Below are 72,089 nucleotides of genomic sequence, written 5' to 3' on the forward strand. Positions count from 1 at the left end.
CTGCAAGCCCTTGTCGCGTGATGCGGTATGCAGACACAGTACAAGCAGCACACTAGAACACAGAATAAAAATCTACGTTGATGCAGTCGGCCAGTAAGAAGAGCTACATTTCAAGTTTTAGTTATCGATTAATGAATTATTGGGCGGTTTGGTGCCTTGGACCAGACCGAGGACCTTAAGATTTTGCATGAACCGAGGACTGGCAGCCAGGTAACACGAGAAATTGTGTAAAGTGTTAATATGTAGTAAAAACCTAAGAAAATCTCCCGTTTCCGTCATTTACTATCGAATCGACATAACGCCAGATCGTCACAGTGGTCGCTTTTCTCTCTGAAACGGTTACATTCATCGTCTGCAAGCCCTTGTCGCGTGATGCGGTATGCAGAGTCACTACAAGCGGCATAGTAGAACACTGAAGAAGCATCTAAGTTTATGCAATCGCCCAGTAAGAAGAGCTACATTTCAAGTTTTAGTTATCGATTAATGAATTATTGGGCGGTTTGGTGCCTTGGACCAGACCGAGGACCTTAAGATTTTGCATGAACCGAGGACTGGCAGCCAGGTAACACGAGAAATTGTGTAAAGTGTTAATATGTAGTAAAAACCTAAGAAAATCTCCCGTTTCCGTCATTTACTATCGTATCGACATAACGCCAGATCGTCACAGTGGTCGCTTTTCTCTCTGAAACGGTTACATTTATCGTCTGCAAGCCCTTGTCGCGTGATGCGGTATGCAGAGTCACTACAAGCGGCATAGTAGAACACTGAAGAAGCATCTAAGTTTATGCAATCGCCCAGTAAGAAGAGCTACATTTCAAGTTTTAGTTATCGATTAATGAATTATTGGCGGTTTGGTGCCTTGGACCAGACCGAGGACCTTAAGATATTGCATGAACCGAGGACTGGCAGCCAGGTAACACGAGAAATTGTGTAAAGTGTTAATATGTAGTAAAAACCTAAGAAAATCTCCCGTTTCCGTCATTTACTATCGAATCGACATAACGCCAGATCGTCACATTGGTCGCTTTTCTCTCTGAAACGGTTACGTTTATCGTCTGCAAGCCCTTGTCGCGTGATGCGATATGCAGACACAGTACAAGCAGCACACTAGAACACAGAATAAGAATCTACGTTGATGCAATCGGCCAGTAAGAAGAGCTACATTTCAAGTTTTAGTTATCGATTAATGAATTACTGGGCGGTTTGGTGCCTTGGACCAGACCGAGGACCTTAAGATTTTGCATGAACCGAGGACTGGCAGCCAGGTAACACGAGAAATTGTGTAAAGTGTTAATATGTAGTAAAAACCTAAGAAAATCTCCCGTTTCCGTCATTTACTATCGAATCGACATAACGCCAGATCGTCACATTGGTCGCTTTACTCTCTGAAACGGTTACATTTATCGTCTGCAAGCCCTTGTCGCGTGATGCGGTATGCAGACACAGTACAAGCAGCACACTAGAACACAGAATAAGAATCTACGTTGATGCAATCGGCCAGGAAGGAGAGCTACATTTCAAGTTTAAGTATCGATTAATGAATTATTGGGCGGTTTGGTGCCTTGGACCAGACCGAGGACCTTAAGATTTTGCATGAACCGAGGACTGGCAGCCAGGTAACACGAGAAATTGTGTAAAGTGTTAAAATGTAGTAAAAACATATGAAAATCTCTCGTTTCCGTCATTTACTATCGAATCGACATAACGCCAGATAGTCACATTGGTCGCTTTTCTCTCTGAAACGGTTACATTTATCGTCTGCAAGCCCTTGTCGCGTGATGCGGTATGCAGACACAGTACAAGCAGCACACTAGAACACAGAATAAGAATCTACGTTGATGCAATCGGCCAGGAAGAAGAGCTACATTTCAAGTTTTAGTTATCGATTAATGAATTATTGGGCGGTTTGGTGCCTTGGACCAGACCGAGGACCTTAAGATTTTGCATGAACCGAGGACTGGCAGCCAGGTAACACGAGAAATTGTGTAAAGTGTTAATATGTAGTAAAAACCTAAGAAAATCTCCCGTTTCCGTCATTTACTATCGAATCGACATAACGCCAGATCGTCACATTGGTCGCTTTTCTCTCTGAAACGGTTACATTTATCGTCTGCAAGCCCTTGTCGCGTGATGCGGTATGCAGACACAGTACAAGCAGCACACTAGAACACAGAATAAGAATCTACGTTGATGCAATCGGCCAGAAAGAAGAGCTACATTTCAAGTTTTAGTTATCGATTAATGAATTATTGGGCGGTTTGGTGCCTTGGACCAGACCGAGGACCTTAAGATTTTGCATGAACCGAGGACTGGCAGCCAGGTAACACGAGAAATTGTGTAAAGTGTTAATATGTAGTAAAAACCTAAGAAAATCTCCCGTTTCCGTCATTTACTATCGAATCGACATAACGCCAGATCGTCACAGTGGTCGCTTTTCTCTCTGAAACGGTTACATTTATCGTCTGCAAGCCCTTGTCGCGTGATGCGGTATGCAGAGTCACTACAAGCGGCATAGTAGAACACTGAAGAAGCATCTAAGTTTATGCAATCGCCCAGTAAGAGGAGCTACATTTCAAGTTTTAGTTATCGATTAATGAATTATTGGGCGGTTTGGTGCCTTGGACCAGACCGAGGACCTAAAGATTTTGCATGAACCGAGGACTGGCAGCCAGGTAACACGAGAAATTGTGTAAAGTGTTAATATGTAGTAAAAACCTAAGAAAATCTCCCGTTTCCGTCATTTACTATCGAATCGACATAACGCCAGATCGTCACAGTGGTCGCTTTTCTCTCTGAAACGGTTACATTTATCGTCTGCAAGCCCTTGTCGCGTGATGCGGTATGCAGAGTCACTACAAGCGGCACAGTAGAACACTGAAGAAGCATCTAAGTTTATGCAATCGGCCAGTAAGAAGAGCTACATTTCAAGTTTTAGTTATCGATTAATGAATTATTGGGCGGTTTGGTGCCTTGGTCCAGACCGAGGACCTTAAGATTTTGCATGAACCGAGGACTGGCAGCCAGGTAACACGAGAAATCGTGTAAAGTGTTAAAATGTAGTAAAAACCTAAGAAAATCTCCCGTTTCCGTCATTTACTATCGAATCGACATAACGCCAGATAGTCACATTGGTCGCTTTTCTCTCTGAAACGGTTACATTTATCGTCAGCAAGCCCTTGTCGCGTGATGCGGTATGCAGACACAGTACAAGCAGCACACTAGAACACAGAATAAGAATCTACGTTGATGCACTGGCCAGGTAGAAGAGCTACATTTCAAGTTTTAGTTATCGATTAATGAATTATTGGGCGGTTTGGTGCCTTGGACCAGACCGAGGACCTTAAGATTTTGCATGAACCGAGGACTGGCAGCCAGGTAACACGAGAAATTGTGTAAAGTGTTAATATGTAGTAAAAACCTAAGAAAATCTCCCGTTTCCGTCATTTACTATCGTATCGACATAACGCCAGATCGTCACAGTGGTCGCTTTTCTCTCTGAAACGGTTACATTTATCGTCTGCAAGCCCTTGTCGCGTGATGCGGTATGCAGAGTCACTACAAGCGGCATAGTAGAACACAGAAGAAGCATCTAAGTTTATGCAATCGCCCAGTAAGAAGAGCTACATTTCAAGTTTTAGTTATCGATTAATGAATTATTGGGCGGTTTGCTGCCTTGGACCAGACCGAGGACCTTAAGATTTTGCATGAACCGAGGACTGGCAGCCAGGTAACACGAGAAATTGTGTAAAGTGTTAATATGTAGTAAAAACCTAAGAAAATCTCCCGTTTCCGTCATTTACTATCGAATCGACATAACGCCAGATCGTCACAGTGGTCGCTTTTCTCTCTGAAACGGTTACATTTATCGTCTGCAAGCCCTTGTCACGTGATGCGGTATGCAGAGTCACTACAAGCGGCATAGTGGAACACTGAAGAAGCATCTAAGTTTATGCAATCGCCCAGTAAGAAGAGCTACATTTCAAGTTTTAGTTATCGATTAATGAATTATTGGGCGGTTTGGTGCCTTGGACCAGACCGAGGACCTTAAGATTTTGCATGAACCGAGGACTGGCAGCCAGGTAACACGAGAAATTGTGTAAAGTGTTAATATGTAGTAAAAACCTAAGAAAATCTCCCGTTTCCGTCATTTACTATCGAATCGACATAACGCCAGATCGTCACATTGGTCGCTTTTCTCTCTGAAACGGTTACATTTATCGTCTGCAAGCCCTTGTCGCGTGATGCGGTATGCAGACACAGTACAAGCAGCACACTAGAACACAGAATAAGAATCTACGTTGATGCAATCGGCCAGGAAGAAGAGCTACATTTAAGGTTTTAGTTATCAATTAATGAATTATTGGGCGGTTTGGTGCCTTGGACCAGACCGAGGACCTTAAGATTTTGCATGAACCGAGGAATGGCAGCCAGGTAACACGAGAAATTGTGTAAAGTGTTAATATGTAGTAAAAACCTAAGAAAATCTCCCGTTTCCGTCAATTACTATCGAATCGACATAACGCCAGATCGTCACAGTGGTCGCTTTTCTCTCTGAAACGGTTACATTTATCGTCTGCAAGCCCTTGTCGCGTGATGCGGTATGCAGAGTCACTACAAGCGGCATAGTAGAACACTGAAGAAGCATCTAAGTTTATGCAATCGCCCAGTAAGAAGCGCTACATTTCAAGTATTAGTTATCGATTAATGAATTATTGGGCGGTTTGGTGCCTTGGACCAGACCGAGGACCTTAAGATTTTGCATGAAACGAGGACTGGCAGCCAGGTAACACGAGAAATTGTGTAAAGTGTTAATATGTAGTAAAAACCTAAGAAAATCTCCCGTTTCCGTCAATTACTATCGAATCGACATAACGCCAGATCGTCACAGTGGTCGCTTTTCTCTCAGAAACGGTTACATTTATCGTCTGCAAGCCCTTGTCGCGTGATGCGGTATGCAGACACAGTACAAGCAGCACACTAGAACACAGAATAAGAATCTACGTTGATGCAATCGGCCAGTAAGAAGAGCTACATTTCAAGTTTTAGTTATCGATTAATGAATTATTGGGCGGTTTGGTGCCTTGGACCAGAACGAGGACCTTAAGATTTTGCATGAACCGAGGACTGGCAGCCAGGTAACACGAGAAATTGTGTAAAGTGTTAATATGTATTAAAAACCTAAGAAAATCTCCCGTTTCCGTCAATTACTATCGAATCGACATAACGCCAGATCGTCACAGTGGTCGCTTTTCTCTCTGAAACGGTTACATTTATCGTCTGCAAGCCCTTGTCGCGTGATGCGGTATGCAGAGTCACTACAAGCGGCATAGTAGAACACTGAAGAAGCATCTAAGTTTATGCAATCGCCCAGTAAGAAGCGCTACATTTCAAGTATTAGTTATCGATTAATTAATTATTGGGCGGTTTGGTGCCTTGGACCAGACCGAGGACCTTAAGATTTTGCATGAAACGAGGACTGGCAGCCAGGTAACACGAGAAATTGTGTAAAGTGTTAATATGTAGTAAAAAACTAAGAAAATCTCCCGTTTCCGTCATTTACTATCGAATCGACATAATGCCAGATCGTCACAGTGGTCGCTTTTCTCTCTGAAACGGTTACATTTATCGTCTGCAAGCCCTTGTCGCGTGATGCGGTATGCAGACACAGTACAAGCAGCACACTAGAACACAGAATAAGAATCTACGTTGATGCAATCGGCCAGTAAGAAGAGCTACATTTCAAGCTTTAGTTATCGATTAATGAATTATTGGGCGGTTTGGTGCCTTGGACCAGACCGAGGACCTTAAGATTTTGCATGAACCGAGGACTGGCAGCCAGGTAACACGAGAAATTGTGTAAAGTGTTAATATGTAGTAAAAACCTAAGAAAATCTCCCGTTTCCGTCATTTACTATCGAATCGACATAACGCCAGATCGTCACATTGGTCGCTTTTCTCTCTGAAACGGTTACATTTATCGTCTGCAAGCCCTTGTCGCGTGATGCGGTATGCAGACACAGTACAAGCAGCACACTAGAACACAGAATAAGAATCTACGTTGATGCAATCGGCCAGTAAGAAGAGCTACATTTCAAGTTTTAGTTATCGATTAATGATTTATTGGGCGGTTTGGTGCCTTGGACCAGACCGAGGACCTTAAGATTTTGCATGAACCGAGGACTGGCAGCCAGGTAACACGAGAAATTGTGTAAAGTGTTAATATGTAGTAAAAACCTAAGAAAATCTCCCGTTTCCGTCATTTACTATCGAATCGACATAACGCCAGATCGTCACAGTGGTCGCTTTTCTCTCTGAAACGGTTACATTTATCGTGTGCAAGCCCTTGTCGCGTGATGCGGTATGCAGAGTCACTACAAGCGGCATAGTAGAACACAGAATAAGAATCTACGTTGATGCAATCGACCAGTAAGAAGAGCTACATTTCAAGATTTAGTTATCGATTAATGAATTATTGGGCGGTTTGGTGCCTTGGACCAGACCGAGGACCTTAAGATTGTGCATGAACCGAGGACTGGCAGCCAGGTAACACGAGAAATTGCGTAAAGTGTTAATATGTAGTAAAAACCTAAGAAAATCTCCCGTTTCCGTCATTTACTATCGAATCGACATAACGCCAGATCGTCACAGTGGTCGCTTTTCTCTCTGAAACGGTTACATTTATCGTCTGCAAGCCCTTGTCGCGTGATGCGGTATGCAGACACAGTACAAGCGGCATAGTAGAACACAGAATAAGAATCTACGTTGATGCAATCGGCCAGGAAGAAGAGCTACATTTCAAGTTTTAGTTATCGATTAATGAATTATTGGGCGGTTTGGTGCTTTGGACCAGACCGAGGACCTTAAGATTTTGCATGAACCGAGGACTGGCAGCCAGGTAACACGAGAATTCTGTAAAGTGTTAATATGTAGTAAAAACCTAAGAAAATCTCCCGTTTCCGTCATTTACTATCGAATCGACATAACGCCAGATCGTCACATTGGTCGCTTTTTTCTCTGAAACGGTTACATTTATCGTCTGCGAGCCCTTGTCGCGTGATGCGGTATGCAGAGTCACTACAAGCGGCATAGTAGAACACAGAATAAGAATCTACGTTGATGCAATCTGCCAGTAAGAAGAGCTACATTTCAAGTTTTAGTTATCGATTAATCAATTATTGGGCGGTTTGGTGCCTTGAACCAGACCGAGGACCTTAAGATTTTGCATGAACCGAGGACTGGCAGCCAGGTAACACGAGAAATTGTGTAAAGTGTTAATATGTAGTAAAAACCTAAGAAAATCTCCCGTTTCCGTCATTTACTATCGAATCGACATAACGCCAGATCGTCACAGTGGTCGCTTTTCTCTCTGAAACGGTTACATTTATCGTCTGCAAGCCCTTGTCGCGTGATGCGGTATGCAGAGTCACTACAAGCGGCATAGTAGAACACAGAATAAGAATCTACGTTGATGCAATCGGCCAGTAAGAAGAGCTACATTTCAAGTTTTAGTTATCGATTAATGAATTATTGGGCGGTTTGGTGCCTTGGACCAGACCGAGGACCTTGAGATTTTGCATGAACCGAGGACTGGCAGCCAGGTAACACGAGAAATTGTGTAAAGTGTTAATATGTAGTAAAAACCTAAGAAAATCTACCGTTTCCGTCATTTACTATCGAATCGACATAACGCCAGATCGTCACAGTGGTCGCTTTTCTCTCTGAAACGGTTACATTTATCGTCTGCAAGCCCTTGTCGCGTGATGCGGTATGCAGACACAGTACAAGCGGCATAGTAGAACACAGAATAAGAATCTACGTTGATGCAATCGGCCAGGAAGAAGAGCTACATTTCAAGTTTTAGTTATCGATTAATGAATTATTGTGCGGTTTGGTGCCTTGGACCAGACCGAGGACCTTAAGATTTTGCATGAACCGAGGACTGGCAGCCAGGTAACACGAGAAATTGTGTAAAGTGTTAATATGTAGTAAAAACCTAAGAAAATCTCCCGTTTCCGTCATTTACTATCGAATCGACATAACGCCAGATCGTCACAGTGGTCGCTTTTCTCTCTGAAACGGTTACATTTATCGTCTGCAAGCCCTTGTCGCGTGATGCGGTATGCAGAATCACTACAAGCGGCATAGTAGAACACAGAATAAGAATCTACGTTGATGCAATCGGCCAGTATGAAGAGCTACATTTCAAGTTTTAGTTATCGATTAATGAATTATTGGGCGGTTTGATGCCTTGGACCAGACCGAGGACCTTAAGATTTTGCATGAACCGAGGACCGGCAGCCAGGTAACACGAGAAATTGTGTAAAGTGTTAATATGTAGTAAAAACCTAAGAAAATCTCCCGTTTCCGTCATTTACTATCGAATCGACATAACGCCAGATCGTTACAGTGGTCGCTTTTCTCTCTGAAACGGATACATTTATCGTCTGCAAGCCCTTGTCGCGTGATGCGGTATGCAGAGTCACTACAAGCGGCATAGTAGAACACTGAGGACGCATCTAAGTTTATGCAATCGCCCAGTAAGAAGAACTACATTTCAAGTTTTAGTTATCGATTAATGAATTATTGGGCGGTTTGGTGCCTTGGACCAGACCGAGGACCTTAAGATTTTGCATGAACCGAGGACTGGCAGCCATGTAACACGAGAAATTGTGTAAAGTGTTAATATGTAGTAAAAACCTAAGAAAATCTCCCGTTTCCGTCATTTACTATCGAATCGACATAACGCCAGATCGTCACATTGGTCGCTTTTCTCTCTGAAACGGTTACATTTATCGTCTGCAAGCCCTTGTCGCGTGATGCGGTATGCAGACACAGTACAAGCAGCACACTAGAACACAGAATAAGAATCTACGTTGATGCAATCGGCCAGTAAGAAGAGCTACATTTCAAGTTTTAGTTATCGATTAATGTATTATTGGGCGGTTTGGTGCCTTGGACCAGACCGAGGACCTTAAGATTTTGCATGAACCGAGGACTGGCAGCCAGGTAACACGAGAAATTGTGTAAAGTGTTAATATGTAGTAAAAACCTAAGAAAATCTCCCGTTTCCGTCATTTACTATCGAATCGACATAACGCCAGATCGTTACAGTGGTCGCTTTTCTCTATGAAACGTTTACATTTATCGTCTGCAAGCCCTTGTCGCGTGATGCGGTATGCAGAGTCACTACAAGCGGCATAGTAGAACACTGAAGAAGCATCTAAGTTTATGCAATCGCCCAGTAAGAAGAGCTAAATTTCAAGTTTTAGTTATCGATTAATGAATTATTGGGCGGTTTGGGCCTTGGACCAGCCCGAGGACCTTATGAATTTGCATGAACCGAGGACTGGCAGCCAGGTAACACGAGAAATTGTGTAAAGTGTTAATATGTAGTAAAAACATAAGAAAATCTCCCGATTCCGTCATTTACTATCGAATCGACATAACGCCAGATCGTCACAGTGGTCGCTTTTCTCTCTGAAACGGTTACATTTATCGTCTGCAAGCCCTTGTCGCGTGATGCGGTATGCAGACACAGTACAAGCAGCACACTAGAACACAGAATAAGAATCTACGTAGATGCAATCGGCCAGTAAGAAGTGCTACATTTCAAGTTTTAGTTATCGATTAATGAATTATTGGGCGGTTTGGTGCCTTGGACCAGACCGAGGACCTTAAGATTTTGCATGAACCGAGGACTGGCAGCCAGGTAACACGAGAAATTGTGTAAAGTGTTAATATGTAGTAAAAACCTAAGAAAATCTCCCGTTTCCGTCATTTACTATCGAATCGACATAACGCCAGATCGTCACAGTGGTCGCTTTTCTCTCTGAAACGGTTACATTTATCGTCTGCAAGCCCTTGTCGCGTGATGCGGTATGCAGACACAGTACAAGCAGCACACTAGAACACAGAATAAGAATCTACGTTGATGCAATCGGCCAGTAAGAAGAGCTACATTTCAAGTTTTAGTTATCGATTAATGAATTATTGGGCGGTTTGGTGCCTTGGACCAGACCGAGGACCTTAAGATTTTGCATGAACCGAGGACTGGCAGCCAGGTAACACGAGAAATTGTGTAAAGTGTTAATATGTAGTAAAAACCTAAGAAAATCTCCCGTTTCCGTCATTTACTATCGAATCGACATAACGCCAGATCGTCACAGTGGTCGCTTTTCTCTCTGAAACGGTTACATTTATCGTCTGCAAGCCCTTGTCGCGTGATGCGGTATGCAGACACAGTACAAGCAGCACACTAGAACACAGAATAAGAATCTACGTTGATGCAATCGGCCAGTAAGAAGAGCTACATTTCAAGTTTTAGTTATCGATTAATGAATTATTGGGCGGTTTGGTGCCTTGGACCAGACCGAGGACCTTAAAATTTTGCATGAACCGAGGACTGGCAGCCAGGTAACACGAGAAATTGTGTAAAGTGTTAATATGTAGTAAAAATAAAAGATAATCTCCTGTTTCCGTTATTTACTATCGAATCGACATAACTCCAGATAGTCAAAATGGTTGCTTTTCTCTCTGAAATGGTTACATTTATCGTCTGCAAGCCCTTGTCGCGTGATGCGGTATGCAGTTACAGTACAAGCACCACACTAGAACACAGAATAAGAATCTACGTTGATGCAATCGGCCAAAAAGATGAGCTACACTTCAAATTTTAGTTATCGAAAGTTGAATTATTGGCCGGTTTAATGCCTTTGACATGACCGAGGACCTTAAGATTTTACATGAACCGAGGACTGGCAGCCACGTAACACGAGAAAATGTGGAAAGTGTTAATATGTAGTAAAAATATAAGATAATCTCCTGTTTCCGTTATTTACTATCGAATCGAAATAACTCCAGATAGTCAAAATGGTTGCTTTTCTCTCTGAAACGGTTACATTTATCGTCTGCAAGCCCTTGTCGCGTGATGCGGTATGCAGAGTCACTACAAGCGGCATAGTAGAACACTGAAGAAGCATCTAAGTTTATGCAATCGGCCAGGAAGAAGAGCTACATTTCAAGTTTTAGTTATCGATTAATGAATTATTGGGCGGTTTGGTGCCTTGGACCAGACCGAGGACCTTAAGATTTTGCATGAACCGAGGACTGGATGCCAGGTAACACAAGAAATTGTGTAAAGTGTTAATATGTAGTAAAAACCTAAGAAAATCTCCCGTTTCCGTCATTTACTATCGAATCGACATACCGCCAGATCGTCACAGTGGTCGCTTTTCTCTCTGAAACGGTTACATTTATCGTCTGCAAGCCCTAGTCGCGTGATGCGGTATGCAGAGTCACTACAAGCGGCATAGTAGAACACTGAAGAAGCATCTAAGTTTATGCAATCGGCCAGTAAGAAGAGCTACATTTCAAGTTTTAGTTATCGATTAATGAATTATTGGGCGGTTTGGTGCCTTGGACCAGACCGAGGACCTTAAGATTTTGCATGAACCGAGGACTGGCAGCCAGGTAACACGAGAAATTGTGTAAAGTGTTAATATGTAGTAAAAACCCAAGAAAATCTCCCGTTTCCGTCATTTACTATCTAATCGACATAACGCCAGATCGTCACAGTGGTCGCTTTTCTCTCTGAAACGGTTACATTTATCGTCTGCAAGCCCTTGTCGCGTGATGCGGTATGCAGAGTCACTACAAGCGGCATAGTAGAACACTGAAGAAGCATCTAAGTTTATGCAATCGGCCAGGAAGAAGAGCTACATTTCAAGTTTTAGTTATCGATTAATGAATTATTGGGCGGTTTGGTGCCTTGGACCAGACCGAGGACCTTAAGATTTTGCATGAACCGAGGACTGGCAGCCAGGTAACACGAGAAATTGTGTAAAGTGTTAATATGTAGTAAAAACCTAAGAAAATCCCCCGTTTCCGTCATTTACTATCGAATCGACATAACGCCAGATCGTCACAGTGGTCGCTTTTCTCTCTGAAACGGTTACATTTATCGTCTGCAGGTCCTTGTCGCGTGATGCGGTATGCAGAGTCACTACAAGCGGCATAGTAGAATACTGAAGAAGCATCTAAGTTTATGCAATCGCCCAGTAAGAAGAGCTGAAGTTCAAGTTTTAGTCATCGATTAATGAATTATTGGGCGGTTTGGTGCCTTGGACCAGACCGAGTACCTTAAGATTTTGCATGAACCGAGGACTGGCAGCCAGGTAACACGAGAAATTGTGTAAAGTGTTAATATGTAGTAAAAACCTAAGAAAATCTCCCGTTTCCGTCATTTACTATCGAATCGACATAACGCCAGATCAGCACAGTGGTCGCTTTTCTCTCTGAAACGGTTACATTTATCGTCTGCAAGCCCTTGTCGCGTGATGCGGTATGCAGACACAGTACAAGCAGCACACTAGAACACAGAATAAGAATCTACGTTGATGCAATCGGCCAGGAAGATGAGCTACATTTCAAGTTTTAGTTATCGATTAGTGAATTATTGGGCGGTTTGGTGCCTTGGACCAGACCGAGGACCTTAAGATTTTGCATGAACCGAGTACTGGCAGCCAGGTAACACGAGAAATTGTGTAAAGTGTTAATATGTAGTAAAAACCTAAGAAAATCTCCCGTTTCCGTCATTTACTATCGAATCGACATAACGCCAGATCGTCACAGTGGCCGCTTTTCTCTCTGAAACGGTTACATTTATCGTCTGCAAGCCCTTGTCGCGTGATGCGGTATGCAGAGTCACTACAAGCGGCATAGTAGAACACTGAAGAAGCATCTAAGCTTATGCAATCGCCCAGTAAGAAGAGCTACATTTCAAGTTTTAGTTATCGATTAATGAATTATTGGGCGGTTTGGTGCCTTGGACCAGACCGAGGACCTTAAGATTTTGCATGAACCGAGGACTGGCAGCCAGGTAACACGAGAAATTGTGTAAAGTGTTAATATGTAGTAAAAACCTAAGAAAATCTCCCGTTTCCGTCATTTACTATCGAATCGACATAACGCCAGATCGTCACAGTGGTCGCTTTTCTCTCTGAAACGGTTACATTTATCGTCTGCAAGCCCTTGTCGCGTGATGCGGTATGCAGACACAGTACAAGCAGCACACTAGAACACAGAATAAGAATCTACGTTGATGCAATCGGCCAGTAAGAAGAGCTACATTTCTAGTTTTAGTTATCGATTAATGAATTATTGGGCGGTTTGGTGCCTTGGACCAGACCGAGGACCTTAAGATTTTGCATGAACCGAGGACTGGCAGCCAGGTAACACGAGAAATTGTGTAAAGTGTTAATATGTAGTAAAAACCTAGGAAAATCTCCCGTTTCCGTCATTTACTATCGAATCGACATAACGCCAGATCGTCACAGTGGTCGCTTTTCTCTCTGAAACGGTTACATTTATCGTCTGCAAGCCCTTGTCGCGTGATGCGGTATGCAGACACAGTACAAGCAGCACACTAGAACACAGAATAAGAATCTACGTTGATGCAATCGGCCAGGAAGAAGAGCTACATTTCAAGTTTTAGTTATCGATTAATGAATTATTGGGCGGTTTGGTGCCTTGGACCAGACCGAGGACCTTAAGATTTTGCATGAACCGAGGACTGGCAGCCAGGTAACACGAGAAATTGTGTAAAGTGTTAATATGTAGTAAAAACCTAAGAAAATCTCCCGTTTCCGTCATTTACTATCGAATCGACATAACGCCAGATCGTCACAGTGGTCGCTTTTCTCTCTGAAACGGTTACATTTATCGTCTGCAAGCCCTTGTCGCGTGATGCGGTATGCAGACACAGTACAAGCAGCACACTAGAACACAGAATAAGAATCTACGTTGATGCAATCGGCCAGTAAGAAGAGCTACATTTCTAGTTTTAGTTATCGATTAATGAATTATTGGGCGGTTTGGTGCCTTGGACCAGACCGAGGACCTTAAGATTTTGCATGAACCGAGGACTGGCAGCCAGGTAACACGAGAAATTGTGTAAAGTGTTAATATGTAGTAAAAACCTAAGAAAATCTCCCGTTTCCGTCATTTACTATCGAATCGACATAACGCCAGATCGTCACAGTGGTCGCTTTTCTCTCTGAAACGGTTACATTTATCGTCTGCAAGCCCTTGTCGCGTGATGCGGTATGCAGACACAGTACAAGCAGCACACTAGAACACAGAATAAGAATCTACGTTGATGCAATCGGCCAGTAAGAAGAGCTACATTTCAAGTTTTAGTTATCGATTAATGAATTATTGGGCGGTTTGGTGCCTTGGACCAGACCGAGTACCTTAAGATTTTGCATGAACCGAGGACTGGCAGCCAGGTAACACGAGAAATTGTGTAAAGTGTTAATATGTAGTAAAAACCTAAGAAAATCTCCCGTTTCCGTCATTTACTATCGAATCGACATAACGCCAGATCGTCACAGTGGTCGCTTTTCTCTCTGAAACGGTTACATTTATCGTCTGCAAGCCCTTGTCGCGTGATGCGGTATGCAGACACAGTACAAGCAGCACACTAGAACACAGAATAAGAATCTACGTTGTTGCAATCGGCCAGGAAGAAGAGCTACATTTCAAGTTTTAGTTATCGATTAATGAATTATTGGGCGGTTTGGTGCCTTGGACCAGACCGAGGACCTTAAGATTTTGCATGAACCGAGGACTGGCAGACAGGTAACACGAGAAATTGTGTAAAGTGTTAATATGTAGTAAAAACCTAAGAAAATCTCCCGTTTCCGTCATTTACTATCGAATCGACATAACGCCAGATCGTCACAGTGGTCGCTTTTCTCTCTGAAACGGTTACATTTATCGTCTGCAAGCCCTTTTCGCGTGATGCGGTATGCAGACACAGTACAAGCAGCACACTAGAACACAGAATAAGAATCTACGTTGATGCAATCGGCCAGTAAGAAGAGCTACATTTCAAGTTTTAGTTATCGATTAATGAATTATTGGGCGGTTTGGTGCCTTGGACCAGACCGAGGACCTTAAGATTTTGCATGAACCGAGGACTGGCAGCCAGGTAACACGAGAAATTGTGTAAAGTGTTAATATGTAGTAAAAACCTAAGAAAATCTCCCGTTTCCGTCATTTACTATCGAATCGACATAACGCCAGATCGTCACAGTGGTCGCTTTTCTCTCTGAAACGGTTACATTTATCGTCTGCAAGTCCTTGTCGCGTGATGCGGTATGCAGACACAGTACAAGCAGCACACTAGAACACAGAATAAGAATCTACGTTGATGCAATCGGCCAGGAAGAAGAGCTACATTTCAAGTTTTAGTTATCGATTAACGAATTATTGGGCGGTTTGGTACCTTGGAGCAGACCGAGGACCTTAAGATTTTGCATGAACCGAGGACTGGCAGCCAGGTAACACGAGAAATTGTGTAAAGTGTTAATATGTAGTAAAAACCTAAGAAAATCTCCCGTTTCCGTCATTTACTATCGAATCGACATAACGCCAGATCGTCACAGTGGTCGCTTTTCTCTCTGAAACGGTTACAGTTATCGTCTGCAAGCCCTTGTCGCGTGATGCGGTATGCAGAATCACTACAAGCGGCATAGTAGAACACAGAATAAGAATCTACGTTGATGCAATCGGCCAGTAAGAAGAGCTACATTTCAAGTTTTAGTTATCGATTAATGAATTATTGGGCGGTTTGGTGCCTTGGACCAGACCGAGGACCTTGAGATTTTGCATGAACCGAGGACTGGCAGCCAGGTAACACGAGAAATTGTGTAAAGTGTTAATATGTAGTAAAAACCTAAGAAAATCTCCCGTTTCCGTCATTTACTATCAAATCGACATAACGCCAGATCGTCACAGTGGTCGCTTTTCTCTCTGAAACGGTTACATTTATCGTCTGCAAGTCCTTGTCGCGTGATGCGGTATGCAGACACAGTACAAGCAGCACACTAGAACACAGAATAAGAATCTACGTTGATGCAATCGGCCAGTAAGAAGAGCTACATTTCAAGTTTTAGTTATCGATTAATGAATTATTGGGCGGTTTGGTGCCTTGGACCAGACCGAGGACCTTAAGATTTTGCATGAACCGAGGACTGGCAGCCAGGTATCACGAGAAATTGTTTAAAGTGTTAATATGTAGTAAAAACCTAAGAAAATCTCCCGTTTCCGTCATTTACTATCGAATCGACATAACGCCAGATCGTCACAGTGGTCGCTTTTCTCTCTGAAACGGTTACATTTATCGTCTGCAAGCCCTTGTCGCGTGATGCGGTATGCAGACACAGTACAAGCAGCACACTAGAACACAGAATAAGAATCTACGTTGATGCAATCGGCCAGGAAGAAGAGCTACATTTCAAGTTTTAGTTATCGATTAATGAATTATTGGGCGGTTTGGTGCCTTGGACCAGACCGAGGACCTTAAGATTTTGCATGAACCGAGGACTGGCAGACAGGTAACACGAGAAATTGTGTAAAGTGTTAATATGTACTAAAAACCTAAGAAAATCTCCCGTTTCCGTCATTTACTATCGAATCGACATAACGCCAGATCGTCACAGTGGTCGCTTTTCTCTCTGAAACGGTTACATTTATCGTCTGCAAGCCCTTTTCGCGTGATTCGGTATGCAGACACAGTACAAGCAGCACACTAGAACACAGAATAAGAATCTACGTTGATGCAATCGGCCAGTAAGAAGAGCTACATTTCAAGTTTTAGTTATCGATTAATGAATTACTGGGCGGTTTGGTGCCTTGGACCAGACCGAAGACCTTAAGATTTTGCATGAACCGAGGACTGTCAGCCAGGTAACACGAGAAATCGTGTAAAGTGTTAATATGTAGTAAAAACCTAAGAAAATCTCCCGTTTCCGTCATTTACTATCGAATCGACATAACGCCAGATCGTCACAGTGGTCGCTTTACTCTCTGAAACGGTTACATTCATCGTCTGCAAGCCCTTGTCGCGTGATGCGGTATGCAGAGTCACTACAAGCGGCATAGTAGAACACTGAAGGAGCATCTAAGTTTATGCAATCGCCCAGTAAGAAGAGCTACATTTCAAGTTTTAGTTATCGATTAATGAATTATTGGGCGGTTTGGTGCCTTGGACCAGACCGAGGACCTTAAGATTTTGCATGAACCGAGGACTGGCAGCCAAGTAACACGAGAAATTGTGTAAAGTGTCAATATGTAGTAAAAACCTAAGAAAATCTCCCGTTTCCGTCATTTACTATCGAATCGACATAACGCCAGATCGTCACAGTGGTCGCTTTTCTCTCTGAAACGGTTACATTTATCGTCTGCAAGCCCTTGTCGCGTGATGCGGTATGCAGACACAGTACAAGCAGCACACTAGAACACAGAATAAGAATCTACGTTGATGCAATCGGCCAAAAATAAGAGCTACACTTCAAATTTTAGTTATCGAAAATTGAATTATTGGCCGGTTTAATGCCTTTGACATGACCGAGGACCTTAAGATTTTGCACGAACCGAGGACTGGCAGCCACGTAACACGAGAATATGTGGAAAGTATTAATATGTAGTAAAAATATAAGATAATCTCCTGTTTCCGTTATTTACTATCGAATCGAAATAACTCCAGATAGTCAAATTGGTTGCTTTTCTCTCTGAAACGGTTACATTTATCGTCTGCAAGCCCTTGTCGCGTGATGCGGTATGCAGACACAGTACAAGCAGCACACTAGAACACAGAATAAGAATCTACGTTGATGCAATCGGCCAGGAAGAAGAGCTACATTTCAAGTTTTAGTTATCGATTAATGAATTATTGGGCGGTTTGGTGCCTTGGACCAGACCGAGGACCTTAAGATTTTGCATGAACCGAGGACTGGCAGACAGGTAACACGAGAAATTGTGTAAAGTGTTAATATGTAGTAAAAACCTAAGAAAATCTCCCGTTTCCGTCATTTACTATCGAATCGACATAACGCCAGATCGTCACAGTGGTCGCTTTTCTCTCTGAAACGGTTACATTTATCGTCTGCAAGCCCTTGTCGCGTGATGCGGTATGCAGAGTCACTACAAGCGGCATAGTAGAACACAGAATAAGAATCTACGTTGATGCAATCGGCCAGTAAGAAGAGCTACATTTCAAGTTTTAGTTATCGATTAATGAATTATTGGGCGGTTTGGTGCCTTGGACCAGACCGAGGACCTTAAGATTTTGCATGAACCGAGGACTGGCAGCCAGGTAACACGAGAAATTGTGTAAAGTGTTAATATGTAGTAAAAACCTAAGAAAATCTCCCGTTTCCGTCATTTACTATCGAATCGACATAACGCCAGATCGTCACAGTGGTCGCTTTTCTCTCTGAAACGGTTACATTTATCGTCTGCAAGCCCTTGTCGCGTGATGCGGTATGCAGACACAGTACAAGCAGCACACTAGAACACAGAATAAGAATCTACGTTGATGCAATCGGCCAGGAAGAAGAGCTACATTTCAAGTTTTAGTTATCGATTAATGAATTATTGGGCGGTTTGGTGCCTTGGACCAGACCGAGGACCTTAAGATTTTGCATGAACCGAGGACTGGCAGACAGGTAACACGAGAAATTGTGTAAAGTGTTAATATGTAGTAAAAACCTAAGAAAATCTCCCGTTTCCGTCATTTACTATCGAATCGACATAACGCCAGATCGTCACAGTGGTCGCTTTTCTCTCTGAAACGGTTACATTTATCGTCTGCAAGCCCTTGTCGCGTGATGCGGTATGCAGACACAGTACAAGCAGCACACTAGAACACAGAATAAGAATCTACGTTGATGCAATCGGCCAGTAAGAAGAGCTACATTTCAAGTTTTAGTTATCGATTAATGAATTATTGGGCGGTTTGGTGCCTTGGACCAGACCGAGGACCTTAACATTTTGCATGAACCGAGGACTGGCAGCCAGGTAACACGAGAAATTGTGTAAAGTGTTAATATGTAGTAAAAACCTAAGAAAATCTCCCGTTTCCCTCATTTACTATCGAATCGACATAACGCCAGATCGTCACAGTGGTCGCTTTTCTCTCTGAAACGGTTACATTTATCGTCTGCAAGCCCTTGTCGCGTGATGCGGTATGCAGACACAGTACAAGCAGCACACTAGAACACAGAATAAGAATCTACGTTGATGCAATCGGCCAGTAAGGAGAGCTACATTTCAAGTTTTAGTTATCGATTAATGAATTATTGGGCGGTTTGGTGCCTTGGACCAGACCGAGGACCTTAAGATTTTGCATGAACCGAGGACTGGCAGCCAGGTAACACGAGAAATTGTGTAAAGTGTTAATATGTAGTAAAAACCTAAGAAAATCTCCCGTTTCCGTCATTTACTATCGAATCGACATAACGCCAGATCGTCACAGTGGTCGCTTTTCTCTCTGAAACGGTTACATTTATCGTCTGCAAGCCCTTGTCGCGTGATGCGGTATGCAGACACAGTACAAGCAGCACACTAGAACACAGAATAAGAATCTACGTTGATGCAATCGGCCAGGAAGAAGAGCTACATTTCAAGTTTTAGTTATCGATTAATGAATTATTGGGCGGTTTGGTGCCTTGGACCAGACCGAGGACCTTAAGATTTTGCATGAACCGAGGACTGGCAGACAGGTAACACGAGAAATTGTGTAAAGTGTTAATATGTACTAAAAACCTAAGAAAATCTCCCGTTTCCGTCATTTACTATCGAATCGACATAACGCCAGATCGTCACAGTGGTCGCTTTTCTCTCTGAAACGGTTACATTTATCGTCTGCAAGCCCTTTTCGCGTGATTCGGTATGCAGACACAGTACAAGCAGCACACTAGAACACAGAATAAGAATCTACGTTGATGCAATCGGCCAGTAAGAAGAGCTACATTTCAAGTTTTAGTTATCGATTAATGAATTACTGGGCGGTTTGGTGCCTTGGACCAGACCGAAGACCTTAAGATTTTGCATGAACCGAGGACTGTCAGCCAGGTAACACGAGAAATCGTGTAAAGTGTTAATATGTAGTAAAAACCTAAGAAAATCTCCCGTTTCCGTCATTTACTATCGAATCGACATAACGCCAGATCGTCACAGTGGTCGCTTTACTCTCTGAAACGGTTACATTCATCGTCTGCAAGCCCTTGTCGCGTGATGCGGTATGCAGAGTCACTACAAGCGGCATAGTAGAACACTGAAGGAGCATCTAAGTTTATGCAATCGCCCAGTAAGAAGAGCTACATTTCAAGTTTTAGTTATCGATTAATGAATTATTGGGCGGTTTGGTGCCTTGGACCAGACCGAGGACCTTAAGATTTTGCATGAACCGAGGACTGGCAGCCAAGTAACACGAGAAATTGTGTAAAGTGTCAATATGTAGTAAAAACCTAAGAAAATCTCCCGTTTCCGTCATTTACTATCGAATCGACATAACGCCAGATCGTCACAGTGGTCGCTTTTCTCTCTGAAACGGTTACATTTATCGTCTGCAAGCCCTTGTCGCGTGATGCGGTATGCAGACACAGTACAAGCAGCACACTAGAACACAGAATAAGAATCTACGTTGATGCAATCGGCCAAAAATAAGAGCTACACTTCAAATTTTAGTTATCGAAAATTGAATTATTGGCCGGTTTAATGCCTTTGACATGACCGAGGACCTTAAGATTTTGCACGAACCGAGGACTGGCAGCCACGTAACACGAGAATATGTGGAAAGTATTAATATGTAGTAAAAATATAAGATAATCTCCTGTTTCCGTTATTTACTATCGAATCGAAATAACTCCAGATAGTCAAATTGGTTGCTTTTCTCTCTGAAACGGTTACATTTATCGTCTGCAAGCCCTTGTCGCGTGATGCGGTATGCAGACACAGTACAAGCAGCACACTAGAACACAGAATAAGAATCTACGTTGATGCAATCGGCCAGGAAGAAGAGCTACATTTCAAGTTTTAGTTATCGATTAATGAATTATTGGGCGGTTTGGTGCCTTGGACCAGACCGAGGACCTTAAGATTTTGCATGAACCGAGGACTGGCAGACAGGTAACACGAGAAATTGTGTAAAGTGTTAATATGTAGTAAAAACCTAAGAAAATCTCCCGTTTCCGTCATTTACTATCGAATCGACATAACGCCAGATCGTCACAGTGGTCGCTTTTCTCTCTGAAACGGTTACATTTATCGTCTGCAAGCCCTTGTCGCGTGATGCGGTATGCAGAGTCACTACAAGCGGCATAGTAGAACACAGAATAAGAATCTACGTTGATGCAATCGGCCAGTAAGAAGAGCTACATTTCAAGTTTTAGTTATCGATTAATGAATTATTGGGCGGTTTGGTGCCTTGGACCAGACCGAGGACCTTAAGATTTTGCATGAACCGAGGACTGGCAGCCAGGTAACACGAGAAATTGTGTAAAGTGTTAATATGTAGTAAAAACCTAAGAAAATCTCCCGTTTCCGTCATTTACTATCGAATCGACATAACGCCAGATCGTCACAGTGGTCGCTTTTCTCTCTGAAACGGTTACATTTATCGTCTGCAAGCCCTTGTCGCGTGATGCGGTATGCAGACACAGTACAAGCAGCACACTAGAACACAGAATAAGAATCTACGTTGATGCAATCGGCCAGGAAGAAGAGCTACATTTCAAGTTTTAGTTATCGATTAATGAATTATTGGGCGGTTTGGTGCCTTGGACCAGACCGAGGACCTTAAGATTTTGCATGAACCGAGGACTGGCAGACAGGTAACACGAGAAATTGTGTAAAGTGTTAATATGTAGTAAAAACCTAAGAAAATCTCCCGTTTCCGTCATTTACTATCGAATCGACATAACGCCAGATCGTCACAGTGGTCGCTTTTCTCTCTGAAACGGTTACATTTATCGTCTGCAAGCCCTTGTCGCGTGATGCGGTATGCAGACACAGTACAAGCAGCACACTAGAACACAGAATAAGAATCTACGTTGATGCAATCGGCCAGTAAGAAGAGCTACATTTCAAGTTTTAGTTATCGATTAATGAATTATTGGGCGGTTTGGTGCCTTGGACCAGACCGAGGACCTTAACATTTTGCATGAACCGAGGACTGGCAGCCAGGTAACACGAGAAATTGTGTAAAGTGTTAATATGTAGTAAAAACCTAAGAAAATCTCCCGTTTCCCTCATTTACTATCGAATCGACATAACGCCAGATCGTCACAGTGGTCGCTTTTCTCTCTGAAACGGTTACATTTATCGTCTGCAAGCCCTTGTCGCGTGATGCGGTATGCAGACACAGTACAAGCAGCACACTAGAACACAGAATAAAAATCTACGTTGATGCAATCGGCCAAAAATAAGAGCTACACTTCAAATTATAGTTATCAAAATTTGAATTATTGGCCGGTTTAATGCCTTTGACATGACCGAGGACCTTAAGATTTTGCATGAACCGAGGACCGGCAGCCACGTAACACGAGAATATGTGGAAAGTGTTAATATGTAGTAAAAATATAAGATAATCTCCTGTTTCCGTTATTTACTATCGAATCGAAATAACTCCAGATAGTCAAAATGGTTGCTTTTCTCTCTGAAACGGTTACATTTATCGTCTGCAAGCCCTTGTCGCGTGATGCGGTATGCAGACACAGTACAAGCAGCACACTAGAACACAGAATAGGAATCTACGTTGATGCAATCGGCCAAAAATAAGAGCTACACTTCAAATTTTAGTTATCGAAAATTGAATTATTGGCCGGTTTAATGCCTTTGACATGACCGAGGACCTTAAGATTTTGCACGAACCGAGGACTGGCAGCCACGTAACACGAGAATATGTGGAAAGTATTAATATGTAGTAAAAATATAAGATAATCTCCTGTTTCCGTTATTTACTATCGAATCGAAATAACTCCAGATAGTCAAAATGGTTGCTTTTCTCTCTGAAACGGTTACATTTATCGTCTGCAAGCCCTTGTCGCGTGATGCGGTATGCAGACACAGTACAAGCAGCACACTAGAACACAGAATAAGAATCTACGTTGATGCAATCGGACAGGAAGAAGAGCTACATTTCAAGTTTTAGTTATCGATTAATGAATTATTGGGCGGTTTGGTGCCTTGGACCAGACCGAGGACCTTAAGATTTTGCATGAACCGAGGACTGGCAGCCAGGTAACACGAGAAATTGTGTAAAGTGTTAATATGTAGTAAAAACCTAAGAAAATCTCCCGTTTCCGTCATTTACTATCGAATCGACATAACGCCAGATCGTCACATTGGTCGCTTTTCTCTCTGAAACGGTTACATTTATCGTCTGCAAGCCCTTGTCGCGTGATGCGGTATGCAGACACAGTACAAGCAGCACACTAGAACACAGAATAAGAATCTACGTTGATGCAATCGGCCAGTAAGAAGAGCTACATTTCAAGTTTTAGTTATCGATTAATGAATTATTGGGCGGTTTGGTGCCTTGGAACAGACCGAGGACCTTAAGATTTTGCATGAACCGAGGACTGGCAGCCAGGTAACACGATAAATTGTGTAAAGTGTTAATATGTAGTAAAAACCTAAGAAAATCAACCGTTTCCGTCATTTACTATCGAATCGACATAACGCCAGATCGTCACAGTGGTCGTTTTTCTCTCTGAAACGGTTACATTTATCGTCTGCAAGCCCTTGTCGCGTGATGCGGTATGCAGACACAGTACAAGCAGCACACTAGAACACAGAATAAGAATCTACTTTGATGCAATCGGCCAGTAAGAAGAGCTACATTTCAAGTTTTAGTTATCGATTAATGAATTATTGGGCGGTTTGGTGCCTTGGACCAGACCGAGGACCTTAAGATTTTGCATGAACCGAGGACTGGCAGCCAGGTAACACGAGAAATTGTGTAAAGTGTTAATATGTAGTAAAAACCTAAGAAAATCTCCCGTTTCCGTCATTTACTATCGAATCGACATAACGCCAGATCGTCACAGTGGTCGCTTTTCTCTCTGAAACGGTTACATTTATCGTCTGCAAGCCCTTGTCGCGTGATGCGGTATGCAGACACAGTACAAGCAGCACACTAGAACACAGAATAAGAATCTACGTTGATGCAATCGGCCAGGAAGAAGAGCTACATTTCAAGTTTTAGTTATCGATTAATGAATTATTGGGCGGTTTGGTGCCTTGGACCAGACCGAGGACCTTAAGATTTTGCATGAACCGAGGACTGGCAGACAGGTAACACGAGAAATTGTGTAAAGTGTTAATATGTAGTAAAAACTAAGAAAATCTCCCGTTTCCGTCATTTACTATCGAATCGACATAACGCCAGAACGTCACAGTGGTCGCTTTTCTCTCTGAAACGGTTACATTTATCGTCTGCAAGCCCTTTTCGCGTGATGCGGTATGCAGACACAGTACAAGCAGCACACTAGAACACAGAATAAGAATCTACGTTGATGCAATCGGCCAGTAAGAAGAGCTACATTTCAAGTTTTAGTTATCGATTAATGAATTATTGGGCGGTTTGGTGCCTTGGACCAGACCGAGGACCTTAAGATTTTGCATGAACCGAGGACTGGCAGCCAGGTAACACGAGAAATTGTGTAAAGTGTTAATATGTAGTAAAGACCTAAGAAAATCTCCCGTTTCCGTCATTTACTATCGAATCGACATAACGCCAGATCGTCACAGTGGTCGCTTTTCTCTCTGAAACGGTTACATTTATCGTCTGCAAGCCCTTGTCGCGTGATGCGGTATGCAGACACAGTACAAGCAGCACACTAGAACACAGAATAAGAATCTACGTTGATGCAATCGGCCAGTAAGAAGAGCTACATTTCAAGTTTTAGTTATCGATTAATGAATTATTGGGCGGTTTGGTGCCTTGGACCAGACCGAGGACCTTAAGATTTTGCATGAACCGAGGACTGGCAGCCAGGTAACACGAGAAATTGTGTAAAGTGTTAATATGTAGTAAAAACCTAAGAAAATCTCCCGTTTCCGTCATTTACTATCGAATCGACATAACGCCAGATCGTCACAGTGGTCGCTTTTCTCTCTGAAACGGTTACATTTATCGTCTGCAAGCCCTTGTCGCGTGATGCGGTATGCAGACACAGTACAAGCAGCACACTAGAACACAGAATAAGAACCTACGTTGATGCAATCGGCCAGTAAGAAGAGCTACATTTCAAGTTTTAGTTATCGATTAATGAATTATTGGGCGGTTTGGTGCCTTGGACCAGACCGAGGACCTTAAGATTTTGCATGAACCGAGGACTGGCAGCCAGGTAACACGAGAAATTGCGTAAAGTGTTAATATGTAGTAAAAACCTAAGAAAATCTCCCGTTTCCGTCATTTACTATCGAATCGACATAACGCCAGATCGTCACAGTGGTCGCTTTTCTCTCTGAAACGGTTACATTTATCGTCTGCAAGCCCTTGTCGCGTGATGCGGTATGCAGACACAGTACAAGCAGCACACTAGAACACAGAATAAGAATCTACGTTGATGCAATCGGCCAGTAAGAAGAGCTACATTTCAAGTTTTAGTTATCGATTAATGAATTATTGGGCGGTTTGGTGCCTTGGACCAGACCGAGGACCTTAAGATTTTGCATGAACCGAGGACTGGCAGCCAGGTAACACGAGAAATTGTGTAAAGTGTTAATATGTAGTAAAAACCTAAGAAAATCTCCCGTTTCCCTCATTTACTATCGAATCGACATAACGCCAGATCGTCACAGTGGTCGCTTTTCTCTCTGAAACGGTTACATTTATCGTCTGCAAGCCCTTGTCGCGTGATGCGGTATGCAGACACAGTACAAGCAGCACACTAGAACACAGAATAAGAATCTACGTTGATGCAATCGGCCGAAAATAAGAGCTACACTTCAAATTATAGTTATCGATTAATGAATTATTGGGCGGTTTGGTGCCTTGGACCAGACCGAGGACCTTAAGATTTTGCATGAACCGAGGACTGGCAGCCACGTAATACGAGAATATGTGGAAAGTGTTAATATGTAGTAAAAACCTAAGAAAATCTCCCGTTTCCGTCATTTACTATCGAATCGACATAACGCCAGATCGTCACAGTGGTCGCTTTTCTCTCTGAAACGGTTACAATTATCGTCTGCAAGCCCTTGTCGCGTGATGCGGTATGCAGACACAGTACAAGCAGCACACTAGAACACAGAATAAGAATCTACGTTGATGCAATCGGCCAGGAAGAAGAGCTACATTTCAAGTTTTAGTTATCGATTAATGAATTATTGGGCGGTTTGGTGCCTTGGACCAGACCGAGGACCTTAAGATTTTGCATGAACCGAGGACTGGCAGCCAGGTAACACGAGAAATTGTGTAAAGTGTTAATATGTAGTAAAAACCTAAGAAAATCTCCCGTTTCCGTCATCTACTATCGAATCGACATAACGCCAGATCGTCACAGTGGTCGCTTTTCTCTCTGAAACGGTTACATTTATCGTCTGCAAGCCCTTGTACGTGATGCGGTATGCAGAGTCACTACAAGCGGCATAGTAGAACACTGAAGAAGCATCTAAGTTTATGCAATCGCCCAGTAAGAAGAGCTACATTTCAAGTTTTAGTTATCGATTAATGAATTATTGGGCGGTTTGGTGCCTTGGACCAGACCGAGGACCTTAAGATTTTGCATGAACCGAGGACTGGCAGCCAGGTAACACGAGAAATTGTGTAAAGTGTTAATATGTAGTAAAAACCTAAGAAAATCTCCCGTTTCCGTCATTTACTATCGAATCGACATAACGCCAGATCGTCACAGTGGTCGCTTTTCTCTCTGAAACGGTTACATTTATCGTCTGCAAGCCCTTGTCGCGTGATGCGGTATGCAGACACAGTACAAGCAGCACACTAGAACACAGAATAAGAATCTACGTTGATGCAATCGGCCAGTAAGAAGAGCTACATTTCAAGTTTTAGTTATCGATTAATGAATTATTGGGCGGTTTGATGACTTGGACCAGACCGAGGACCTTAAGATTTTGCATGAACCGAGGACTGGCAGCCAGGTAACACGAGAATATGTGGAAAGTATTAATATGTAGTAAAAATGAAGATAATCTCCTGTTTCCGTTATTTACTATCGAATCGAAATAACTCCAGATAGTCAAAATGGTTGTTTTTCTCTCTGAAACGGTTACATTTATCGTCTGCAAGCCCTTGTCGCGTGATGCGGTATGCAGGCACAGTACAAGCAGCACACTAGAACACAGAATAAGAAACTACGTTGATGCAATCGGCCAGTAAGAAGAGCTACATTTCAAGTTTTAGTTATCGATTAATGAATTATTGGGCGGTTTGGTGCCTTGGACCAGACCGAGGACCTTAAGATTTTGCATGAACCGAGGACTGGCAGCCAGGTAACACGAGAAATTGTGTAAAGTGTTAATATGTAGTAAAAACCTAAGAAAATCTCCCGCTTCCGTCATTTACTATCGAATCGACATAACGCCAGATCGTCACGGTGGTCGCTTTTCTCTCTGAAACGGTTACATTTATCGTCTGCAAGCCCTTCTCGCGTGATGCGGTATGCAGACACAGTACAAGCAGCACACTAGAACACAGAATAAGAATCTACGTTGATGCAATCGGCCAGTAAGAAGAGCTACATTTCAAGTTTTAGTTATCGATTAATGAATTATTGGGCGGTTTGGTGACTTGGACCAGACCGAGGACCTTAAGAATTTGCATGAACCGAGGAGTGGCAGCCAGGTAACACGAGAAATTGTGTAAAGTGTTAATATGTAGTAAAAACCTGAGAAAATCTCCCGTTTCCGTCATTTACTATCGAATCGACATAACGCCAGATCGTCACAGTGGTCGCTTTTCTCTCTGAAACGGTTACATTTATCGTCTGCAAGCCCTTGTCGCGTGATGCGGTATGCAGACACAGTACAAGCAGCACACTAGAACACAGAATAAGAATCTACGTTGATGCAATCGGCCAGGAAGAAGAGCTACATTTCAAGTTTTAGTTATCGATTAATGAATTATTGGGCGGTTTGGTGCCTTGGACCAGACCGAGGACCTTAAGATTTTGCATGAACCGAGGACTGGCAGCCAGGTAACACGAGAAATTGTGTAAAGTGTTAATATGTAGTAAAAACCTAAGAAAATCTCCCGTTTCCGTCATTTACTATCGAATCGACATAACGCCAGATCGTCACAGTGGTCGCTTTTCTCTCTGAAACGGTTACATTTATCGTCTGCAAGCCCTTGTCGCGTGATGCGGTATGCAGACACAGTACAAGCAGCACACTAGAACACAGAATAAGGATCTACGTTGATGCAATCGGCCAGGAAGAAGAGCTACATTTCAAGTTTTAGTTATCGATTAATGAATTATTGGGCGGTTTGGTGCCTTGGACCAGACCGAGGACCTTAAGATTTTGCATGAACCGAGGACTGGCAGCCAGGTAACACGAGAAATTGTGTAAAGTGTTAATATGTAGTAAAAACCTAAGAAAATCTCCCGTTTCCGTCATCTACTATCGAATCGACATAACGCCAGATCGTCACAGTGGTCGCTTTTCTCTCTGAAACGGTTACATTTATCGTCTGCAAGCCCTTGTACGTGATGCGGTATGCAGAGTCACTACAAGCGGCATAGTAGAACACTGAAGAAGCATCTAAGTTTATGCAATCGCCCAGTAAGAAGAGCTACATTTCAAGTTTTAGTTATCGATTAATGAATTATTGGGCGGTTTGGTGCCTTGGACCAGACCGAGGACCTTAAGATTTTGCATGAACCGAGGACTGGCAGCCAGGTAACACGAGAAATTGTGTAAAGTGTTAATATGTAGTAAAAACCTAAGAAAATCTCCCGTTTCCGTCATTTACTATCGAATCGACATAACGCCAGATCGTCACAGTGGTCGCTTTTCTCTCTGAAACGGTTACATTTATCGTCTGCAAGCCCTTGTCGCGTGATGCGGTATGCAGACACAGTACAAGCAGCACACTAGAACACAGAATAAGAATCTACGTTGATGCAATCGGCCAGTAAGAAGAGCTACATTTCAAGTTTTAGTTATCGATTAATGAATTACTGGGCGGTTTGGTGCCTTGGAGCAGACCGAGGACCTTAAGATTTTGCATGAACCGAGGACTGGCAGCCAGGTAACACGAGAAATTGTGTAAAGTGTTAATATGTAGTAAAAACCTAAGAAAATCTCCCGTTTCCGTCATTTACTATCGAATCGACATAACGCCAGATCGTCATAGTGGTCGCTTTTCTCTCTGAAACGGTTACATTTATCGTCTGCAAAACCTTGTCGCGTGATGCGGTATGCAGACACAGTACAAGCAGCACACTAGAACACAGAATAAGAATCTACGTTGATGCAATCGGCCAGTAAGAAGAGCTACATTTCAAGTTTTAGTTATCGATTAATGAATTATTGGGCGGTTTGGTGCCTTGGACCAGACCGAGGACCTTAAGATTTTGCATGAACCGAGGACTGGCAGCCAGGTAACACGAGCAATTTTGTAAAGTGTTAATATGTAGTAAAAACCTAAGAAAATCTCCCGTTTCCGTCATTTACTATCGAATCGACATAACGCCAGATCGTCATAGTGGTCGCTTTTCTCTCTGAAACGGTTACATTTATCGTCTGCAAAACCTTGTCGCGTGATGCGGTATGCAGACACAGTACAAGCAGCACACTAGAACACAGAATAAGAATCTACGTTGATGCAATCGGCCAGTAAGAAGAGCTACATTTCAAGTTTTAGTTATCGATTAATGAATTATTGGGCGGTTTGGTGCCTTGGACCAGACCGAGGACCTTAAGATTTTGCATGAACCGAGGACTGGCAGCCAGGTAACACGAGAAATTGTGTAAAGTGTTAATATGTAGTAAAAACCTAAGAAAATCTCCCGTTTCCGTCATTTACTATCGAATCGACATAACGCCAGATCGTCACTGTTGTGACGTAGCAAGAGCCACGCCACTCGGAGGTAGCCGAAAGGCACGCGATTTAATGCAGACGGGCGTGAGTTCTGGAACAGGATCACTATTGAATGGTAGCAAGAAAAGTACGTAGTTGCTTTATACTTAACTTTTATTCTCTGATGAATACAGCGTTCTTCTTGAGACATTTATACTATAACTCTCAAAGTAGGTAAGGCTAATGGCGCCTTGCTAGGTCGTAGTCATGTGCTTAGCTGAAGGCTATTCTAACTGTCTCTCGGCAAATGAGAGGAAGGCCTCGTACGTCTAGTCGCTAGCAATGTCGTCCGTACAACTGGGGCGAGTGCTAGTCCGTCTTTCTAGACCTGCCATGTGGTGGCGCTAGTTCTGCAAGTACTGATGGCGGCGACACGCGGGTCCGACACGTACTAATGGACCGCGGCCGATTTAAGCTACCACCTAGCAAGTGTGGTGTCTGGCGGTGACACCACATTCCTCCCCCGCAAATCGGCGAACGGTCGTGGTATAAGGCTTCCGCCCGCCGTGGGGAGGGCCCCATGTTGACGTATGCGATGAGGTGGGGAGCCTAACAACAGGCGAGGCTGTGCCACCCGCACCCGGCCATTCGGTCCGAGGGGAGCTAGGAAACGCCTGGAAACCTACTCCAGGGTGCACGTCAACATGTGGCGTATGCGCCCGTAATGAGACAGGGTCGACCTCCATTGCGTCGGGGTAGCCGACGCGCGATGACGCCATGTGGTCCGGAGCGGGCAAGAGTTCCATGGCGGAGAACAGCGGGTCACGGGAAGCGATCGGCGGCGCGTGACCCAGGGAGGCGGTTGGCGGCTGCAGCGAAGCGTCCTCGGCGGGCGGCGCCGGCGGCGGCTGCAGCGGCGGCTGCGGCGGCGCGACGCCATGGGGCAGAATGGAAGGCATCGTCGGTAACACCTGGGGATGAGGCGAGCCAGTAGATGGGTCCCCAGGGCGCTGACCGGACGGTTCCGTCGCTGAAAGCAGACGGGGAGCGGCAGAACCCAGGCGACGACAGAGGCGCAGCTGATTGAGATGCCGACGCACCTCACCAGAGAGGCCCCCATAACCAAATACATCGCGCGGCCGAGGCAGCGAAGAATGCGCCCTGCGAGCCAACGCCGTGAACCGCGATAGTTACGATAGAATACGACGTCGCCAGGAGCAAAAGCAGGAGTCTGCCGCTGCACAGGAACCTGATGCGGCGGATGCAGCAAAGACATCAAGGTTCGATGAGGACGACCGTGAAGCAACTCAGCCGGCGAGCGACCATCGCGGGGCTGAGAGCGATACGAAGACAAAAAGAGCAACAACGCGTCCTCCCGAGAATGCGACTCTTTCAATTTCAACATCTGTGACTTAAAAGTCCGGACCAAACGTTCAGCGGCACCGTTTGACTGAGGCGAAAACGGCGCGGACGTCAGATGTTGAATACCATTGGCCTTGCAGAATGACTGAAATTCTGCGGACATGAATTGCGGGCCATTGTCGGAAACAATAGTCTGTGGGAGACCTTCAATGCAAAAGATAGCAGACAACGCTTGGATGGTGGCAGATGACGTCGTGGAAGACATCCGGACAACAAAAGGAAAATTACTGAAGGAATCGACAACAACCAACCATCGAGCATTCCAGAATGGACCAGCAAAATCTACGTGTAAGCGTTGCCAAGGGGAAGTGGCTTTCGGCCATGCAAAGAATTTCCGCGGCGGTGCGGATTGTTGTTCGGCACACGCCATGCAAGAAGAGCACATATTCGTAATCGCAGCATCGATTCCGAACCAAGTACAGTGCTGACGAGCAAGTTGTTTCGTACGCACTATACCCCAATGTCCTTCGTGGAGAAGCTTTAAGACAGATGACTGTAACGAACGTGGGACCACGACCCTAGACTGATCATTATCAGAACGCAACAACAAAACACCACGTCGTACAAAAAGTCTCTCCTTGTGAACAAAATATCGGCGAACCATCGGATCCTCGATCCGTGACTTTGACAAGGGCCATTGCGTAGTAACAAAACGCAAAACGGTAGCAAGGACAGGGTCTGCAGCTGTGGCTGTAGCTACACGACGAAAATCAATCGGAAACGATTCGACCACGTCATCAGTGTCCGCATCAATGAACATGCAAGCAAGTTCGGAAGAATCGAATGCTTTATCCTCGGCAACAGGCAAACGGGACAACGCATCTGCGTTTCCGTGCTTAGCAGTGGACCGGTACAAGATATCGTAGCGGTACTGCGAGAGGAAAAGAGACCAGCGAATGAATTTCTGCGCTGTACGTGGAGGTACAGGCTTGTTCGGATGAAAAAGCGACGTCAAAGGTTTGTGGTCTGTAATGATGGTAAAGTGACGACCATACAAGAAATCGTGAAACTTCGTAACACCAAACACGAGAGCCAAAGCTTCTTTCTCTATCTGGGAATAATTTCTTTGCGCTGACGAGAGCAATTTGGACGCAAAGGCAATAGGGCGATCATGCGAACCATCTTTGTGCGCAAGCACAGCACCGATCCCGAAATCCGATGCATCTACCATCAACAAAAGGGGTTTCTGGGGATCGAATGGCGTAAGGCAAGTATTTGAAAGTAACGCCGATTTCAAGTGGCGAAAGGCGCGTTCGCATTCCGCCGACCAGACGAACGGAACACCTTTACGGCGTAAGCGATGAAGCGGAGCTGAAATGGAAGAGGCATTGCGCAGAAAGCGATGGTAGTAATTTATTTTACCCAACACACTCTGTAGCTGCTTCAAATTCTGCGGCGAAGGCAAGTCCTGTATGGCACGGAGGTGCTCTGGACTTGGATGTATGCCTTGGGCATTTATGACATGTCCCAGATACGGCAAGTCACGAGCAAAAAACACACATTTGTCCTTCCGCAAGCGAAGACCATTCTGTCGCAAGACCTGAAATAGTGTTCTGAGATTTTGTAAATGTTCTGCTTCTGTCTTTCCTGAGATCACTATATCGTCCAGATAGTTAGCTGCAGTAGGGACCGACGCACAAATAGTTTGTAAATATTGCTGAAACAATGCAGGGGCGGATGCACACCCGAATGGCAGTCTTTTGAATCTGTATAATCCAAGATGCGTGTTAACCACCAATACGCGCTGGGATTCTTCGTCCACCGGTATTTGCAAGTACGCATCTGCTAGGTCCAACTTTGAAAAATATTTTCCCGGGCACAGTTTGTCAAAAAGATCTTCCGGGCGGGGCAAAGGAAAAGTAGCAGTCACTAGTTGTGGATTCACTGTTGCTTTGAAGTCCACGCAAAGTCTCAATTTGCCGGAAGGTTTTTGCAAAATCACTAAGGGTGAGGCCCAGAGAGAAGCCTGCACACGTTCAATGACACCTTGCGATTCTAAATCTTTTAATGTTCTTGCGACCTCATCACGCAATGCGTGGGGAACATTGCGCGCTCTGAAAAATTTCGGTTGCGCGTTGACTTTTAGTTCCAAATGTGCTTCATAGTTCTTAGCGCAACCAAGGCCCGGTGCAAAAATGTCTGCAAATTCCTCACATATACTAGAAACACTGGCTGAAGGCACAGTCTGGTTCACTGATAGGACCTGATTCACAATAGACAAGTTAAACAATTGAAATAAATCTAAACCAAACAAGTTCACTGCAGCAGAAGAACGAAGAACGTAAAACGACACAAGTTTTGTTTGTCCCTTGTATGTTGCAAGAAGGCTGCACTGTCCTAACACAGGGATATGCTGTCCTGAATAACTAGTGAGCTGAACTTTTGCGGCACGCAACGGCGGTGCGCCCAGTTGTTTGTACGTGGCGTGATTGAGCAATGAAACTGCAGCTCCGGTATCGAGCTGGAACGGTATCACTTGTCCGGCAAAGTCCAAATCTACAAAAAGTTTATTGTCCTGCTGACGACAAGAGCGACTGTTTTGTGCAACTTGAACAGACACTGGTACAGAATCACTTGCGACGTGACGGGAGTGCCGTCGACGTCGACGCACACTTTTTGTGGGACGAACACAGTCACTATTAGAGAGAGGAACACTGGGCGGAGGGGCAGTAACTACATGAATGTCCATGGGCGAAGGTTCCTGAGCCTGAGTGTCCGTGGTTCGATTCCGGCGCGAAGCAAAGGGCCTGGAACGGTTGTGATTGTCTGATCTGAGCTTTTTCTGGCAAACACTTTGAACATGTCCTTTCTTGTGACAGTAAAAGCAAATAGCTTGGCGTGACGGGCAATTTTCACGCGAATGTCTAGTAGCACACCGCGGGCATGATTTCACTGCATTTGCGGGCTGGCGAGGCACACCTGGTTTAGAGCGCGGCGTCAGCTGCGTCGAAGTGCGCGAGGGCCGGTTACCGGGCCGCGCAGCGCGTCCAGCGGGCCGGTTAATGTTACACACTGCTGGCGAAGCTTCAAAAGATTCCTGAGCACAGTCAAGTGTGTCTTGCCTATCCAATATGTCTATCACTTGTTGAAGGGAGGGATTAACTAGTTTCAAAATCTGTTCCCTTATGCGAACATCAGAAACGTTCTGTGCTATTGCATCACGCACCATTGTATCCGAATAAGGAAGGCCACAGTCACACTGAAATTCACAATCCCTAGTAAGGCCTTGCAAAGTTGCAACCCACTCCCTATTAGTTTGACCGGCCGTACGTTTCGTACGAAAGAACGTATACCGTTTTGCAACCACATTAACAGTTTCTTTGAAATAGGCATCTAAAGCCGACACAATTTCTTCGTAGGACAGAGTAGCTACGTCGCGTCGGGGAAACAATTTCACTATCACACGGTACGTTTGCACGCCGACACAAGACAATAAGTGAGGCTGCCGCTCGTTACCTTGAATTCTGTAGGCTGCCAGATGAAAATCCAGCTGTCGGGAATATTCCGCCCAAGATTCTTGAGGGGAATCGAACTGGCGAAACGGCGGTGCAACTGCATGTTGTGGCTGCGGTAGCTGTGAGGAAGCGGCGGCGGCCGCATCGTTTTGCAGCGCACGTTGACCCTGGACGAGCTGTCCCAGGGCATCCAATAACGCCTGCGTCTGCTGATTCTGCAAGCGATAAAATTCGGACAGTACATCTGGAGATTGTGGCGAAGCCATGACACAAGCAAATCAAATCAGAGCAAAACAAGTAGGAAGAACACGTTGACTCGTCGCCAAACTGTTGTGACGTAGCAAGAGCCACGCCACTCGGAGGTAGCCGAAAGGCACGCGATTTAATGCAGACGGGCGTGAGTTCTGGAACAGGATCACTATTGAATGGTAGCAAGAAAAGTACGTAGTTGCTTTATACTTAACTTTTATTCTCTGATGAATACAGCGTTCTTCTTGAGACATTTATACTATAACTCTCAAAGTAGGTAAGGCTAATGGCGCCTTGCTAGGTCGTAGTCATGTGCTTAGCTGAAGGCTATTCTAACTGTCTCTCGGCAAATGAGAGGAAGGCCTCGTACGTCTAGTCGCTAGCAATGTCGTCCGTACAACTGGGGCGAGTGCTAGTCCGTCTTTCTAGACCTGCCATGTGGTGGCGCTAGTTCTGCAAGTACTGATGGCGGCGACACGCGGGTCCGACACGTACTAATGGACCGCGGCCGATTTAAGCTACCACCTAGCAAGTGTGGTGTCTGGCGGTGACACCACAGTCACAGTGGTCGCTTTTCTCTCTGAAACGGTTACATTTATCGTCTGCAAGCCCTTGTCGCGTGATGCGGTATGCAGACACAGTACAAGCAGCACACTAGAACACAGAATAAGAATCTACGTTGATGCAATCGGCCAGGAAGAAGAGCTACATTTCAAGTTTTAGTTATCGATTAATGAATTATTGGGCGGTTTGGTGCCTTGGACCAGACCGAGGACCTTAAGATTTTGCATGAACCGAGGACTGGCAGCCAGGTAACACGAGAAATTGTGTAAAGTGTTAATATGTAGTAAAAACCTAAGAAAATCTCCCGTTTCCTTCATTTACTATAGAATCGACATAACTCCAGATAGTCAAAATGGTCGTTTTTCTCTCTGAAACGGTTACATTTATCGTCTGCAAGCCCTTGTCGCGTGATGCGGTATGCAGAGTCACTACAAGCGGCATAGTAGAACACTGAAGAAGCATCTAAGTTTATGCAATCGGCCAGTAAGAAGAGCTACATTTCAAGTTTTAGTTATCGATTAATGAATTATTGGGCGGTTTGGTGCCTTGGACCAGACCGAGGACCTTAAGATTTTGCATGAACGGAGGACTGGCAGCCAGGTAACACGAGAAATTGTGTAAAGTGTTAATATGTAGTAAAAACCTAAGAAAATCTCCCGTTTCCGTCATTTACTATCGAATCGAAATAACGCCAGATCGTCACATTGGTCGCTTTTCTCTCTGAAACGGTTACATTTATCGTCTGCAAGCCCTTGTCGCGTGATGCGGTATGCAGACAGAGGACAAGCAGCACACTAGAACACAGAATAAGAATCTACGTTGATGCAATCGGCCAGTAAGAAGATCTACATTTCAAGTTTTAGTTATCGATTAATGAATTATTGGGCGGTTTGGTGCCTTGGACCAGACCGAGGACCTTAAGATTTGGCATGAACCGAGGACTGGCAGCCAGGTAACACGAGAAATTGTGTAAAGTGTTAATATGTAGTAAAAACCTAAGAAAATCTCCCGTTTCCGTCATTTACTATCGAATCGACATAACGCCAGATCGTCACAGTGGTCGTTTTTCTCTCTGAAACGGTTACATTTATCGTCTGCAAGCCCTTGTCGCGTGATGCGGTATGCAGACACAGTACAAGCAGCACACTAGAACACAGAATAAGAATCTACGTTGATGCAATCGGCCAGGAAGAAGAGCTACATTTCAAGTTTTAGTTATCGATTAATGAATTATTGGGCGGTTTGGTGCCTTGGAGCAGACCGAGGACCTTAAGATTTTGCATGAACCGAGGACTGGCAGCCAGGTAACACGAGAAATTGTGTAAAGTGTTAATATGTAGTAAAAACCTAAGAAAATCTCCCGTTTCCGTCATTTACTATCGAATCGACATAACGCCAGATCGTCACAGTGGTCGCTTTTCTCTCTGAAACGGTTACATTTATCGTCTGCAAGCCCTTGTCGCGTGATGCGGTATGCAGACACAGTACAATCACCACACTAGAACACAGAATAAGAATCTACGTTGATGCAATCGGCCAAAAAGAAGAGCTACACTTCAAATATTAGTTATCGAAAATTGAATTATTGGTCGGTTTAATGCCTTTGACATGACCGAGGACCTTAAGATTTTGAATGAACCGAGGACTGGCAGCCACGTAACACGAGAAAATGTGGAAAGTGTTAATATGTAGTAAAAATATAAGATAATCTCCTGTTTCCGTTATTTACTATCGAATCGACATAACTCCAGATAGCCAAATGGTTGCTTTTCTCTTTGAAACGGTTACATTTATCGTCTGCAAAACCTTGTCGCGTGATGCGGTATGCAGACACAGTACAAGCAGCACACTAGAACACAGAATAAGAATCTACGTTGATGCAATCGGCCAGGAAGAAGAGCTACATTTCAAGTTTTAGTTATCGATTAATGAATTATTGGGCGGTTTGGTGCCTTGGACCAGACAGAGGACCTTAAGATTTTGCATGAACCGAGGACTGGCAGACAGGTAACACGAGAAATTGTGTAAAGTGTTAATATGTAGTAAAAACCTAAGAAAATCTCCCGTTTCCGTCATTTACTATCGAATCGACATAACGCCAGATCGTCACAGTGGTCGCTTTTCTCTCTGAAACGGTTACATTTATCGTCTGCAAGCCCTTGTCGCGTGATGCGGTATACAGACACAGTACAAGCAGCACACTAGAACACAGAATAAGAATCTACGTTGATGCAATCGGCCAGGAAGAAGAGCTACATTTCAACTTTTAGTTATCGATTAATGAATTATTGGGCGGTTTGGTGCCTTGGACCAGACCGAGGACCTTAAGATTTTGCATGAACCGAGGACTGGCAGCCAGGTAACACGAGAAATTGTGTAAAGTGTTAATATGTAGTAAAAACCTAAGAAAATCTCCCGTTTCCGTCATTTACTATCGAATCGACATAACGCCAGATCGTCACAGTGGTCGCTTTTCTCTCTGAAACGGTTACATTTATCGTCTGCAAGCCCTTGTCGCGTGACGCGGTATGCAGACACAGTACAAGCAGCACACTAGAACACAGAATAAGAATCTACGTTGATGCAATCGGCCAGTAAGAAGAGCTACATTTCAAGTTTTAGTTATCGATTAATGAATTATTGGGCGGTTTGGTGCCTTGGACCAGACCGAGGACCTTAAGATTTTGCATGAACCGAGGACTGGCAGCCAGGTAACACGAGAAATTGTGTAAAGTGTTAATATGTAGTAAAAACCTAAGAAAATCTCCCGTTTCCGTCATTTACTATCGAATCGACATAACGCCAGATCGTCATAGTGGTCGCTTTTCTCTCTGAAACGGTTACATTTATCGTCTGCAAGCCCTTGTCGCGTGATGCGGTATGCAGACACAGTACAAGCAGCACACTAGAACACAGAATAAGAATCTACGTTGATGCAATCGGCCAGTAAGAAGAGCTACATTTCAAGTTTTAGTTATCGATTAATGAATTATTGGGCGGTTTGGTGCCTTGGACCAGACCGAGGACCTTAAGATTTTGCATGAACCGAGGACTGGCAGCCAGGTAACACGAGAAATTGTGTAAAGTGTTAATATGTAGTAAAAACCTAAGAAAATCTCCCGTTTCCGTCATTTACTATCGAATCGACATAACGCCAGTTCGTCATAGTGGTCGCTTTTCTCTCTGAAACGGTTACATTTATCGTCTGCAAGCCCTTGTCGCGTGATGCGGTATGCAGACACAGTACAATCAGCACACTAGAACACAGAATAAGAATCTACGTTGATGCAATCGGCCAAAAAGAAGAGCTACACTTCAAATATTAGTTATCGAAAATTGAATTATTGGTCGGTTTAATGCCTTTGACATGACCGAGGACCTTAAGATTTTGAATAAACCGAGGACTGGCAGCCACGTAACACGAGAAAATGTGGAAAGTGTTAATATGTAGTAAAAATATAAGATAATCTCCTGTTTCCGTTATTTACTATCGAATCGACATAACTCCAGATAGCCAAATGGTTGCTTTTCTCTTTGAAACGGTTACATTTATCGTCTGCAAGCCCTTGTCGCGTGATGCGGTATGCAGACACAGTACAAGCAGCACACTAGAACACAGAATAAGAATCTACGTTGATGCAATCGGCCAGGAAGAAGAGCTACATTTCAAGTTTTAGTTATCGATTAATGAATTATTGGGCGGTTTGGTGCCTTGGACCAGACCGAGGACCTTAAGATTTTGCATGAACCGAGGACTGGCAGACAGGTAACACGAGAAATTGTGTAAAGTGTTAATATGTAGTAAAAACCTAAGAAAATCTCCCGTTTCCGTCATTTACTATCGAATCGACATAACGCCAGATCGTCACAGTGGTCGCTTTTCTCTCTGAAACGGTTACATTTATCGTCTGCAAGCCCTTGTACGTGATGCGGTATGCAGAGTCACTACAAGCGGCATAGTAGAACACTGAAGAAGCATCTAAGTTTATGCAATCGCCCAGTAAGAAGACCTACATTTCAAGTTTTAGTTATCGATTAATGAATTATTGGGCGGTTTGGTGCCTTGGACCAGACCGAGGACCTTAAGATTTTGCATGAACCGAGGACTGGCAGCCAGGTAACACGAGAAATTGTGTAAAGTGTTAATATGTAGTAAAAACCTAAGAAAATCTCCCGTTTCCGTCATTTACTATCGAATCGACATAACGCCAGATCGTCACAGTGGTCGCTTTTCTCTCTGAAACGGTTACATTTATCGTCTGCAAGCCCTTGTCGCGTGATAAGGTATGCAGAGTCACTACAAGCGGCATAGTAGAACACTGAAGAAGCATCTAAGTTTATGCAATCGCCCAGTAAGAAGAGCTACATTTCAAGTTTTAGTTATCGATTAATGAATTATTGGGCGGTTTGGTGCCTTGGACCAGACCGAGGACCTTAAGATTTTGCATGAACCGAGGACTGGCAGCCAGGTAACACGAGAAATTGTGTAAAGTGTTAATATGTAGTAAAAACCTAAGAAAATCTCCCGTTTCCGTCATTTACTATCTAATCGACATAACGCCAGATCGTCATAGTGGTCGCTTTTCTCTCTGAAACGGTTACATTTATCGTCTGCAAGCCCTTGTCGCGTGATGCGGTATGCAGACACAGTACAAGCAGCACACTAGAACACAGAATAAGAATCTACGTTGATGCAATCGGCCAGTAAGAAGAGCTACATTTCAAGTTTTAGTTATCGATTAATGAATTATTGGGCGGTTTGGTGCCTTGGACCAGACCGAGGACCTTAAGATTTTGCATGAACCGAGGACTGGCAGCCAGGTAACACGAGAAATTGTGTAAAGTGTTAATATGTAGTAAAAACCTAAGAAAATCTCCCGTTTCCGTCATTTACTATCGAATCGACATAACGCCAGTTCGTCATAGTGGTCGCTTTTCTCTCTGAAACGGTTACATTTATCGTCTGCAAGCCCTTGTCGCGTGATGCGGTATGCAGAGTCACTACAAGCGGCATAGTAGAACACTGAAGAAGCATCTAAGTTTATGCAATCGGCCAGTAAGAAGAGCTACATTTCAAGTTTTAGTTTTCGATTAATGAATTATTGGGCGGTTTGGTGCCTTGGACCAGACCGAGGACCTTAAGATTTTGCATGAACCGAGGACTGGCAGCCAGGTAACACGAGAAATTGTGTAAAGTGTTAATATGTAGTAAAAACCTAAGAAAATCTCCCGTTTCCGTCATTTACTATCGAATCGACATAACGCCAGATCGTCACATTGGTCGCTTTTCTCTCTGAAACGGTTACATTTATCGTCTGCAAGCCCTTGTCGCGTGATGCGGTTTGCAGACACAGTACAAGCAGCACACTAGAACACAGAATAAGAATCTACGTTGATGCAATCGGCCAGTAAGAAGAGCTACATTTCAAGTTTTAGTTATCGATTAATGAATTATTGGGCGGTTTGGTGCCTTGGACCAGACCGAGGACCTTAAGATTTTGTATGAACCGAGGACTGGCAGCCAGGTAACACGAGAAATTGTGTAAAGTGTTAATATGTAGTAAAAACCTAAGAAAATCTCCCGTTTCCGTCATTTACTATCGAATCGACATAACGCCAGATCGTCACAGTGGTCGCTTTTCTCTCTGAAACGGTTACATTTATCGTCTGCAAGCCCTTGTCGCGTGATGCGGTATGCAGACACAGTACAAGCAGCACACTAGAACACAGAATAAGAATCTACGTTGATGCAATCGGCCAGTAAGAAGAGCTACATTTCAAGTTTTAGTTATCGATTAATGAATTATTGGGCGGTTTGGTGCCTTGGACCAGACCGAGGACCTTAAGATTTTGCATGAACCGAGGACTGGCAGCCAGGTAACACGAGAAATTGTGTAAAGTGTTAATATGTAGTAAAAACCTAAGAAAATCTCCCGTTTCCGTCATTTACTATCGAATCGACATAACGCCAGATCGTCATAGTGGTCGCTTTTCTCTCTGAAACGGTTACATTTATCGTCTGCAAGCCCTTGTCGCGTGATGCGGTATGCAGACACAGTACAAGCAGCACACTAGAACACAGAATAAGAATCTACGTTGATGCAATCGGCCAGTAAGAAGAGCTACATTTCAAGTTTTAGTTATCGATTAATGAATTATTGGGCGGTTTGGTGCCTTGGACCAGACCGAGGACCTTAAGATTTTGCATGAACCGAGGACTGGCAGCCAGGTAACACGAGAAATTGTGTAAAGTGTTAATATGTAGTAAAAACCTAAGAAAATCTCCCGTTTCCGTCATTTACTATCGAATCGACATAACGCCAGTTCGTCATAGTGGTCGCTTTTCTCTCTGAAACGGTTACATTTATCGTCTGCAAGCCCTTGTCGCGTGATGCGGTATGCAGAGTCACTACAAGCGGCATAGTAGTACACTGAAGAAGCATCTGAGTTTATGCAATCGGCCAGTAAGAAGAGCTACATTTCAAGTTTTAGTTTTCGATTAATGAATTATTGGGCGGTTTGGTGCCTTGGACCAGACCGAGGACCTTAAGATTTTGCATGAACCGAGGACTGGCAGCCAGGTAACACGAGAAATTGTGTAAAGTGTTAATATGTAGTAAAAACCTAAGAAAATCTCCCGTTTCCGTCATTTACTATCGAATCGACATAACGCCAGATCGTCACATTGGTCGCTTTTCTCTCTGAAACGGTTACTTTTATCGTCTGCAAGCCCTTGTCGCGTGATGCGGTATGCAGACAGAGTACAAGCAGCACACTAGAACACAGAATAAGAATCTACGTTGATGCAATCGGCCAGTAAGAAGAGCTACATTTCAAGTTTTAGTTATCGATTAATGAATTATTGGGCGGTTTGGTGCCTTGGACCAGACCGAGGACCTTAAGATTTTGCATGAACCGAGGACTGGCAGCCAGGTAACACGAGAAATTGTGTAAAGTGTTAATATGTAGTAAAAACCTAAGATAATCTCCCGTTTCCGTCATTTACTATCGAATCGACATAACGCCAGATCGTCACAGTGGTCGCTTTTCTCTCTGAAACGGTTACATTTATCGTCTGCAAGCCCTTGTCGCGTGATGCGGTATGCAGACACAGTACAAGCAGCACACTAGAACACAGAATAAGAATCTACGTTGATGCAATCGGCCAGTAAGAAGAGCTACATTTCAAGTTTTAGTTATCGATTAATGAATTATTGGGCGGTTTGGTGCCTTGGACCAGACCGAGGACCTTAAGATTTTGCATGAACCGAGGACTGGCAGCCAGGTAACACGAGAAATTGTGTAAAGTGTTAATATGTAGTAAAAACCTAAGATAATCTCCCGTTTCCGTCATTTACTATCGAATCGACATAACGCCAGATCGTCACAGTGGTCGCTTTTCTCTCTGAAACGGTTACATTTATCGTCTGCAAGCCCTTGTCGCGTGATGCGGTATGGAGACACAGTACAAGCAGCACACTAGAACACAGAATAAGAATCTACGTTGATGCAATCGGCCAGTAAGAAGAGCTACATTTCAAGTTTTAGTTATCGATTAATGAATTATTGGGCGGTTTGGTGCCTTGGACCAGACCGAGGACCTTAAGATTTTGCATGAACCGAGGACTGGCAGCCAGGTAACACGAGAAATTGTGTAAAGTGTTAATATGTAGTAAAAACCTAAGAAAATCTCCCGTTTCCGTCATTTACTATCGAATCGACATAACGCCAGATCGTCATAGTGGTCGCTTTTCTCTCTGAAACGGTTACATTTATCGTCTGCAAGCCCTTGTCGCGTGATGCGGTATGCAGACACAGTACAAGCAGCACACTAGAACACAGAGTAAGAATCTACGTTGATGCAATCGGCCAGTAAGAAGAGCTACATTTCTAGTTTTAGTTATCGATTAATGAATTATTGGGCTGTTTGGTGCCTTGGACCATACCGAGGACCTTAAGATTTCGCATGAACCGAGGACTGGCAGCCAGGTAACACGAGAAATTGTGTAAAGTGTTAATATGTAGTAAAAACCTAAGAAAATCTCCCGTTTCCGTCATTTACTATCGAATCGACATAACTCCAGATAGTCAAAATGGTTGCTTTTCTCTCTGAAACGGTTACATTTATCGTCTGCAAGCCCTTGTCGCGTGATGCGGTATGCAGAGTCACTACAAGCGGCATAGTAGAACACTGAAGAAGCATCTAAGTTTATGCAATCGGCCAGTAAGAAGAGCTACATTTCAAGTTTTAGTTATCGATTAATGAATTATTGGGCGGTTTGGTGCCTTGGACCAGACCGAGGACCTTAAGATTTTGCATGAACCGAGGACTGGCAGCCAGGTAACACGAGAAATTGTGTAAAGTGTTAATATGTAGTAAAAACCTAAGAAAATCTCCCGTTTCCGTCATTTACTATCGAATCGACATAACGCCAGATCGTCACATTGGTCGCTTTTCTCTCTGAAACGGTTACATTTATCGTCTGCAAGCCCTTGTCGCGTGATGCGCTTTGCAGACAGAGTACAAGCAGCACACTAGAACACAGAATAAGAATCTACGTTGATGCAATCGGCCAGTAAGAAGAGCTACATTTCAAGTTTTAGTTATCGATTAATGAATTATTGGGCGGTTTGGTGCCTTGGACCAGACCGAGGACCTTAAGATTTTGCATGAACCGAGGACTGGCAGCCAGGTAACACGAGAAATTGTGTAAAGTGTTAATATGTAGTAAAAACCTAAGAAAATCTCCCGTTTCCGTCATTTACTATCGAATCGACATAACGCCAGATCGTCACAGTGGTCGCTTTTCTCTCTGAAACGGTTACATTTATCGTCTGCAAGCCCTTGTCGCGTGATGCGGTATGCAGACACAGTACAATCAGCACACTAGAACACAGAATAAGAATCTACGTTGATGCAATCGGCCAAAAAGAAGAGCTACACTTCAAATATTAGTTATCGAAAATTGAATTATTGGTCGGTTTAATGCCTTTGACATGACCGAGGACCTTAAGATTATGCATGAACCGAGGACTGGCAGCCACGTAACACGAGAAAATGTGTAAAGTGTTAATATGTAGTAAAAACCTAAGATAATCTCCTGTTTCCGTTATTTACTATCGAATCGACATAACTCCAGATAGTCAAAATGGTTGCTTTTCTCTTTGAAACGGTTACATTTATCGTCTGCAAGCCCTTGTCGCGTGATGCGGTATGCAGACACAGTACAAGCAGCACACTAGAACACAGAATAAGAATCTACGTTGATGCAATCGGCCAGGAAGAAGAGCTACATTTCAAGTTTTAGTTATCGATTAATGAATTATTGGGCGGTTTGGTGCCTTGGACCAGACGGTGGACCTTAAGATTTTGCATGAACCGAGGACTGGCAGCCAGGTAACACGAGAAATTGTGTAAAGTGTTAATATGTAGTAAAAACCTAAGAAAATCTCCCGTTTCCGTCATTTACAATCGAATCGACATAACGCCAGATCGTCACAGTGGTCGCTTTTCTCTCTGAAACGGTTACATTTATCGTCTGCAAGCCCTTGTCGCGTGATGCGGAATGCAGACACAGTACAAGCAGCACACTAGAACACAGAATAAGAATCTACGTTGATGCAATCGGCCAGTAAGAAGAGCTACATTTCAAGTTTTAGTTATCGATTAATGAATTATTGGGCGGTTTGGTGCCTTGGACCAGACCGAGGACCTTAAGATTTTGCATGAACCAAGGACTGGCAGCCACGTAACACGAGAAAATGTGGAAAGTGTTAATATGTAGTAAAAATATAAGATAATCTCCTGTTTCCGTTATTTACTATCGAAACGACATAACTCCAGATAGTCAAAATGGTTGCTTTTCTCTCTGAAACGGATACATTTATCGTCTGCAAGCCCTTGTCGCGTGATGCGGTATGCAGACAGAGTACAAGCAGCACACTAGAACACAGAATAAGAATCTACGTTGATGCAATCGGCCAGTAAGAAGAGCTACATTTCAAGTTTTAGTTATCGATTAATGAATTATTGGGCGGTTTGGTTCCTTGGACCAGACCGAGGACCTTAAGATTTTGCATGAACCGAAGACTGGCAGCCAGGTAACACGCGAAATTGTGTAAAGTGTTAATATGTAGTAAAAACCTAAGAAAATCTCCCGTTTCCGTCTTTTACTATCGAATCGACATAACGCCAGATCGTCACAGTGGTCGCTTTTCTCTCTGAAACGGTTACATTTATCGTCTGCAAGCCCTTGTCGCGTGATGCGGTATGCAGAGTCACTACAAGCGGCATAGTAGAACACTGAAGAGGCATCTAAGTTTATGCAATCGCCCAGTAAGAAGAGCTACAATTCAAGTTTTAGTTATCGATTGATGAATTATTTTGCGGTTTGGTGCCTTGGACCAGACCGAGGACCTTAAGATTTTGCATGAACCGAGGACTAGCAGCCAGGTAACACGAGAAATTGTGTAAAGTGTTAATATGTAGTAAAAACCTAAGAAAATCTCCCGTTTCCGTCATTTACTATCGAATCGACATAACGCCAGATCGTCACAGTGGTCGCTTTTCTCTCTGAAACGGTTACATTTATCGTCTGCAAGCCCTTGTCGCGTGATGCGGTATGCAGACACAGTACAAGCAGCACACTAGAACACAGAATAAGAATCTACGTTGATGCAATCGGCCAGTAAGAAGAGCTACATTTCAAGTTTTAGTTATCGATTAATGAATTATTGGGCGGTTTGGTGCCTTGGACCAGACCGAGGAAATTAAGATTTTGCATGAACCGAGGACTGGCAGCCAGGTAACACGAGAAATTGTGTAAAGTGTTAATATGTAGTAAAAACCTGAGAAAATCTCCCGTTTCCGTCATTTACTATCGAATCGACATAACCCCAGATCGTCACAGTGGTCGCTTTTCTCTCTGAAACGGTTACATTTATCGTCTGCAAGCCCTTGTCGCGTGATGCGGTATGCAGACACAGTACAAGCAGCACACTAGAACACAGAATAAAAATCTACGTTGATGCAATCGGCCAGTAAGAAGAGCTACATTTCAAGTTTTAGTTATCGATTAATGAATTATTGGGCGGTTTGGTGCCTTGGACCAGACCGAGGACCTTAAGATTTTGCATGAACCGAGGACTGGCAGCCAGGTAACACGAGAAATTGTGTAAAGTGTTAATATGTAGTAAAAACCTGAGAAAATCTCCCGTTTCCGTCATTTACTATCGTATCGACATAACGCCAGATCGTCACAGTGGTCGCTTTTCTCTCTGAAACGGTTACATTTATCGTCTGCAAGCCCTTGTCGCGTGATGCGGTATGCAGAGTCACTACAAGCGGCATAGTAGAACACTGAAGAAGCACCTAAGTTTATGCAATAGCCCAGTAAGAAGAGCTACATTTCAAGTTTTAGTTATCGATTAATGAATTATTGGGCGGTTTGGTGCCTTGGACCAGACCGAGGACCTTAAGATTTTGCATGACCCGAGGACTGGCAGCCAGGTAACACGAGAAATTGTGTAAAGTGTTAATATGTAGTAAAAACCTAAGAAAATATCCCGTTTCCGTCATTTACTATCGAATCGACATAACGCCAGATCATCACAGTGGTCGCTTTTCTCTCTGAAACGGTTACATTTATCGTCTGCAAGCCCTTGTCGCGTGATGCGGTATGCAGAGTCACTACAAGCGGCATAGTAGAACACTGAAGAAGCATCTAAGTTTATGCAATCGCCCAGTAAGAAGAGCTACAATTCAAGTTTTAGTTATCGATTAATGAATTATTGGGCGGTTTGGTGCCTTGGACCAGACCGAGGACCTTAAGATTTTGCATGAACCGAGGACTGGCAGCCACGTAACACGAGAAAATGTGTAAAGTGTTAATATGTAGTAAAAACCTAAGATAATCTCCTGTTTCCGTTATTTACTATCGAATCGACATAACTCCAGATAGTCAAAATGGTTGCTTTTCTCTTTGAAACGGTTACATTTATCGTCTGCAAGCCCTTGTCGCGTGATGCGGTATGCAGACACAGTACAAGCAGCACACTAGAACACAGAATAAGAATCTACGTTGATGCAATCGGCCAGGAAGAAGAGCTACATTTCAAGTTTTAGTTATCGATTAATGAATTATTGGGCGGTTTGGTGCCTTGGACCAGACCGAGGACCTTAAGATTTTGCATGAACCGAGGACTGGCAGCCAGGTAACACGAGAAATTGTGTAAAGTGTTAATATGTAGTAAAAACCTAAGAAAATCTCCCGTTTCCGTCATTTACTATCGAATCGACATAACGCCAGATCGTCACAGTGGTCGTTTTTCTCTCTGAAACGGTTACATTTATCGTCTGCAAGCCCTTGTCGCGTTATGCGGTATGCAGACACAGTACAAGCAGCACACTAGAACACAGAATAAGAATCTACGTTGATGCAATCGGCCAGGAAGAAGAGCTACATTTCAAGTTTTAGTTATCGATTAATGAATTATTGGGCGGTTTGGTGCCTTGGACCAGACCGAGGACCTTAAGATTTTGCATGAACCAAGGACTGGCAGCCACGTAACACGAGAAAATGTGGAAAGTGTTAATATGTAGTAAAAATATAAGATAATCTCCTGTTTCCGTTATTTACTATCGAATCGACATAACTCCAGATAGTCAAAATGGTTGCTTTTCTCTCTGAAACGGTTACATTTATCGTCTGCAAGCCCTTGTCGCGTGATGCGGTATGCAGACACAGTACAAGCAGCACACTAGAACACAGAAAAGAATCTACGTTGATGCAATCGGCCTGTAAGAAGAGCTACATTCCAAGTTTTAGTTATCGATTAATGAAATATTGGGCGGTTTAGTGCCTTGGACCAGACCGAGGACCTTAAGATTTTGCATGAACCGAGGACTGGCAGCCAGGTAACACGAGAAATTGTGTAAAGTGTTAATATGTAGTAAAAACCTAAGAAAATCTCCCGTTTCCGTCATTTACTATCGAATCGACATAACGCCAGATCGTCACATTGGTCGCTTTTCTCTCTGAAACGGTTATATTTATCGTCTGCAAGCCCTTGTCGCGTGATGTGGTATGCAGACACAGTACAAGCAGCACACTAGAACACAGAATAAGAATCTACGTTGATGCAATCGGCCAGTAAGAAGAGCTACATTTCAAGTCTTAGTTATCGATTAATGAATTATTGGGCGGTTTGGTGCCTTGGACCAGACCGAGGACCTTAAGATTTTGCATGAACCGAGGACTGGCAGCCAGGTAACACGAGAAATTGTGTAAAGTGTTAATATGTAGTAAAAACCTGAGAAAATCTCCCGTTTCCGTCATTTACTATCGAATCGACATAACGCCAGATCGTCACAGTGGTCGCTTTTCTCTCTGAAACGGTTACATTTATCGTCTGCAAGCCCTTGTCGCGTGATGCGGTATGCAGACACAGTACAAGCAGCACACTAGAACACAGAATAAGAATCTACGTTGATGCAATCGGCCAGGAAGAAGAGCTACATTTCAAGGTTTAGTTATCGATTAATGAATTATTGGGCGGTTTGGTGCCTTGGACCAGACCGAGGACCTTAAGATTTTGCATGAACCGAGGACTGGCAGCCAGGTAACACGAGAAATTGTGTAAAGTGTTAATATGTAGTAAAAACCTAAGAAAATCTCCCGTTTCCGTCATTTACTATCGAATCGACATAACGCCAGATCGTCACAGTGGTCGCTTTTCTCTCTGAAACGGTTACATTTATCGTCTGCAAGCCCTTGTCGCGTGATGCGGTATGCAGACACAGTACAAGCAGCACACTAGAACACAGAATAAGAATCTACGTTGATGCAATCGGCCAAAAATAAGAGCTACACTTCAAATTTTAGTTATCGAAAATTGAATTATTGGCCGGTTTAATGCCTTTGACATGACCGATGACCTTAAGATTTTGCATGAACCGAGGACTGGCAGCCACGTAACACGAGAATATGTGGAAAGTGTTAATATGTAGTAAAAATATAAGATAATCTCCTGTTTCCGTTATTTACTATCGAATCGAAATAACTCCAGATAGTCAAAATGGTTACTTTTCTCTCTGAAACGGTTACATTTATCGTCTGCAAGCCCTTGTCGCGTGATGCGGTATGCAGACACAGTACAAGCAGCACACTAGACACACAGAATAAGAATCTACGTTGATGCAATCGGCCAGGAAGAAGAGCTACATTTCATGTTTTAGTTATCGATTAATGAATTATTGGGCGGTTTGGTGCCTTGGACCAGACCGAGGACCTTAAGATTTTGCATGAACCGAGGACTGGCAGCCAGGTAACACGAGAAATTGTGTAAAGTGTTAATATGTAGTAAAAACCTAAGAAAATCTCCCGTTTCCGTCATTTACTATCGAATCGACATAACGCCAGATCGTCACAGTGGTCGCTTTTCTCTCTGAAACGGTTACATTTATCGTCTGCAAGCCCTTGTACGTGATGCGGTATGCAGAGTCACTACAAGCGGCATAGTAGAACACTGAAGAAGCATCTAAGTTTATGCAATCGCCCAGTAAGAAGACCTACATTTCAAGTTTTAGTTATCGATTAATGAATTATTGGGCGGTTTGGTGCCTTGGACCAGACCGAGGACCTTAAGATTTTGCATGAACCGAGGACTGGCAGCCAGGTAACACGAGAAATTGTGTAAAGTGTTAATATGTAGTAAAAACCTAAGAAAATCTCCCGTTTCCGTCATTTACTATCGAATCGACATAACGCCAGATCGTCACATTGGTCGCTTTTCTCTCTGAAACGGTTATATTTATCGTCTGCAAGCCCTTGTCGCGTGATGCGGTATGCAGACGCAGTACAAGCAGCACACTAGAACACAGAATAAGAATTTACGTTGATGCAATCGGCCAGTAAGAAGAGCTACATTTCAAGTTTTAGTTATCGATTAATGAATTATTGGGCGGTTTGGTGCCTTGGACCAGACCGAGGACCTTAAGATTTTGCATGAACCGAGGACTGGCAGCCAGGTAACACGAGAAATTGTGTAAAGTGTTAATATGTAGTAAAAACCTGAGAAAATCTCCAGTTTCCGTCATTTACTATCGAATCGACATAACGCCAGATCGTCACATTGGTCGCTTTTCTCTCTGAAACGGTTATATTTATCGTCTGCAAGCCCTTGTCGCGTGATGTGGTATGCAGACACAGTACAAGCAGCACACTAGAACACAGAATAAGAATCTACGTTGATGCAATCGGCCAGTAAGAAGAGCTACATTTCAAGTCTTAGTTATCGATTAATGAATTATTGGGCGGTTTGGTGCCTTGGACCAGACCGAGGACCTTAAGATTTTGCATGAACCGAGGACTGGCAGCCAGGTAACACGAGAAATTGTGTAAAGTGTTAATATGTAGTAAAAACCTGAGAAAATCTCCCGTTTCCGTCATTTACTATCGAATCGACATAACGCCAGATCGTCACAGTGGTCGCTTTTCTCTCTGAAACGGTTACATTTATCGTCTGCAAGCCCTTGTCGCGTGATGCGGTATGCAGACACAGTACAAGCAGCACACTAGAACACAGAATAAGAATCTACGTTGATGCAATCGGCCAGGAAGAAGAGCTACATTTCAAGGTTTAGTTATCGATTAATGAATTATTGGGCGGTTTGGTGCCTTGGACCAGACCGAGGACCTTAAGATTTTGCATGAACCGAGGACTGGCAGCCAGGTAACACGAGAAATTGTGTAAAGTGTTAATATGTAGTAAAAACCTAAGAAAATCTCCCGTTTCCGTCATTTACTATCGAATCGACATAACGCCAGATCGTCACAGTGGTCGCTTTTCTCTCTGAAACGGTTACATTTATCGTCTGCAAGCCCTTGTCGCGTGATGCGGTATGCAGACACAGTACAAGCAGCACACTAGAACACAGAATAAGAATCTACGTTGATGCAATCGGCCAAAAATAAGAGCTACACTTCAAATTTTAGTTATCGAAAATTGAATTATTGGCCGGTTTAATGCCTTTGACATGACCGATGACCTTAAGATTTTGCATGAACCGAGGACTGGCAGCCACGTAACACGAGAATATGTGGAAAGTGTTAATATGTAGTAAAAATATAAGATAATCTCCTGTTTCCGTTATTTACTATCGAATCGAAATAACTCCAGATAGTCAAAATGGTTACTTTTCTCTCTGAAACGGTTACATTTATCGTCTGCAAGCCCTTGTCGCGTGATGCGGTATGCAGACACAGTACAAGCAGCACACTAGACACACAGAATAAGAATCTACGTTGATGCAATCGGCCAGGAAGAAGAGCTACATTTCATGTTTTAGTTATCGATTAATGAATTATTGGGCGGTTTGGTGCCTTGGACCAGACCGAGGACCTTAAGATTTTGCATGAACCGAGGACTGGCAGCCAGGTAACACGAGAAATTGTGTAAAGTGTTAATATGTAGTAAAAACCTAAGAAAATCTCCCGTTTCCGTCATTTACTATCGAATCGACATAACGCCAGATCGTCACAGTGGTCGCTTTTCTCTCTGAAACGGTTACATTTATCGTCTGCAAGCCCTTGTACGTGATGCGGTATGCAGAGTCACTACAAGCGGCATAGTAGAACACTGAAGAAGCATCTAAGTTTATGCAATCGCCCAGTAAGAAGACCTACATTTCAAGTTTTAGTTATCGATTAATGAATTATTGGGCGGTTTGGTGCCTTGGACCAGACCGAGGACCTTAAGATTTTGCATGAACCGAGGACTGGCAGCCAGGTAACACGAGAAATTGTGTAAAGTGTTAATATGTAGTAAAAACCTAAGAAAATCTCCCGTTTCCGTCATTTACTATCGAATCGACATAACGCCAGATCGTCACATTGGTCGCTTTTCTCTCTGAAACGGTTATATTTATCGTCTGCAAGCCCTTGTCGCGTGATGCGGTATGCAGACGCAGTACAAGCAGCACACTAGAACACAGAATAAGAATTTACGTTGATGCAATCGGCCAGTAAGAAGAGCTACATTTCAAGTTTTAGTTATCGATTAATGAATTATTGGGCGGTTTGGTGCCTTGGACCAGACCGAGGACCTTAAGATTTTGCATGAACCGAGGACTGGCAGCCAGGTAACACGAGAAATTGTGTAAAGTGTTAATATGTAGTAAAAACCTGAGAAAATCTCCAGTTTCCGTCATTTACTATCGAATCGACATAACGCCAGATCGTCACAGTGGTCGCTTTTCTCTCTGAAACGGTTACATTTATCGTCTGCAAGCCCTTGTCGCGTGATGCGGTATGCAGACACAGTACAAGCAGCACACTAGAACACAGAATAAGAATCTACGTTGATGCAATCGGCCAGGAAGAAGAGCTACATTTCAAGTTTTAGTTATCGATTAATGAATTATTGGGCGGTTTGGTGCCTTGGACCAGACCGAGGACCTTAAGATTTTGCATGAACCGAGGACTGGCAGCCAGGTAACACGAGAAATTGTGTAAAGTGTTAATATGTAGTAAAAACCTGAGAAAATCTCCCGTCTCCGTCATTTACTATCGAATCGACATAACGCCAGATCGTCACAGTGGTCGCTTTTCTCTCTGAAACGGTTACATTTATCGTCTGCAAGCCCTTGTCGCGTGATGCGGTATGCAGACACAGTACAAGCAGTACACTAGAACACAGAATAAGAATCTACGTTGATGCAATCGGCCAAAAATAAGAGCTACACTTCAAATTTTAGTTATCGAAAATTGAATTATTGGCCGGTTTTTATGCCTTTGACATGACCGAGGACCTTAAGATTTTGCATGAACCGAGGACTGGCAGCCACGTACCACGAGAATATGTGGAAAGTGTTAATATGTAGTAAAAATATAAGAGAATCTCCTGTTTCCGTTATTTACTATCGAATCGAAATAACTCCAGATAGTCAAAATGGTTGCTTTTCTCTCTGAAACGGTTACATTTATCGTCTGCAAGCCCTTGTCGCGTGATGCGGTATGCAGACACAGTACAAGCAGCACACTAGAACACAGAATAAGAATCTACGTTGATGCAATCGGCCAGGAAGAAGAGCTACATTTCAAGTTTTAGTTATCGATTAATGAATTATTGGGCGGTTTGGTGCCTTGGACCAGACCGAGGACCTTAAGATTTTGCATGAACCGAGGACTGGCAGCCAGGTAACACGAGAAATTGTGTAAAGTGTTAATATGTAGTAAAAACCTAAGAAAATCTCCCGTTTCCGTCATTTACTATCGAATCGACATAACGCCAGATCGTCACAGTGGTCGCTTTTCTCTCTGAAACGGTTACATTTATCGTCTGCAAGCCCTTGTACGTGATGCGGTATGCAGAGTCACTACAAGCGGCATAGTAGAACACTGAAGAAGCATCTAAGTTTATGCAATCGCCCAGTAAGTAGACCTACATTTCAAGTTTTAGTTATCGATTAATGAATTATTGGGCGGTTTGGTGCCTTGGACCAGACCGAGGACCTTAAGATTTTGCATGAACCGAGGACTGGCAGCCAGGTAACACGAGAAATTGTGTAAAGTGTTAATATGTAGTAAAAACCTAAGAAAATCTCCCGTTTCCGTCATTTACTATCGAATCGACATAACGCCAGATCGTCACAGTGGTCGCTTTTCTCTCTGAAACGGTTACATTTATCGTCTGCAAGCCCTTGTCGCGTGATGCGGTATGCAGACACAGTACAAGCAGCACACTAGAACACAGAGTACGAATCTACGTTGATGCAATCGGCCAGGAAGAAGAGCTACATTTCAAGTTTTAGTTATCGATTAATGAATTATTGGGCGGTTTGGTGCCTTGGACCAGACCGAGGACCTTAAGATTTTGCATGAACCGAGGACTGGCAGCCAGGTAACACGAGAAATTGTGTAAAGCGTTAATATGTAGTAAAAACCTAAGAAAATCTCCCGTATCCGTCATTTATACGAATCGACATAACGCCAGATCGTCACAGTGGTCGCTTTTCTCTCTGAAACGGTTACATTTATCGTCTGCAAGCCCTTGTCGCGTGATGCGGTATGCAGACACAGTACAAGCAGCACACTAGAACACAGAATAAGAATCTACGTTGATGCAATCGGCCAGTAAGAAGAGCTACATTTCAAGTTTTAGTTATCGATTAATGCATTATTGGGCGGTTTGGTGCCTTGGACCAGACCGAGGACCTTAAGATTTTGCATGAACCGAAGACTGGCAGCCAGGTAACACGAGAAATTGTGTAAAGTGTTAATATGTAGTAAAAACCTAAGAAAATCTCCCGTTTCCGTCATTTACTATCGAATCGACATAACGCCAGATCGTCACAGTTTTTCGCTTTTCTCTCTGAAACGGTTACATTTATCGTCTGCAAGCCCTTGTCGCGTGATGCGGTATGCAGAGTCACTACAAGCGGCATAGTAGAACACTGAAGAAGCATCTAAGTTTATGCAATCGCCCAGTAAGAAGAGCTACATTTCAAGTTTTAGTTATCGATTAAAGAATTATTGGGCGGTTTGGTGCCTTGGACCAGACCGAGGACCTTAAGGTTTTGCATGAACCGAGGACTGGCAGCCAGGTAACACGAGAAATTGTGTAAAGTGTTAATATGTAGTAAAAACCTAAGAAAATCTCCCGTTTCCGTCATTTACTATCGAATCGACATAACGCCAGATCGTCACAGTGGTCGCTTTTCTCTCTGAAACGGTTACATTTATCGTCTGCAAGCCCTTGTCGCGTGATGCGGTATGCAGAGTCACTACAAGCGTCATAATAGAACACTGAAGAAGCATCTAAGTTTATGCAATTGCCCAGTAAGAAGAGCTACATTTCAAGTTTTAGTTATCGATTAATGAATTATTGGGCGGTTTGGTGCCTTGGACTAGACCGAGGACCTTAAGATTTTGCATGAACCGAGGACTGGCAGCCAGGTAACACGAGAAATTGTGTAAAGTGTTAATATGTAGTAAAAACCTAAGAAAATCTCCCGTTTCCGTCATATACTATCGAATCGACATAACGCCAGATCGTCACAGTGGTCGCTTTTCTCTCTGAAACGGTTACATTTATCGTCTGCAAGCCCTTGTCGCGTGATGCGGTATGCAGAGTCACTACAAGCGGCATAGTAGAACCCTGAAGAAGCATCTAAGTTTATGCAATCGCCCAGTTAGAAGAGCTACATTTCAAGTTTTAGTTATCGATTAATGAATTATTGGGCGGTTTGGTGCCTTGGATCAGACGGAGGACCTTAAGATTTTGCATGAACCGAGGACTGGCAGCCAGGTAACACGAGAAATTGTGTAAAGTGTTAATATGTAGTAAAAACCTAAGAAAATCTCCCGTTTCCGTCACTTACTATCGAATCGACATAACGCCAGATCGTCACATTGGTCGCTTTTCTCTCTGAAACGGTTACATTTATCGTCTGCAAGCCCTTGTCGCGTGATGCGGTATGCAGACACAGTACAAGCAGCACACTAGAACACAGAATAAAAATCTACGTTGAAGCAATCGGCCAGTAAAAAGAGCTACATTTCAAGTTTTAGTTATCGATTAATGAATTATTGGGCGGTTTGGTGCCTTGGACCAGACTGAGGACCTTAAGATTTTGCATGAACCGAGGACTGGCAGCCAGGTAACACGTTAAATTGTGTAAAGTGTTAATATGTAGTAAAAACCTAAGAAAATCTCCCGTTTCCGTCATTTACTATCGAATCGACATAACGCCAGATCGTCACAGTGGTCGCTTTTCTCTCTGAAACGGTTACATCTATCGTCTGCAAGCCCTTGTCGCGTGATGCGGTATGCAGACACAGTACAAGCAGCACACTAGAACACAGAATAAGAATCTACGTTGATGCAATCGGCCAGTAAGAAGAGCTACATTTCAAGTTTTAGTTATCGATTAATGAATAATTGGGCGGTTTGGTGCCTTGGACCAGACCGAGGACCTTAAGATTTTGCATGAACCGAGGACTGGCAGCCAGGTAACACGAGAAATTGTGTAAAGTGTTAATATGTAGTAAAAACCTAAGAAAATCTCCCGTTTCCGTCATTTACTATCGAATCGACATAACTCCCGATCGTCACAGCGCTTGCTTTTCTCTCTGAAACGGTTACATTTATCGTCTGCAAGCCCTTGTCGCGTGATGCGGTATGCAGACACAGTACAAGCAGCACACTAGAACACAGAATAAGAATCTACGTTGATGCAATCGGCCAGTAAGAAGAGCTACATTTCAAGTTTTAGTTATCGATTAATGAATTATTGGGCGGTTTGGTGCCTTGGACCAGACCGAGGACCTTAAGATTTTGCATGAACCGAGGACTGGCAGCCAGGTAACACGAGAAATTGTGTAAAGTGTTAATATGTAGTAAAAACCTAAGAAAATCTCCCGTTTCCGTCATTTACTATCGAATCGACATAACGCCAGATCGTCACATTGGTCGCTTTTCTCTCTGAAACGGTTACATTTATCGTCTGCAAGCCCTTGTCGCGTGATGCGGTATGCAGACACAGTACAAGCAGTACACTAGAACACAGAATAAGAATCTACGTTGATGCAATCGGCCAAAAATAAGAGCTACACTTCAAATTTTAGTTATCGAAAATTGAATTATTGGCCGGTTTTTATGCCTTTGACATGACCGAGGACCTTAAGATTTTGCATGAACCGAGGACTGGCAGCCACGTACCACGAGAATATGTGGAAAGTGTTAATATGTAGTAAAAATATAAGAGAATCTCCTGTTTCCGTTATTTACTATCGAATCGAAATAACTCCAGATAGTCAAAATGGTTGCTTTTCTCTCTGAAACGGTTACATTTATCGTCTGCAAGCCCTTGTCGCGTGATGCGGTATGCAGACACAGTACAAGCAGCACACTAGAACACAGAATAAGAATCTACGTTGATGCAATCGGCCAGGAAGAAGAGCTACATTTCAAGTTTTAGTTATCGATTAATGAATTATTGGGCGGTTTGGTGCCTTGGACCAGACCGAGGACCTTAAGATTTTGCATGAACCGAGGACTGGCAGCCAGGTAACACGAGAAATTGTGTAAAGTGTTAATATGTAGTAAAAACCTAAGAAAATCTCCCGTTTCCGTCATTTACTATCGAATCGACATAACGCCAGATCGTCACAGTGGTCGCTTTTCTCTCTGAAACGGTTACATTTATCGTCTGCAAGCCCTTGTACGTGATGCGGTATGCAGAGTCACTACAAGCGGCATAGTAGAACACTGAAGAAGCATCTAAGTTTATGCAATCGCCCAGTAAGTAGACCTACATTTCAAGTTTTAGTTATCGATTAATGAATTATTGGGCGGTTTGGTGCCTTGGACCAGACCGAGGACCTTAAGATTTTGCATGAACCGAGGACTGGCAGCCAGGTAACACGAGAAATTGTGTAAAGTGTTAATATGTAGTAAAAACCTAAGAAAATCTCCCGTATCCGTCATTTATACGAATCGACATAACGCCAGATCGTCACAGTGGTCGCTTTTCTCTCTGAAACGGTTACATTTATCGTCTGCAAGCCCTTGTCGCGTGATGCGGTATGCAGACACAGTACAAGCAGCACACTAGAACACAGAATAAGAATCTACGTTGATGCAATCGGCCAGTAAGAAGAGCTACATTTCAAGTTTTAGTTATCGATTAATGCATTATTGGGCGGTTTGGTGCCTTGGACCAGACCGAGGACCTTAAGATTTTGCATGAACCGAAGACTGGCAGCCAGGTAACACGAGAAATTGTGTAAAGTGTTAATATGTAGTAAAAACCTAAGAAAATCTCCCGTTTCCGTCATTTACTATCGAATCGACATAACGCCAGATCGTCACAGTTTTTCGCTTTTCTCTCTGAAACGGTTACATTTATCGTCTGCAAGCCCTTGTCGCGTGATGCGGTATGCAGAGTCACTACAAGCGGCATAGTAGAACACTGAAGAAGCATCTAAGTTTATGCAATCGCCCAGTAAGAAGAGCTACATTTCAAGTTTTAGTTATCGATTAAAGAATTATTGGGCGGTTTGGTGCCTTGGACCAGACCGAGGACCTTAAGGTTTTGCATGAACCGAGGACTGGCAGCCAGGTAACACGAGAAATTGTGTAAAGTGTTAATATGTAGTAAAAACCTAAGAAAATCTCCCGTTTCCGTCATTTACTATCGAATCGACATAACGCCAGATCGTCACAGTGGTCGCTTTTCTCTCTGAAACGGTTACATTTATCGTCTGCAAGCCCTTGTCGCGTGATGCGGTATGCAGAGTCACTACAAGCGTCATAATAGAACACTGAAGAAGCATCTAAGTTTATGCAATTGCCCAGTAAGAAGAGCTACATTTCAAGTTTTAGTTATCGATTAATGAATTATTGGGCGGTTTGGTGCCTTGGACTAGACCGAGGACCTTAAGATTTTGCATGAACCGAGGACTGGCAGCCAGGTAACACGAGAAATTGTGTAAAGTGTTAATATGTAGTAAAAACCTAAGAAAATCTCCCGTTTCCGTCATATACTATCGAATCGACATAACGCCAGATCGTCACAGTGGTCGCTTTTCTCTCTGAAACGGTTACATTTATCGTCTGCAAGCCCTTGTCGCGTGATGCGGTATGCAGAGTCACTACAAGCGGCATAGTAGAACCCTGAAGAAGCATCTAAGTTTATGCAATCGCCCAGTTAGAAGAGCTACATTTCAAGTTTTAGTTATCGATTAATGAATTATTGGGCGGTTTGGTGCCTTGGATCAGACGGAGGACCTTAAGATTTTGCATGAACCGAGGACTGGCAGCCAGGTAACACGAGAAATTGTGTAAAGTGTTAATATGTAGTAAAAACCTAAGAAAATCTCCCGTTTCCGTCACTTACTATCGAATCGACATAACGCCAGATCGTCACATTGGTCGCTTTTCTCTCTGAAACGGTTACATTTATCGTCTGCAAGCCCTTGTCGCGTGATGCGGTATGCAGACACAGTACAAGCAGCACACTAGAACACAGAATAAAAATCTACGTTGAAGCAATCGGCCAGTAAAAAGAGCTACATTTCAAGTTTTAGTTATCGATTAATGAATTATTGGGCGGTTTGGTGCCTTGGACCAGACTGAGGACCTTAAGATTTTGCATGAACCGAGGACTGGCAGCCAGGTAACACGTTAAATTGTGTAAAGTGTTAATATGTAGTAAAAACCTAAGAAAATCTCCCGTTTCCGTCATTTACTATCGAATCGACATAACGCCAGATCGTCACAGTGGTCGCTTTTCTCTCTGAAACGGTTACATCTATCGTCTGCAAGCCCTTGTCGCGTGATGCGGTATGCAGACACAGTACAAGCAGCACACTAGAACACAGAATAAGAATCTACGTTGATGCAATCGGCCAGTAAGAAGAGCTACATTTCAAGTTTTAGTTATCGATTAATGAATAATTGGGCGGTTTGGTGCCTTGGACCAGACCGAGGACCTTAAGATTTTGCATGAACCGAGGACTGGCAGCCAGGTAACACGAGAAATTGTGTAAAGTGTTAATATGTAGTAAAAACCTAAGAAAATCTCCCGTTTCCGTCATTTACTATCGAATCGACATAACTCCCGATCGTCACAGCGCTTGCTTTTCTCTCTGAAACGGTTACATTTATCGTCTGCAAGCCCTTGTCGCGTGATGCGGTATGCAGACACAGTACAAGCAGCACACTAGAACACAGAATAAGAATCTACGTTGATGCAATCGGCCAGTAAGAAGAGCTACATTTCAAGTTTTAGTTATCGATTAATGAATTATTGGGCGGTTTGGTGCCTTGGACCAGACCGAGGACCTTAAGATTTTGCATGAACCGAGGACTGGCAGCCAGGTAACACGAGAAATTGTGTAAAGTGTTAATATGTAGTAAAAACCTAAGAAAATCTCCCGTTTCCGTCATTTACTATCGAATCGACATAACGCCAGATCGTCACATTGGTCGCTTTTCTCTCTGAAACGGTTACATTTATCGTCTGCAAGCCCTTGTCGGGTGATGCGGTATGCAGACACAGTACAAGCAGCACACTAGAACACAGAATAAGAATCTACGTTGGTGCAATCGGCCAGGAAGAAGAGCTACATTTCAAGTTTTAGTTATCGATTAATGAATTATTGGGCGGTTTGGTGCCTTGGACCAGACCGAGGACCTTAAGATTTTGCATGAACCGAGGACTGGCAGCCAGGTAACACGAGAAATTGTGTAAAGTGTTAATATGTAGTAAAAACCTAAGAAAATCTCCCGTTTCCGTCATTTACTATCGAGTCGACATAACGCCAGATCGTCACAGTGGTCGCTTTTCTCTCTGAAAAGGTTACATTTATCGTCTGCAAGCCCATGTCGCGTGATGCGGTATGCAGACACAGTACAAGCAGCACACTAGAACACAGAATAAGAATCTACGTTGATGCAATCGGCCAGTAAGAAGAGCTACATTTCAAGTTTTAGTTATCGATTAATGAATTATTGGGCGGTTTGGTGCCTTGGACCAGACCGAGGACCTTAAGATTTTGCATGAACCGAGGACTGGCAGCCAGGTAACACGAGAAATTGTGTAAAGTGTTAATATGTAGTAAAAACCTAAGAAAATCTCCCGTTTCCGTCATTTACTATCGAATCGACATAACGCCAGATCGTCACAGTGGTCGCTTTTCTCTCTGAAACGGTTACATTTATCGTCTGCAAGCCCTTGTCGCGTGATGCGGTATGCAGAGTCACTACAAGCGGCATAGTAGAACACTGAAGAAGCATCTAAGTTTATGCAATCGCCCAGTAAGAAGAGCTACATTTCAAGTTTTAGTTATCGATTAATGAATTATTGGGCGGTTTGGTGCCTTGGACCAGACCGAGGACCTTAAGATTTTGCATGAACCGAGGACTGGCAGCCAGGTAACACGAGAAATTGTGTAAAGTGTTAATATGTAGTAAAAACCTAAGAAAATCTCCCGTTTCCGTCATTTACTATCGAATCGACATAACGCCAGATCGTCACAGTGGTCGTTTTTCTCTCTGAAACGGTTACATTTATCGTCTGCAAGCCCTTGTCGCGTGATGCGGTATGCAGACACAGTACAAGCAGCACACTAGAACACAGAATAAGAATCTGCGTTGATGTAATCGGCCAGTAAGAAGAGCTACATTTCAAGTTTTAGTTATCGATTAATGAATTATTGGGCGGTTTGGTGCCTTGGACCAGACCGAGGACCTTAAGATTTTGTATGAACCGAGGACTGGCAGCCAGGTAACACGAGAAATTGTGTAAAGTGTTAATATGTAGTAAAAACCTAAGAAAATCTCCCGTTTCCGTCATTTACTATCGAATCGACATAACGCCAGATCGTCACAGTGGTCGCTTTTCTCTCTGAAACGGTTACATTTATCGTCTGCAAGCCCTTGTCGCGTGATGCGGTATGCAGACACAGTACAAGCAGCACACTAGAACACAGAATAAGAATCTACGTTGATGCAATCGGCCAGTAAGAAGAGCTACATTTCAAGTTTTTGTTATCGATTAATGAATTATTGGGCGGTTTGGTGCCTTGGACCAGACCGAGGACCTTAAGATTTTGCATGAACCGAGGACTGGCAGCCAGGTAACACGAGAAATTGTGTAAAGTGTTAATATGTAGTAAAAACCTAAGAAAATCTCCAGTTTCCGTCATTTACTATCGAATCGACATAACGCCAGATCGTCACAGTGGTCGCTTTTCTCTCTGAAACGGTTACATTTATCGTCTGCAAGCCCTTGTCGCGTGATGCGGTATGCAGAGTCACTACAAGCGGCATAGTAGAACACTGAAGAAGCATCTAAGTTTATGCAATCGCCCAGTAAGAAGAGCTACATTTCAAGTTTTAGTTATCGATTAATGAATGACTGGCCGGTTTGGTGCCTTGGACCAGACCGAGGACCTTAAGATTTTGCATGAACCGAGGACTGGCAGCCAGGTAACACGAGAAATTGTGTAAAGTGTTAATATGTAGTAAAAACCTAAGAAAATCTCCCGTTTCCGTCATTTACTATCGAATCGACATAACGCCAGATCGTCACAGTGGTCGCTTTTCTCTCTGAAACGGTTACATTTATCGTCTGCAAGCCCTTGTCGCGTGATGCGGTATGCAGACACAGTACAAGCAGCACACTAGAACACAGAGTACGAATCTACGTTGATGCAATCGGCCAGGAAGAAGAGCTACATTTCAAGTTTTAGTTATCGATTAATGAATTATTGGGCGGTTTGGTGCCTTGGACCAGACCGAGGACCTTAAGATTTTGCATGAACCGAGGACTGGCAGCCAGGTAACACGAGAAATTGTGTAAAGCGTTAATATGTAGTAAAAACCTAAGAAAATCTCCCGTATCCGTCATTTATACGAATCGACATAACGCCAGATCGTCACAGTGGTCGCTTTTCTCTCTGAAACGGTTACATTTATCGTCTGCAAGCCCTTGTCGCGTGATGCGGTATGCAGACACAGTACAAGCAGCACACTAGAACACAGAATAAGAATCTACGTTGATGCAATCGGCCAGTAAGAAGAGCTACATTTCAAGTTTTAGTTATCGATTAATGCATTATTGGGCGGTTTGGTGCCTTGGACCAGACCGAGGACCTTAAGATTTTGCATGAACCGAGGACTGGCAGCCAGGTAACACGAGAAATTGTGTAAAGTGTTAATATGTAGTAAAAACCTAAGAAAATCTCCCGTTTCCGTCATTTACTATCGAATCGACATAACGCCAGATCGTCACAGTTTTTCGCTTTTCTCTCTGAAACGGTTACATTTATCGTCTGCAAGCCCTTGTCGCGTGATGCGGTATGCAGAGTCACTACAAGCGGCATAGTAGAACACTGAAGAAGCATCTAAGTTTATGCAATCGCCCAGTAAGAAGAGCTACATTTCAAGTTTTAGTTATCGATTAAAGAATTATTGGGCGGTTTGGTGCCTTGGACCAGACCGAGGACCTTAAGGTTTTGCATGAACCGAGGACTGGCAGCCAGGTAACACGAGAAATTGTGTAAAGTGTTAATATGTAGTAAAAACCTAAGAAAATCTCCCGTTTCCGTCATTTACTATCGAATCGACATAACGCCAGATCGTCACAGTGGTCGCTTTTCTCTCTGAAACGGTTACATTTATCGTCTGCAAGCCCTTGTACGTGATGCGGTATGCAGAGTCACTACAAGCGGCATAGTAGAACACTGAAGAAGCATCTAAGTTTATGCAATCGCCCAGTAAGTAGACCTACATTTCAAGTTTTAGTTATCGATTAATGAATTATTGGGCGGTTTGGTGCCTTGGACCAGACCGAGGACCTTAAGATTTTGCATGAACCGAGGACTGGCAGCCAGGTAACACGAGAAATTGTGTAAAGTGTTAATATGTAGTAAAAACCTAAGAAAATCTCCCGTTTCCGTCATTTACTATCGAATCGACATAACGCCAGATCGTCACAGTGGTCGCTTTTCTCTCTGAAACGGTTACATTTATCGTCTGCAAGCCCTTGTCGCGTGATGCGGTATGCAGACACAGTACAAGCAGCACACTAGAACACAGAGTACGAATCTACGTTGATGCAATCGGCCAGGAAGAAGAGCTACATTTCAAGTTTTAGTTATCGATTAATGAATTATTGGGCGGTTTGGTGCCTTGGACCAGACCGAGGACCTTAAGATTTTGCATGAACCGAGGACTGGCAGCCAGGTAACACGAGAAATTGTGTAAAGCGTTAATATGTAGTAAAAACCTAAGAAAATCTCCCGTATCCGTCATTTATACGAATCGACATAACGCCAGATCGTCACAGTGGTCGCTTTTCTCTCTGAAACGGTTACATTTATCGTCTGCAATCCCTTGTCGCGTGATGCGGTATGCAGACACAGTACAAGCAGCACACTAGAACACAGAATAAGAATCTACGTTGATGCAATCGGCCAGTAAGAAGAGCTACATTTCAAGTTTTAGTTATCGATTAATGCATTATTGGGCGGTTTGGTGCCTTGGACCAGACCGAGGACCTTAAGATTTTGCATGAACCGAGGACTGGCAGCCAGGTAACACGAGAAATTGTGTAAAGTGTTAATATGTAGTAAAAACCTAAGAAAATCTCCCGTTTCCGTCATTTACTATCGAATCGACATAACGCCAGATCGTCACAGTTTTTCGCTTTTCTCTCTGAAACGGTTACATTTATCGTCTGCAAGCCCTTGTCGCGTGATGCGGTATGCAGAGTCACTACAAGCGGCATAGTAGAACACTGAAGAAGCATCTAAGTTTATGCAATCGCCCAGTAAGAAGAGCTACATTTCAAGTTTTAGTTATCGATTAAAGAATTATTGGGCGGTTTGGTGCCTTGGACCAGACCGAGGACCTTAAGGTTTTGCATGAACCGAGGACTGGCAGCCAGGTAACACGAGAAATTGTGTAAAGTGTTAATATGTAGTAAAAACCTAAGAAAATCTCCCGTTTCCGTCATTTACTATCGAATCGACATAACGCCAGATCGTCACAGTGGTCGCTTTTCTCTCTGAAACGGTTACATTTATCGTCTGCAAGCCCTTGTCGCGTGATGCGGTATGCAGAGTCACTACAAGCGGCATAGTAGAACACTGAAGAAGCATCTAAGTTTATGCAATCGCCCAGTAAGAAGAGCTACATTTCAAGTTTTAGTTATCGATTAATGAATTATTGGGCGGTTTGGTGCCTTGGACCAGACCGAGGACCTTAAGATTTTGCATGAACCGAGGACTGGCAGCCAGGTAACACGAGAAATTGTGTAAAGTGTTAATATGTAGTAAAAACCTAAGAAAATCTCCCGTTTCCGTCATTTACTATCGAATCGACATAACGCCAGATCGTCACAGTGGTCGTTTTTCTCTCTGAAACGGTTACATTTATCGTCTGCAAGCCCTTGTCGCGTGATGCGGTATGCAGACACAGTACAAGCAGCACACTAGAACACAGAATAAGAATCTGCGTTGATGTAATCGGCCAGTAAGAAGAGCTACATTTCAAGTTTTAGTTATCGATTAATGAATTATTGGGCGGTTTGGTGCCTTGGACCAGACCGAGGACCTTAAGATTTTGTATGAACCGAGGACTGGCAGCCAGGTAACACGAGAAATTGTGTAAAGTGTTAATATGTAGTAAAAACCTAAGAAAATCTCCCGTTTCCGTCATTTACTATCGAATCGACATAACGCCAGATCGTCACAGTGGTCGCTTTTCTCTCTGAAACGGTTACATTTATCGTCTGCAAGCCCTTGTCGCGTGATGCGGTATGCAGACACAGTACAAGCAGCACACTAGAACACAGAATAAGAATCTACGTTGATGCAATCGGCCAGTAAGAAGAGCTACATTTCAAGTTTTTGTTATCGATTAATGAATTATTGGGCGGTTTGGTGCCTTGGACCAGACCGAGGACCTTAAGATTTTGCATGAACCGAGGACTGGCAGCCAGGTAACACGAGAAATTGTGTAAAGTGTTAATATGTAGTAAAAACCTAAGAAAATCTCCAGTTTCCGTCATTTACTATCGAATCGACATAACGCCAGATCGTCACAGTGGTCGCTTTTCTCTCTGAAACGGTTACATTTATCGTCTGCAAGCCCTTGTCGCGTGATGCGGTATGCAGAGTCACTACAAGCGGCATAGTAGAACACTGAAGAAGCATCTAAGTTTATGCAATCGCCCAGTAAGAAGAGCTACATTTCAAGTTTTAGTTATCGATTAATGAATGACTGGCCGGTTTGGTGCCTTGGACCAGACCGAGGACCTTAAGATTTTGCATGAACCGAGGACTGGCAGCCAGGTAACACGAGAAATTGTGTAAAGTGTTAATATGTAGTAAAAACCTAAGAAAATCTCCCGTTTCCGTCATTTACTATCGAATCGACATAACGCCAGATCGTCACAGTGGTCGCTTTTCTCTCTGAAACGGTTACATTTATCGTCTGCAAGCCCTTGTCGCGTGATGCGGTATGCAGACACAGTACAAGCAGCACACTAGAACACAGAGTACGAATCTACGTTGATGCAATCGGCCAGGAAGAAGAGCTACATTTCAAGTTTTAGTTATCGATTAATGAATTATTGGGCGGTTTGGTGCCTTGGACCAGACCGAGGACCTTAAGATTTTGCATGAACCGAGGACTGGCAGCCAGGTAACACGAGAAATTGTGTAAAGCGTTAATATGTAGTAAAAACCTAAGAAAATCTCCCGTATCCGTCATTTATACGAATCGACATAACGCCAGATCGTCACAGTGGTCGCTTTTCTCTCTGAAACGGTTACATTTATCGTCTGCAAGCCCTTGTCGCGTGATGCGGTATGCAGACACAGTACAAGCAGCACACTAGAACACAGAATAAGAATCTACGTTGATGCAATCGGCCAGTAAGAAGAGCTACATTTCAAGTTTTAGTTATCGATTAATGCATTATTGGGCGGTTTGGTGCCTTGGACCAGACCGAGGACCTTAAGATTTTGCATGAACCGAGGACTGGCAGCCAGGTAACACGAGAAATTGTGTAAAGTGTTAATATGTAGTAAAAACCTAAGAAAATCTCCCGTTTCCGTCATTTACTATCGAATCGACATAACGCCAGATCGTCACAGTTTTTCGCTTTTCTCTCTGAAACGGTTACATTTATCGTCTGCAAGCCCTTGTCGCGTGATGCGGTATGCAGAGTCACTACAAGCGGCATAGTAGAACACTGAAGAAGCATCTAAGTTTATGCAATCGCCCAGTAAGAAGAGCTACATTTCAAGTTTTAGTTATCGATTAAAGAATTATTGGGCGGTTTGGTGCCTTGGACCAGACCGAGGACCTTAAGGTTTTGCATGAACCGAGGACTGGCAGCCAGGTAACACGAGAAATTGTGTAAAGTGTTAATATGTAGTAAAAACCTAAGAAAATCTCCCGTTTCCGTCATTTACTATCGAATCGACATAACGCCAGATCGTCACAGTGGTCGCTTTTCTCTCTGAAACGGTTACATTTATCGTCTGCAAGCCCTTGTACGTGATGCGGTATGCAGAGTCACTACAAGCGGCATAGTAGAACACTGAAGAAGCATCTAAGTTTATGCAATCGCCCAGTAAGTAGACCTACATTTCAAGTTTTAGTTATCGATTAATGAATTATTGGGCGGTTTGGTGCCTTGGACCAGACCGAGGACCTTAAGATTTTGCATGAACCGAGGACTGGCAGCCAGGTAACACGAGAAATTGTGTAAAGTGTTAATATGTAGTAAAAACCTAAGAAAATCTCCCGTTTCCGTCATTTACTATCGAATCGACATAACGCCAGATCGTCACAGTGGTCGCTTTTCTCTCTGAAACGGTTACATTTATCGTCTGCAAGCCCTTGTCGCGTGATGCGGTATGCAGACACAGTACAAGCAGCACACTAGAACACAGAGTACGAATCTACGTTGATGCAATCGGCCAGGAAGAAGAGCTACATTTCAAGTTTTAGTTATCGATTAATGAATTATTGGGCGGTTTGGTGCCTTGGACCAGACCGAGGACCTTAAGATTTTGCATGAACCGAGGACTGGCAGCCAGGTAACACGAGAAATTGTGTAAAGCGTTAATATGTAGTAAAAACCTAAGAAAATCTCCCGTATCCGTCATTTATACGAATCGACATAACGCCAGATCGTCACAGTGGTCGCTTTTCTCTCTGAAACGGTTACATTTATCGTCTGCAAGCCCTTGTCGCGTGATGCGGTATGCAGACACAGTACAAGCAGCACACTAGAACACAGAATAAGAATCTACGTTGATGCAATCGGCCAGTAAGAAGAGCTACATTTCAAGTTTTAGTTATCGATTAATGCATTATTGGGCGGTTTGGTGCCTTGGACCAGACCGAGGACCTTAAGATTTTGCATGAACCGAGGACTGGCAGCCAGGTAACACGAGAAATTGTGTAAAGTGTTAATATGTAGTAAAAACCTAAGAAAATCTCCCGTTTCCGTCATTTACTATCGAATCGACATAACGCCAGATCGTCACAGTTTTTCGCTTTTCTCTCTGAAACGGTTACATTTATCGTCTGCAAGCCCTTGTCGCGTGATGCGGTATGCAGAGTCACTACAAGCGGCATAGTAGAACACTGAAGAAGCATCTAAGTTTATGCAATCGCCCAGTAAGAAGAGCTACATTTCAAGTTTTAGTTATCGATTAAAGAATTATTGGGCGGTTTGGTGCCTTGGACCAGACCGAGGACCTTAAGGTTTTGCATGAACCGAGGACTGGCAGCCAGGTAACACGAGAAATTGTGTAAAGTGTTAATATGTAGTAAAAACCTAAGAAAATCTCCCGTTTCCGTCATTTACTATCGAATCGACATAACGCCAGATCGTCACAGTGGTCGCTTTTCTCTCTGAAACGGTTACATTTATCGTCTGCAAGCCCTTGTCGCGTGATGCGGTATGCAGAGTCACTACAAGCGTCATAATAGAACACTGAAGAAGCATCTAAGTTTATGCAATTGCCCAGTAAGAAGAGCTACATTTCAAGTTTTAGTTATCGATTAATGAATTATTGGGCGGTTTGGTGCCTTGGACTAGACCGAGGACCTTAAGATTTTGCATGAACCGAGGACTGGCAGCCAGGTAACACGAGAAATTGTGTAAAGTGTTAATATGTAGTAAAAACCTAAGAAAATCTCCCGTTTCCGTCATATACTATCGAATCGACATAACGCCAGATCGTCACAGTGGTCGCTTTTCTCTCTGAAACGGTTACATTTATCGTCTGCAAGCCCTTGTCGCGTGATGCGGTATGCAGAGTCACTACAAGCGGCATAGTAGAACCCTGAAGAAGCATCTAAGTTTATGCAATCGCCCAGTTAGAAGAGCTACATTTCAAGTTTTAGTTATCGATTAATGAATTATTGGGCGGTTTGGTGCCTTGGATCAGACGGAGGACCTTAAGATTTTGCATGAACCGAGGACTGGCAGCCAGGTAACACGAGAAATTGTGTAAAGTGTTAATATGTAGTAAAAACCTAAGAAAATCTCCCGTTTCCGTCACTTACTATCGAATCGACATAACGCCAGATCGTCACATTGGTCGCTTTTCTCTCTGAAACGGTTACATTTATCGTCTGCAAGCCCTTGTCGCGTGATGCGGTATGCAGACACAGTACAAGCAGCACACTAGAACACAGAATAAAAATCTACGTTGAAGCAATCGGCCAGTAAAAAGAGCTACATTTCAAGTTTTAGTTATCGATTAATGAATTATTGGGCGGTTTGGTGCCTTGGACCAGACTGAGGACCTTAAGATTTTGCATGAACCGAGGACTGGCAGCCAGGTAACACGTTAAATTGTGTAAAGTGTTAATATGTAGTAAAAACCTAAGAAAATCTCCCGTTTCCGTCATTTACTATCGAATCGACATAACGCCAGATCGTCACAGTGGTCGCTTTTCTCTCTGAAACGGTTACATCTATCGTCTGCAAGCCCTTGTCGCGTGATGCGGTATGCAGACACAGTACAAGCAGCACACTAGAACACAGAATAAGAATCTACGTTGATGCAATCGGCCAGTAAGAAGAGCTACATTTCAAGTTTTAGTTATCGATTAATGAATAATTGGGCGGTTTGGTGCCTTGGACCAGACCGAGGACCTTAAGATTTTGCATGAACCGAGGACTGGCAGCCAGGTAACACGAGAAATTGTGTAAAGTGTTAATATGTAGTAAAAACCTAAGAAAATCTCCCGTTTCCGTCATTTACTATCGAATCGACATAACTCCCGATCGTCACAGCGCTTGCTTTTCTCTCTGAAACGGTTACATTTATCGTCTGCAAGCCCTTGTCGCGTGATGCGGTATGCAGACACAGTACAAGCAGCACACTAGAACACAGAATAAGAATCTACGTTGATGCAATCGGCCAGTAAGAAGAGCTACATTTCAAGTTTTAGTTATCGATTAATGAATTATTGGGCGGTTTGGTGCCTTGGACCAGACCGAGGACCTTAAGATTTTGCATGAACCGAGGACTGGCAGCCAGGTAACACGAGAAATTGTGTAAAGTGTTAATATGTAGTAAAAACCTAAGAAAATCTCCCGTTTCCGTCATTTACTATCGAATCGACATAACGCCAGATCGTCACATTGGTCGCTTTTCTCTCTGAAACGGTTACATTTATCGTCTGCAAGCCCTTGTCGGGTGATGCGGTATGCAGACACAGTACAAGCAGCACACTAGAACACAGAATAAGAATCTACGTTGGTGCAATCGGCCAGGAAGAAGAGCTACATTTCAAGTTTTAGTTATCGATTAATGAATTATTGGGCGGTTTGGTGCCTTGGACCAGACCGAGGACCTTAAGATTTTGCATGAACCGAGGACTGGCAGCCAGGTAACACGAGAAATTGTGTAAAGTGTTAATATGTAGTAAAAACCTAAGAAAATCTCCCGTTTCCGTCATTTACTATCGAGTCGACATAACGCCAGATCGTCACAGTGGTCGCTTTTCTCTCTGAAAAGGTTACATTTATCGTCTGCAAGCCCATGTCGCGTGATGCGGTATGCAGACACAGTACAAGCAGCACACTAGAACACAGAATAAGAATCTACGTTGATGCAATCGGCCAGTAAGAAGAGCTACATTTCAAGTTTTAGTTATCGATTAATGAATTATTGGGCGGTTTGGTGCCTTGGACCAGACCGAGGACCTTAAGATTTTGCATGAACCGAGGACTGGCAGCCAGGTAACACGAGAAATTGTGTAAAGTGTTAATATGTAGTAAAAACCTAAGAAAATCTCCCGTTTCCGTCATTTACTATCGAATCGACATAACGCCAGATCGTCACAGTGGTCGCTTTTCTCTCTGAAACGGTTACATTTATCGTCTGCAAGCCCTTGTCGCGTGATGCGGTATGCAGAGTCACTACAAGCGGCATAGTAGAACACTGAAGAAGCATCTAAGTTTATGCAATCGCCCAGTAAGAAGAGCTACATTTCAAGTTTTAGTTATCGATTAATGAATTATTGGGCGGTTTGGTGCCTTGGACCAGACCGAGGACCTTAAGATTTTGCATGAACCGAGGACTGGCAGCCAGGTAACACGAGAAATTGTGTAAAGTGTTAATATGTAGTAAAAACCTAAGAAAATCTCCCGTTTCCGTCATTTACTATCGAATCGACATAACGCCAGATCGTCACAGTGGTCGTTTTTCTCTCTGAAACGGTTACATTTATCGTCTGCAAGCCCTTGTCGCGTGATGCGGTATGCAGACACAGTACAAGCAGCACACTAGAACACAGAATAAGAATCTGCGTTGATGTAATCGGCCAGTAAGAAGAGCTACATTTCAAGTTTTAGTTATCGATTAATGAATTATTGGGCGGTTTGGTGCCTTGGACCAGACCGAGGACCTTAAGATTTTGTATGAACCGAGGACTGGCAGCCAGGTAACACGAGAAATTGTGTAAAGTGTTAATATGTAGTAAAAACCTAAGAAAATCTCCCGTTTCCGTCATTT

Source organism: Schistocerca cancellata, unplaced genomic scaffold, assembly GCF_023864275.1.
Source record: "Schistocerca cancellata isolate TAMUIC-IGC-003103 unplaced genomic scaffold, iqSchCanc2.1 HiC_scaffold_1151, whole genome shotgun sequence".
In the NCBI taxonomy this organism is placed as follows: Eukaryota; Metazoa; Arthropoda; class Insecta; order Orthoptera; family Acrididae; genus Schistocerca; species Schistocerca cancellata.